Source organism: Engraulis encrasicolus, chromosome 9 (assembly GCF_034702125.1).
Source record: "Engraulis encrasicolus isolate BLACKSEA-1 chromosome 9, IST_EnEncr_1.0, whole genome shotgun sequence".
In the NCBI taxonomy this organism is placed as follows: Eukaryota; Metazoa; Chordata; class Actinopteri; order Clupeiformes; family Engraulidae; genus Engraulis; species Engraulis encrasicolus.
Window position 1 is genome coordinate 4,430,535 of NC_085865.1, and position 72,089 is coordinate 4,502,623.

General features: G+C 42.7%; 4 protein-coding genes across 4 annotated transcripts in view; 2 read left to right on the forward strand and 2 right to left on the reverse strand.

The window, feature by feature from the left end:
* Positions 1 to 15,493: 15,493 nt before the first annotated feature.
* On the reverse strand, positions 15,494 to 19,980 carry LOC134456084 (uncharacterized). The gene is made up of 8 exons (XM_063207516.1): positions 19,890 to 19,980; positions 18,969 to 19,283; positions 18,438 to 18,833; positions 18,291 to 18,339; positions 17,420 to 17,517; positions 16,916 to 16,971; positions 16,563 to 16,625; positions 15,494 to 15,654 (listed from the first exon to the last, which is right to left on the reverse strand). Exons 1-8 carry the CDS (start codon positions 19,978 to 19,980, stop codon positions 15,598 to 15,600), a joined length of 1,125 nt encoding a protein of 374 aa, XP_063063586.1. The 3' UTR covers positions 15,494 to 15,597.
* A 16,136-nt stretch (positions 19,981 to 36,116) lies between these two features.
* LOC134455384 (uncharacterized) lies at positions 36,117 to 38,623 on the forward strand. The gene is made up of 2 exons (XM_063206404.1): positions 36,117 to 36,228; positions 36,764 to 38,623. The coding sequence occupies exon 2, from the start codon at positions 37,141 to 37,143 to the stop codon at positions 38,599 to 38,601; it is 1,461 nt and encodes a 486-aa protein (XP_063062474.1). The 5' UTR covers positions 36,117 to 36,228; positions 36,764 to 37,140; the 3' UTR covers positions 38,602 to 38,623.
* A 14,539-nt stretch (positions 38,624 to 53,162) lies between these two features.
* On the reverse strand, positions 53,163 to 60,540 carry LOC134456085 (uncharacterized). Its single transcript, XM_063207518.1, has 8 exons — positions 60,450 to 60,540; positions 57,488 to 57,802; positions 56,983 to 57,312; positions 56,832 to 56,880; positions 55,873 to 55,970; positions 55,377 to 55,432; positions 55,024 to 55,086; positions 53,163 to 53,780 (listed from the first exon to the last, which is right to left on the reverse strand). Exons 1-8 carry the CDS (start codon positions 60,538 to 60,540, stop codon positions 53,724 to 53,726), a joined length of 1,059 nt encoding a protein of 352 aa, XP_063063588.1. The 3' UTR covers positions 53,163 to 53,723.
* A 10,593-nt stretch (positions 60,541 to 71,133) lies between these two features.
* The window catches only part of LOC134455390 (protein disulfide-isomerase TMX3-like), a 96,524-nt gene continuing 95,568 nt past the window's right edge, over positions 71,134 to 72,089 (forward strand). The window contains exons 1-2 of the mRNA XM_063206409.1: positions 71,134 to 71,205; positions 71,479 to 71,530. Coding sequence (XP_063062479.1) covers positions 71,172 to 71,205; positions 71,479 to 71,530 — 86 coding nt within the window. The 5' untranslated portion in view covers positions 71,134 to 71,171. The remainder of the gene's footprint in view (positions 71,206 to 71,478; positions 71,531 to 72,089) is intronic.

The following is a 72,089-nucleotide window of genomic DNA, read 5'->3' on the forward strand; positions in this document are numbered from 1 at the left end:
GAGACACCTTTTGGACATAGTCCAACCAATTGTATGGTGTGGCATCCTGTGTCTGCCAATCTTCTACTGATGGAGTTGCCATCCTCCAGATCATGCCCATGTCAATTAGAGAAACATAGGGTTCTTCAATCACAATATGTTGGAGGGAGATCTTCTGGATGAGCTTGTTCTTCTGCGTCTTCCTCTATATGCCATTGGGGTTGAATAAAGCCACACAATCCTCAACAACACAGTCGAGAACCTTTGTTTTGGGAGGTTGGGGGTGGGGGGGGTGATAACGTAAGGACTCTCAAAGTAAACTACCATCACTGCATCTGAAGCTATCAATAAACAATGCTAAAACATTGGCCAAATTGTCAAATCATATTTAAAAAGCCAAACATTGTGAAAATTGCCTACCTACAAGCACACTACGCCTTATAATGTGAGGTATTGTATGCTTGTATATCAGCTATTTTCTCAATATCTATGTATGAGGAATGGAGCTACACAAATTGGGGGGTCCCCAGTCCAGTTTTGGAGGGTCACGGCCAAAAAAAGGTTGAAAACGACTGTTCTAGATGGCAGCCATCTTGAATTTCATGGTCAAAACAAAGCTGTATTATCAAAATTATGTCAGATTTGGAATCCTCATGGTTGACTTGTATGAAAAAGTGTCTTCATACATGATTAATTCAGATTAAAAGTTATTTCTTAGAGATGGCGCCGGACGCCGTTTTGAATTTGCCTCTCTAGCAAAAAATGCAGGGATTTTTGGGAGGGACATGGGGGCTAAATCTTTTCTAAAGGGTCAAATCAATCATCAAAACATCCTTGCCAGAGGATGGTCACGGAACCTCACATCATGACCCGACTTATAAGCAGTTTAATTCTCATCAACCACAAACCTTGATATTTTTACCTTTCAGATGACTTCTGCATAGCCTACTTTACTGTCCATAACTGAACTCAGTATGAGCAGACCTTTCATTTGAGCCTAATATCAAAGCTCTCTGACGATTTTGAAAAATTGACATTTAAACAGCCAAAAGTGGCAGCAATCTTGAATTTGAAGATCAAAAATAGGTCAAATCAATAAATCTACATCATTTGTGAATTTCTTGACCCAAATAGTCTCAGAAACCATGTATTATGCAGCATTGTGCGCAAAACCATTAAAAAGTAAATTTCCAGCTTGGCTGGCGGCAGCCATTTTAGATATAGGGTTCTACAAAAATGTCCCCACATTTTTGTGAGGGGCACCCCGGCTCATTTTTTTATATAACCTTTATAGATGCCAAATCCAGTGAGAAACAAACCTTTCCTCTCCACGGTCACGGAACTTCTATAAATGACCCAACTATACTCTGTTGCCGCCACTTCTACAATCACTCAGTAATGTAGGCCTACAACTCCTGAAAGCAAGTTACCATCTACCAGAAGAGTTGTGCAAATATTTGCAGTATAGTTCATGATATCACATATTGTTATAGTCAAGTCAAGTCAAGCAATTTTATTTTTCACATAGGCCTACATGGTATTGTAGTGAAATGATGGGGTCATCAACTCTGCATCTTAAGAATTAAAGAAGTAAAGTAAAAAAAGGAAATAAGAGGTGAGAATTAAGTTAAAGAAAAAAAAAAGAAAAATAATAATTATTTAAAAAAGTATCTGTTCAGCAGTCGTACTACCTGGGGGTAAAAACTTTTCCTCATTCTTTCTGTACTGGCCTGAATGGTTCTGAGTCGTTTGCAGGACTTAAGTAGGGTGAACATGTAAGAGTTGGGGTGTGAGACATCCTGCATAATTTTCCTAGCCCTGGCTCCCACTCTCTTAGTGTAAAGACCCAAGAGTCCTGGTAGGTTGACTTTGATAGTGTGCATACTAGAGAGTGTATGTTGGGTCTCATGTTCTTTAAATCTGTTCTGTAATGTTATAAAGAGGCCTATGATGTTTAGGAATGTGGCTTAGCAAATAAAAAGGTATTATGGATCTTTTTCACACATTGACACATTTTATTCTTAAATATGTTGCACTTTATTTAAAAATGTTTTAGAATAGCCTACACATTCCAACTGAGCAATAGGCCTATTTCCAAAATGGCATCATACAAAGAGACTACAGCCAAACCTGAACATAGTAAAATAAAGTTACTCACACATACATTGGAGGCTAGCTCAATTTCCATGCAATAATAATAATTTAAAAATACTTACAGATTTGCAAAATATATACATAACTATTCAGTTGATAATTGGTATTATGACAGAATAAAGTGGGATGCTCACACTCTTCAATTTAGTTTATATTATACACTATTTGGGAAACAAAGCACAGAAATAGTGAATAATGCATGTCATATAGGCTATGTTACAGATACAAAAAATAAAACATATTAATATAAACTAACGCCATGCAAGCTAATAAGTTTAGGATACTGCGGGTGAATTCAATTCAACTGCAGTAACCTAAATGAAATGCACAGTAAGAGATACATACAACACAGTGCTAATGTTAATGCTGCCAAATTAATGCAGACCACTTGGTTGTCAGCCTAGGATCTGCAGTGGTGCATCACCAGGGCGTCTGTCAAAAAGGTTGCTACAAAATAGCATCTTGTACAAATATCATCTTGTACAAAGTACATACCAGACCGAATGGAAAGTAGGGTAAGAGAAGAGCCGAGACAACTCCCACAAGTGGAGATTTGTCACCAGAATGCCCCTGTGGTAGCGTCTCAGACAATGGAACACACAGGCCTATTGACAGACTGCCCTTTGGGTCCTTATTGCTCTGACCAAGACCTCAAGGAAGCATGCAACACTGGCCAGGAGTGAATACGGAATGAGCCTTTTTCATAACACACGTCAGACACCTTTGATTCAAAGAAGCTTAAACTTTTACTCCACTGTTTTCTTTCGAAACCCGTGGTCACTTTTCAAGCTACTTAAAAGAAAAATTGAAAATATTTCACTGTGAAAAAGACTGAATGACACGGCAAGATATGATAATGATGCTGCTGCAGCTGATGATGATGATGATGATGATGATGATGATGATGATGATGATGATGACGATGACCAAGACACAAATGCAGAACAAATTAATATAACCCTCTATGGTTACAGTTGTGATGAGATGATGAGGTGTCCAGGGATGGTTTTATTCTGCTCCATGAGGGACGCCATATCCAGACAGGAGAGAGAGGCCCAACAATAGATGAGGGAGATGGCCAACTATGATACAACCTGCTGTGAGATCTGGGGGATAGAAATAAGACAATGAATCAGTGGCATTTGGCTAGTAAAATGGTATTACAGTAAAGGCCTCATTCACTTCTGTCATATGAATAGATTTATAGTGTGTGTGTGTGCGTGTGCGTGTGCGTGTGTGTGTGCGTGTGCGCGCGTGCATGCGTGTGTGTGTGTGTGTGTGTGTGTGTGTGTGTGTGTGTGAGAGAGAGGGGGGGGGAGAGAGACAGACAGAGAGAGAGAGAGAGAGAGAGAGAGAGAGAGAGAGAGAGAGAGAGAGAGAGAGAGAGAGAGAGAGAGAGTGTGTGTGTGTGTGTGCATTCCTGTGTGCGTGTGTGCGCATGCATCAAACTGAACACGAGAAGCATTATGATGCATGTGTAAAACTGACCCTAGATTTTCTTTGTAGCAACTTCACTGTAGACGACATCCTCAACTCGGTATCTGAGGGACTGAAGACGAGAACATCCATGCAGACAAAAACAATATGGAATGGGATGAACTGTATTGTATGGCAGACATTCATGGACATTCGCGTTGCATGACATATAAGGAGTGCTTTACAATATGCAGCTTTGCCTCCTCCACTTGCGCTTGTTTCCTCGCCCCGCCTCCTGGCCCCTCCTCTGTGGAGAAAACGTTTAAGTTTCCCAGCTGTCAGCCGAGCCGCAACAACTTTTTAGGGATTGTTTTTCATTCACCATCCCAATTGCAAATGAGAAAAAGAGTTTGCAATTGAGCTTTTGCAAGATATTGAAATATAATGCTGTTGTCAGTGATGTCATCATGACATATTACTTCCTGGTACGAGGAGACAAGCACAAGTGGAGGAGGCAAGGTCGCATATTGTAACGCACTCAAGGCCTACAGTACGTACCTTTCTGAGGCTTTTATTTTGTGCAGCAATTGTGCTGTAAGTCACATCACTTTGGTTGGCGCTGTCCTGTTAAATCGACAAATAAACACTTCTTTGAGTGTGTGTGTCTGTGGGGGGGCAGCATTAAATGTGCAAAGTTTACTACTGGTAAGTGTATTTTCAATATTATAATAATATAGTAGTAGGAAATGGATCGCACTCAATTTTTCTTCTTTCTTGTTGTTTTCCTTTTATTTTAACATTGCAGGGACTGACATGACAGACGTTTTGGCTGCTGTGACACTGAAGAAGGCTCTGTGCAGCCAAAACGTCTGTCATGTCAGTGCCTGCAATGTTAAAATAAAATAAAAAAACAAGAAAGAAGAAAAATTGAGTGCGATCCATTTCCTACTACTAGATTAGTTGGTAACACTTTATAAATAAATAATGTTCCTTAGTAAAGACTCAGTAAATAATTAACTAATGATGAATAAAACATTAACAAATGTTTTTATTATTAACTAAGTTTTACTAATGCTTTATAAAATATCTACAAATGATATATGCAAGATTTTACACACCTTATAACAGAGTATTTTATTCATTTACAAGCAACTTGTAAATGTTTGATAAATATAAAATATTAACATAGCATTTCCTAGTCATTTACAAGCATTTGTTTACATTTCCTAGTCATTTACAAACGTTTGTTAATGTTTTGTTCATCAATAGTTAATTATTTATTAAGTCTTAATAATGCTTTTTTGCATCCATTATTCTAAAGTGTTACCGATTACTTCCGAGACGCACCAACAAGACAGAAGAGCGCGGTGTGTGGAAGACAATATTATAATCATATTCAATAAACATTTAAATGTGTATGTGCTGGTGTGCATGATTTGCGTAGTGAAGAGACATACGACATCCACAGAGGTCATAGCGATCATGCTGTAGGTAACGTCCTCCGAGTTCTGTGGAAACAGGACGAGAATGACAGTGCAGTTAATAAAATATTATTGTAAAATGTCTAATTCATGACTTCAAATATTAAAATGAAATGAAATTGATGATATTATCTGAAGTGTTCCATACAGTTAATACGTTGCAATGAAATAAAACGAATTTCACAAATGACATTGACTGTTTCTATTGAATGCTGTGCCTTTATTGCTACCGTGGCAGGCTAACTTGGAGGGGGAAAAGTTGTAGTTGTACTTGACTTTTTTTTTTTCTTGGAACTGGAACTTGAACTGGATTTAAATGCTAACTGATGAGCGCTCTTGTATTAGATGAATTACCTACTAACTGAACCTTAACTTATCCTGAACCAGCTTTGTAGTATAGGCCCAAGGGCTTGCCTATCACTGAGTTACACCATGTCATTACAAAACAAACTAAACAAAAAACATACTGCCACCAGAGGTCAGGCATGAGCTTCAAACAAATCTCTCAACTCTCAAACTTCATTTCCCCATTACACTGTACAAGTCCTTGATGTAATCTTACGGTCATTTGTAAACATATAGGACTACATATATATTTATTTATTTATTTCAATTTCATATTACACTTTAATGTGGCTGTGGCAGGTTTTTGACACATCCCATTCTAGTCCTAGGTTTTGTGCCTTAAATAAGCTTCAGATTGAGGCAGATGGCTCAATTTAACTTTTTTTAAAATCCTATGGTATTATAATTAGAGATGCACCGGATCCTGATTTTTAGGATCCTGCCGGATACCGGATCCACTGCTTAAGATCCTGCCGGATCCGGATAGTCTGAAAAACCCTATTATCCTGCCGGATCCGGAACTGGATCTTGGATCCTGTACATCTCTAATATGATATATTTGTAGTTTACTCCATGAGAGAACATTGGCATATAGGTTTGGGGCCTTTCAGGCAATCAGGGCCAGATTAAGATGGCCCGGGGCCCCCTAGGCTATTGCTGTGGGCCCCCCTTGAAGGCCAATTTCACAACAAATGTACATGGACAGTGTCTTAAAACTAGAAATTAAGGGTAATATAACATGTCTACCAGCAGGAGGAGTATAAACTAAATTTCTTGTCACAATTCTGCGATTTTTGATCTTTGACTTTTGGCCTATCGGTGCCCCCTTGGAAGTTGAGAGGCCCTAAACTGCAAGCAGCCGTACTCGTATTTAGCCTGTGAGCTAATCCCTCCCTGCAGGCAGTGTGCTACATATACCTTCACATTGTTTTAAGTATATTTCAGGCAAATTAACTCATCTTCATGTGCAAACATGACTCCCATGATTATATTCTAAACTCCTCAGCAATAACAAAATCAGACGCAAATTAGTTTTTATATACAGTGAGTCCAATATGTATTTGATCCCTTGCTGATTTTGCCCGTTTGCCCACTAATAAAGACATGATCAGTCTATAAATTTATGATAATATGTATTCAAACATGGAGAGACAGAATATCAAAAAGAAATTCCAGAAAATAACTTAAAATAATATATTTTAATTTATTTGTATTTAATTTAGGGTAATAAGTATTTGACCCCTCTAGCTAAAGAAGATAAAGTGCTTTGTGGCAAAGCCCTAGTTTTCTAGCACTGAGGTTAGATGCTTCTTTTAGTTAATGACAAACTATTTTTGCCCATTTCTCTTTGCACATTATCTCTAAAACATTAATAGTTTGTGGCTGTAGCTTGGCAAATGGGAGGTTCAGTTCTCTCCATAGAATTACTATAGGGTTAATATTTGGAGACTGTCTAGGCCACTTCACGACTTTAATATGCTTCTTATTGAGCCATTCCTTCGTTGCTTTGACTGTATGTTGTGTATTATTGTCATGTTGGGAGATCCAACAATGGCCCACCCATCAGTGTAGTGGTGGAGGGAAGGACGTTTGCACTCAGGATTGCACATTACATGTCTCCCTCCATCCATTCATTGACGATGTGAAGTTGTCCTGTGCCTTGGCCAGACAAACACCCTCAAACCATAATGATACCACTTTCATGCATGATGGTGAGGAGGGTGTTCTTGGGATCATAGACAGTGGTACTCTTTCTCAAAACACATTGAATTGTGATAATGCCAAACAGCTTGAATTTGGTTTCATCTGACTACAGCACCTCCTTATCATATCCTAAACCAGTCTGATGTCCGTTGGCAAACCTCAAGTGGGACTGCGCAGGTTCCTTCTGAAGTAGAGGTACCATGTGTGCACTACAGGATTTTAAACCTCTGTGGCATTAAGTGCTACCAGTAGTTTTCTCAGTGATTTTGGTCCCAGTAGCTTTGATATCATTGCCTAGTTCATCCCGTACAGCTCTAGGGTGATTTCTTTCTGTTCTCATGATTATCAAATCCCTACAAAAGGTCAAATCTTGTATAGAACCCCAGACAGGCTGATGGATAGTCATTTTGTATTCCTCACATTTTGGAAGAAATGCATCAACAGCTGGGTCATTAATACCCAGTCTCTTTCTTGTGGCTTTGCAGCCCATTTAATCTTTGTTCAGGTCTAAAATCGTGTCCCTGATATCATTTGACCACTCTTTGGTCTTTCCCATGCTAGTGAGGTTGGAGTGTGACTGATTCACTCATACTATGGACTGATTCTGTTGATTAAATGTGTCTTTAATGCATGTTAGTATGTACAGGTGCCTTTAATTCAGATGACAAGTTGATCGGAAGTGCCCATCTGGTCTGTGGGCCCGGAACTGTAATCAGTTGGCAGGGGATCAAATACTTATTTTGCTCGATGAAATGGAAATAAATTAATATATATTCTCTTCAGTTAATTTCTGGATTTTCTTTTTGATATTCTGTCTCTCCATATTAGAATACATATTATCATAACATTTATTGACTGATCATGTCTTTGTTAGTAGGCAAACCAACAAAATCAGCAAGGGATAGAATACATATTGGACTCACTGTAGAGGAACACAATCCTACCAAACTGCTAAACACTGCAGTTTAGGACCCTTAAGGGTTATGAGAGTTTAAGGCATCAAGTCTTTCTGATGTCATTATGCAGTTTCCTGTACATAAATGGTAGGCTACTAAGGTACAAAGACAAGGGTGTTACAGTGTGACATCCAAGAAGAGCAGAAAGACTCAGGGGAAAAAATACATGTGATTTGTCAGATCATTTGTTTTGCCATCAGTTTGGCTGTGACAGGGTCAGGGAAGCTATGACAGTAAAATATTTCTTTATTAGTGACTTTATGTTTTGCTGTTTTTCAGTAGCCTAGCGAGCTAAACCCCTACAGCTGAAAGGTTCAATTTACGACCACTAGGGGCATCTAGATTTCTTGGATAGTATTGGAGTGTATTCGTGTCCACATTACCGCAGTTTGCAGTATATAAGAACTGCAGTTTCTACAACACAACAGAGTTCCTCTTTCAAGCATCAAGTACTGTATAAGGAAAGGGAGAGGGGACTACACAGTAAAACCAGAGAGAGTAGAGAGAGAGGGGTTCCATTGGCCCATTGTTTCCGGGTTCTATTAGAGAGAGAGGTTCCATTGGCCCATTGTTTCCAGGTTCTATTAGAGAGAGAGGTTCCATTTGCCCATTGTTTCCGGGTTCTATTATTGCAAGGGGGAGGGGGGGGGAATCCCCCTTTAGGCAGACCTAGGCAGACCTAAGGACTGTTCTATTCAATGCTAGGAGTATTATGACACGTCCCTTTAGGCAGACCGGAACCTGGTCATGTTAGGTGCCCATAGCAACCTATTATGTTGACATATCTCTATATAAAGAATCTCTGGTACAAGTGGCCAATATACAGTAGAAGTAGCCTAAGCATGAGCATTCATCCTATCTACCCACGGCTAAACTTAACAGTGATTACTCTGTCTATCACTCTTGCTTCATTGTTTCATTTAACATTTGCATCGTCCATGCGATGTTTGCTAGACATGATGACCTCGCTTCATACCTCTCTACACTTTCAGTTCCCTGTTCGATTAAACAGTGTTAAAAATTTGAAGAAAAAATAGCATATTTCCACTCACCACTTCTCTTTCTCTTCTCTCCTGTTCGTCTGTTTCCTCTCCAGGGCCTTCACGCTCTGGACAAAAAATATTTTGCCATGTACATTAAAGTCAAGAAACACAACAGATAGGCCTACAATTTCGAAATTTCAGAACATTTGTGAATGGGCAGCATAATTTCTGGAAATGAAATACTGAACATATTACACAGTGCCCCTTTAAGACAATAAAAAATGATCCAAGAAGAAAGGAGAGATTCAGAAAAAAAATCCATACATTTGGTCAGATTGTTTGTTTTGACATCAGTGTGGCTATAGCGGAAAAGCTTTTAAACAATCTTGCTTTTTTGCAGTGGGAATAGATAAATAGTCAACTCTGCTGCCAATAACATGGCTGCTGCATGGCCTCAGCTACGTACAGTACACTGATAATTGCACCTACTGAGTTTCTTCAGCCTGGTGGCCAGGAGAAGAGCTCCACACATCACCACGAGCAGCAACGCCGCCAACAGACCAAGCAGGAGCGCCAGGTTAGGACCTCTGCAAATCACATACACTCTCAGTGGTGTAGTCTACGTAGAACGCGGGTATACAGTGTATACCCACTTCAAAATTTTAGGGATTTCAGTATACCCACTTAAAATTGATTGATCCATTGTTTTGAATAGCAAAAATATATACAGTATACCCACTTCAAAAAATGCTCAAATGTACAGTATACCCACATAAAAAAGTAGACTACAGTGCTGTACACTCTATCATTATAAACAACAGAACTTAACACGTCCACACACAGGCATTTGAAATGTGGTCTTTTTTACTTTGCAACAACATCATAAGTGATATTCATTTACTTTGAGTGCATTAATTTACTTTAATGAGCTTTGATTTTCTTCTCTCATGTCATTTTAAATTTCTGTTTGCTGTTCCTTGTATTTTCTTACTTTGTGTGCATTCTACATTACCACATCGTATGAATGGTTCTGTGAATGAAACTGAATAATTCTGAATTTTCCCAACAGGAACATGTTTAAGCTTTCAGTTTCTAGTAGACGCTGGTATCATTTGATGGCCATGACCATTTGTTACAATAACAGACGCAGGAGAAGGTACTGAAATTGAATGTCCATGCTTGCAATCCAGAGAAATCAAGAGTGGTGTCAAATTTAGTAATGGGGCTAATAACACTGGCCTTAACTGTATACTTAGTACATGTAGATCAGCAGTTCTCAAACTTTTTTGAACAAACGCCCCCTTGACCTTATCATGAGCCTCCCAGCGCCCCCGTGACCTCATCATGAGCCTGCCAACACCCCCCTTAGTATTGAATAATAAAATAGACTAATGCCCCTCCAATGGGAACTAAGCCCCGCCCCCACTCAGCTGTTTCCTTCTCAACGCCCCCCTGGGGCTCCCCAAGACCCCCTGGGGGCCTGTACCACCCCCGTTGAGAAACACTAATGTAGATAGTGAGAGGTTAGGACCTACGTTTGTGTCGTGGGTGTAGGGGATATGGAGGGCACAGCATCAACTGCAGATTAAAATGTTAAACAGACAGGACATTTTCAGTTCAACATAAGATCAATCCAATAAAACCACAAACTCTGTTGACATTGAAATGACTTAATTGAGAGTATGATGAATCACTGAACGTACAGCAGGTAGACAATTTTATATCGATTTTACAATAGATGACAAAACAATTCAGCTTGGTAATTTAAATGTTACCTATTTCAGTTCTACTGTATTTGTAGTTGTAGTCTCTATACCTGTGCTTGTTGTCCTGGGAGTAGGGCTGTTGCTTGAAGGTTTGGCTGACGTTTCCAGTGTAGTTTGTTTCTGTATGACAGTAACGTGTACAGGCATCTGTAGATCTCCCACAGAACAGTAGTACCAACCTGTGTGACTCTCTTGCAGATCTTTTAGAGTCACCTTTAGCACCCCTGTAATGTCATAATAGCCATAACCACTCAACTCCACTGACAGTCCCCTGATGTGGTTGTAGTTGTAGTAGATGTAGCTGTAGTATGAACCAGCACAGTTGTCATCGATCCTGCACCACTTCTTCTCCAGCCGATATCCGCTGCTGTAGTGACAATTAATGGCCACACTCCCCCCCACATACCTGGTCACATATTGGCTGCTGACACTGAGTCTGGAGGAATCTGCATAGTGGAATTAACAAGTCACAGGTAATGGTTTTAAAGATTTCCAAAATAAAAAAATTGTTCAGTTATACAGCAGATTAAGAACTAGTACAATTGGAGGAGCTGCTACCTGTGACTGATATGTAGACTTCATGGTATACTTTTCTCTGATATACACATCTATATGTGCCTGTGTCGGACGTTTGCATGTTTTGAATTGTCACAGTGAAGACATTTTGGATGGGATCATCTGAAATTGAGTATCTTTCTGATGCATAACCATTGGTGTTCACTACAGTTTGCCAAGGAAGAGAATCTCCATTATAACGTGCAAAGAGCTTGGTGTATCCTTTTTGTTCTGCCTCATAAAGACAGGGGATGTTGAGGGTCTGTCCCTCCTCTGCCCATTTCACTGAGGTGATGGAATGAATGCCTGCACAATATGATAGAAAATGAACACAAAACAAAACAACATTACGTGCAAGCTGGCCTGGTAAACTACACCAACCCTACCAGCAGTTTTCATGCTATGGCGTGGCTTTCCAGACTATTTACAAGCTGTTTCAATTTGGGATTTTTGAAATGAATAGAGTGGTTTAGTGAACTCCAGTTTTTATATTGGCCTACTACTTCAAACTGTTTTTGTGTTTACGGAGACCTTCACTGTCTGAGACATACAATATAAAGCAACATTAGGACTGACGTGTTTTGAAATTTGATTGAATTAAATGTCCCCAAAAATGCAAAGGAAGACTTATTTTTCCATTGTAATATTTTATCATCACTCCACAACCTACAAGATTGAATAAAAACACAAAATTGAATCAAAAATGATCTAGGATAATTCTTTAATAACAGCCCCGGATTAAACACATACTGTACGTCCTGTAGCCTACACGTTCTTCATTAGTCCACAGCTGACGAGCTGCTTGACACCACAAAACTGGAAGAATCCAGCGCTAAGATGAACCTTAGAGTAGTAACTTCTGGTGTTTTCCTCTATTGCACAATCAGAGCATTGAATAGTTACTTTACCTTGAAAGCCCACGAGGAGGATGAGGAGGATGAAGTTCATGTTGTCAGACAAAACATTTAAAGTCTCGGTGTGTGAGAGTGTGGCATACATGTTAGCAAGCGCTCTAGTAAGACTTGTGCTTGACTGGTTATGCACTTCTCCTTTCAGTTTGTTTTTAGCGTTCTCTTATTTTTTGCAGTGGCAGTTTTCACACTTCTGTGAACTAACTTACACCCCTATGCACACAAGGTACCGTACTTTTAGAGCATAGATAAACGTCACACAGTTTGTGGTCAGTTTATTTTTACACAAGTGGGTGTACAGGATGCATTTGTAGGTGGTCTATACACACATTGTTGCTCAGTCAACAGTCTACAGAAACAGCCATTTACTTTTCCTGGTATCAGGTTTGACATGGGCATCAGTTATGTTAATCATCTTTAGGTATTTCAAACAGAGGCAATCATACGAACAAAGATGTCATTACATATGTTTAGGTGAAAAAAAAATTGTATCAATGTTTTTGCAAGAATTCTAGACTAACAAAGACTCAACTATAATTTGCTGGTGTTAGAATCAGCCTTTAAGGCGTCCACCATCAGCTGGGTGTAGTTTCCACATGGCTGAGGTGTGATAGTACAGGTTACATCTAGGGTGTTAAAACACTTGCAGAAAATGAAGACGACTCTTCCCTGTACATTGTGGCCTACTGAGGCTGACGTTGCATTTGAATATGCATTAACTCAGCGCCTGATTTCAGCTTTAAAAAAAAAAAAATATATATAGGGGCTTTTTTAGGCCTTTGGATTGCAGGATAAGATGACATGACAGTGACAACGCTCAGTAACAGGTGTGTACATGCATCATAGTGGGACACAGGAGTTAACAGCTTTGCATGCTCTTCCTGTGCAGACTTCACACTCTTGTCTTCCTGTCTCCTCTGGATAAAGACATCTCTACTATTTACATTCGACATCATGTATTTGATCACTGTGGTATTTCACCTGAAGTGGCTACTTTTTAATGCATTGTCCTCTTCTTTACTCTTTGTAGGACAATGCTATCAGTGTTGCAACTGTACACTGTGCCTTACCCTGTTCTTGTTAAATTGCTCCTTGTAAGTCACGTTGAACAAAGGCGTCTGCTAAATACTAATGTAATATAATGTAATGTAATGTGTTCCTGCCCCTTTGCCCTACAGGACAAAAATGCTCTTTTTGAGCTTTCTTTTTGTCAAGTTGTCCTACCAGGACTCAAACCCCCCGTATCCGGGGTTTGAAGCTGAAACTTTGACCTCTACACCAAAGAGCGTAAGCATGTCAGTCAGAGCACAACCCCAACACTACGACCACTCCATCACGCCCACTGAATAGATCATTGAATCATTCTTTACCTACATGCAGTGGTGTAGTGGGGATTTATAAAGTGGGGGTACGCGATTTTTAACGTCATCAAATAATTAGGCAATTTATCATGTCAAACCCCCCAACTGTCCTTAATCTACCGTCATTGCTTCTCCGTTTTCATCTGTTTGGTCAATCACCTGCAATACTGCCATGTGATCATTACTTTTTGTATTCAAACATGGGCAGAAGATTTTAAAAAAAAATCTCACTTCAGGAGAAGTGGGTGTACTGCGTACCCTCGCGTACCGCGCCCACTACACCCCTGACTACATGCCTCTGTGTGTTTCTCAGCCTTTTCTGTGTCTATCTGCTCACCCTATTTTGGCTTTTTTTCTTTGTTTAATGTGCCTTCGATTTGACTAGTCCACAACTTGTTAATTCAACTGCTGTTCTCTGTTCTTTAGTTATTAATTAACTGTTCTGTTCTTTATTAATAGTTCCATAACCACATCCGTCCCTCACTGGTGGGAGAGAATGAGTCGTTCTTACAGTGGACTAGATGCTTTGCTGCACTCTGGAAGCGTGCAGTGCTGTCAACTCTGAAACTGCAGGCCCTTGAAACCACATTCACATACAGCATCAAGTTGTAGCACGACACACACAGTTTGATAAATTCTGCTTTCTCGAAAAAGGGTTGAGGGAGGAAGTGGTGTGACAGAAATGTGCACCAAGAATGTCAGGAACACACAGACAACTGGGTTGGTATGGCGACTGACCACGGGGCTAGTGGCATTGACACCATGATATAAGTGGTGTATGTATATCACTGTCAGGGATGCAGTCAAATAGTACATGTTCCTGTGTGAAAGTGGTTTAGCTTTGTTTTCACTGACATAGGTGGCCTACTCTATGATGCCTGGCGCATGAGGGGGCCTATTAGGAAATGGGCTGTGGATGCTTCAGTGTCCTCCTGTGCACTCCCAGACCACTTAAGCTCCATTCAGTATTGTAAATAGATATGTGTTGATCTCATAATGCAGTTGATTTTGTGTACTGGAAACAGGTCAACAGATTCAGTGCACAGCCACGTCCTTTGGCAGTGTAACAAAGTGGCCTGCTTTGTTGCTAAATCATTTCCAAACATATCATTCTGGTAACTTGAACACTGTTTACATAGAACAAACATTCTGGTAACGGGCTCACAAAGCAACAATAAGCTTTATTACAGTATCAATGTATTCATTTGTCAATGCAGTGTTGTCAGCATAGAAGAGTTTTATATTTGCATCTCACCAAGGCAGAGTTTGGCTTCCACCTGAAGAGGACTATAAAAACTCTGGTGACATTTTATCTAATGCTAAAATGTTGTCGATAACATGAAACAAACAAAAATAATAACTATAACAATGTTTGAGAAGAAAGGAAGAGCCCACCTCTGTGTCAAATATTTGTGCAGTGATGCCTCAGTTTTTATTTTTGTTTTTTAAATTGTTTCTGTCATTTATTTAACATAAACTTCAAATGCACAAATTCCCTAAAGGTTTTACACAGCAACTATAGTTTTCATTATAGCAAAAATAAAGAATCTATCTTCCAAAAATGTCAAAGTTGTATTTACAGTATTGCCAGCAAAGAAGCTTAAAACATGACGTAGGCCTATGTCCTTATGTGTGTCTGCAGATCACTGAGGTTTTGCTGCCATCTAAAGGGGAACTATGACAACATCAGATATGGCATCTTTTTCAGCACATAGCCTATCCAATGCCAAAGTCTACAATTCACCATATCCATAACACAAAACAAAAATGAAACATTTTCAAACCGCACCGAATCTAACAATGAATATATTGTATGTAAAGCATTCAAGATTCCATGATACAAATAATGATAAAAAAACAAAAAACAAATGGATTGCTCAGAGCTGGCAAGCACTATTGAAAATGATATGATCTGCTCGTTTCTTTCTTTATGTGTGTGTTGCTCACAGAAAAGAGATGGCACCAAACCCATAAATGTAGCCTTTCTTAGGCATCTGCTGCGTGCTCTTCCAGTGCTGGAGAAACACCATCTTGTCCGCCACCCTGTTGGAAGAATGAAATATTCACCATTTACAGCTCATCACCCCATAAGAGTGCCATGGACAGCTATGGCTGCCAAAGTCTTGAGCAAAATTCTGATAGCCCTGATATTGATAGAAGTGGTCGACATGTTTACCAATTACAGATCAGCAGAGATTACAATGGACGACTATGTTTGACAAACTAGAAATAAAAATTCTGATAGCCATGATATTGATACAAGTGGTCGACATGTTTACCAATTAGAGATCAGCAAAGATTACAATGGCCCACTATGTTTGACAAACTAGAAATAAAAATTCTGATAGCCCTGATATTGATACAAGTGGTCGACATGTTTACCAATTAGAGATCAGCAAAGATTACAATGGCCCACTATGTTTGACAAACTAGAAATAAAAATTCTGATAGCCCTGATATTGATAGAAGTAGTCTACAGATGCCGACTATGTTTCACAAACTCCAGATGACAATTCTGATAGCCGTGATATTGATAGAATCTTCACCACCATTAATTTTGCAGATTATTCACACAAGCCCCATAAATCAAGCAGTGTTTTCACTTGTATTGTTGTTGTTACTGGTTTAAGTAAAAGTGTTTTGAACACATGCCTTACTTGTTTGTATGTGTATGTGTATGTGTGTGTGTGTGTTTTTGTGTGTGTGTGTGTGTGTGTGTGTGTGTGTGTGTGTGTGTGTGTGTGTGTGTGTGTGTGTGTGTGTTTTTGTGTGTGTGTGTGTGTGTGTGTGTGTGTGTGTGTGTGTGTGTGTGTGTGTGTGTGTGTGTGTGTGTGTGTGTGTGTGTGTGTGTGTGTGTGTGTGTGTGTGTGTGTATTGTGGTCACTATGTGAACCTTCGTGATATTGAATTGATTAGTCTATGGTGCATGTGTAGTGAAGAGCCAGCCGTACTGCCTGCATAGTGGTCATGGGGATATTGGTGTAAGAAGCCTCCTCAGAGTCCTCTCTGGAAACCTGCTTTAAAATGAAAAATGACACTGCATGTTCACATATTCATTTTGAATAATTCATAGGTATAAATATAGTAGCAGGATGATTTAGCAACAGATGATATTATGAGTTTCTGTGACATAAAATAGAAACATAATCTGTGGCGTAGAGAAGTTACTGACTAACACTGCAGCCGAGAACAAACACGAGCTCAAAAACAAGAGCAAAAAATAAATACAAAAATTCAGAAACAGAAAGAAAAACTGATAAAAAAGGAGAAAAAAGTACTTGAATGAAATGATATGGCCACATACCATATGTCCATCACTTCTGTCTCTTGTGTCTGTTTGCACCCCTGGACCTGTATGCTCTGTGTAAATTAAATGTACATGTTAGGTTTACGTTTGCAAGTAAGTCCTTTAACCCATTTTAGCCTGAGGGACCTGCAAAAAACATCTGAATGTAAGTCTGTTTTGGGAAAGGTGCCAGCTGCCTATTAAAACCTAACCTACATAGGCCTATCTCTGAAGCACATAAAAACATGAACTAAGTTGCCTTTCAAAGCTAGGTCCCTTATCTTGCATCACAATGTGTTAGGTCTTCTCTATACCCACATTTTTAATAATAAAAAACCCTCAAATCTCAAGAGCCTGAATGCAGTGTATTATGTCGCCCCACCAAAGGTCAAACAATGCATACACTGCATTAGGCTAAAATGGGTTCAAATATTATATTAGTCAAAATGGTGAAGACATTTGTCTGGTGGATTCAGTAAATACTTTTTGTAATTGATTAAAATCGTTAAATAATAAACCTACTGCGTTTCCTCAGGTGGATTGCCAGCGTAACAGATCCACAGATGATCACTAACAGCAACAGCCCCAACAGACCTAACAGATGAGGCAGGTTGGAGGCCCTACGAGGCACAAAACACATCAGAAAACAGGAAACACTTACATGTAAGAAGGCCCTACGAGTCACACAACACATCAGAAAACAGGAAACACTTACATGTAAGAAGGCCCTACGAGTCACACAACACATCAGAAGACAGGAAACACTTACATGTAAGAAGGCCCTACGAGTCACACAACACATCAGAAAACAGGAAACACTTACATGTAAGAAGGCCCTACGAGGCACACAACACATCAGAAATAGGAAACACTTACATGTAAATAGCCTACGCCTTATGAGCTATACACTGTAATGAAGTTCCACAAAAGAAAATGTTGAAATCATACTCTACAGCCCTTAGTTCTTGCATTGCAGCTGCTGCTACAGTATCAATTTCAGACAACTTTATTTGTCCCATCAATGGACAGTTTAGTTGGTCAGCCCTAATCTCCATCAATCAACACACAATAAATAACAATAACAATAACAATAACAATAAATAAGTAAATAAAACGTAAGTAAATATGAATACAGTGAATAGGAAAAAAAGTCTGACATACGTCCAATAACAAGACATTCAGCCAAACATCACATAATGTCCTGTCAATGATAAACAACCCTTGGACTAGTCTTCACTGGTGTGCTTCACACCTACCATCTTATTTAATAATCTAATGTGTATCATGTGTTTGTCAGGTTACACATTTGTAGCTGACAAATATGAAAGTCTGCTACACATAGCAGTGCCTCTGTCCATGAACAGGTAAGAATATGTATTAAAGACCTACGTACGTCTGAGGATGGGTCTGGTTTGCAGATGAGGTGGAGGGCACAGCATCAACTGAAGATAAAAATGAAGTATCAACGTGAAAATGATTTTAACAGCTAGACTTTCAGTGGTTATGTTAATCTGATGGGGATTGGACTGATCTGCACTACCTGTGTAGGTTGTCTCAAAAGTGTTGATTGAAGGTTTGGTTGATGTTTCCAGTGTAGTTGTGTTCTGTATGACAGCAACGTGTACAGGCATCTGTAGATCTCCCACAGAACAGTAGTACCAGCCGGTGTGACTCTCTTGAAGATCTTTTAGAGTCACCTTTAACACCCCTGTACTGGCATAATAGTCATCACCACTCAACTTCACTGACAGTCCCCAGATGTGGTTGTAGTTGATGTAGTAGTAGTTGTGGTTGTAGTATGAACCAGCACAGTTGCCACCGATCCTGCACCACTTCTTCTCCTGCCGATATCCGCTGCTGTAGTTGCAATTAATGGCCACACTCCCCCCCACATGTCTAGTCACATATTGGCTGCTAACACTGAGGCCTGGAAAAACTGAATAATGAAAATTACAAGACACATGTGAAGGTTTTAAAAATGTCAAAAAAATGTCAATTTAGTACCAGTGTTATGTATTTGTTCAAATATACAGCAGAGTAAGAGCTACTACAGATTTGGAGGAGCTGTTACCTTTGACTGATAAGTCGAATTCCGCTTCAGGGTATACAAGCCCCTCATATCCACATCTATATCTGTGTGTATCGTTCCATTTCATGTTTCGCATTGTCACGGTGAAGACATTTTGGATGGGATCATCTGAAATTGAAAATCTATCTGATGATGTATAACCATTGGTGTTCACTGACCGTTGCCAGCCATCATACACATCATAATATGCAAAGAACTTAGGGTATCTTTTTTGTTTTGCCTCATAAAGACAGGGGATGATGAGGGTCTGTCCCACTTTCACTTCTACCCTTTTCACTGAGGTGATGGAGTCAATGCCTGCATAATATGATAGAGAGTAAACACAAAACAAAACAACATTACATTTACAAGCTAGCCTGGTAAAGTACACCAACCCCACAGGCAATTCTCATGTTATGGTGTGGCTTTTCAGACTATTTACAAGCTGTTTCAATTCGGGATTTCTAACATCATTAGAGTGGTTTAGTGCACTCCAGTTTTTATATACGGTAGGCCTACTGCTCTGTTTTTGTGTTTAAGACATTCACTGTCTGAGACATACAATATAAAGCAGCATGTTAGAACTGATGTGTTTTGAAATTTGATTAAATTAAAATGTCCCCAAACATGCCAAAGAAGACTTATTTTTCCATTGTAATATTTTATAATTACTCCACAACCTACAAGGTTGAATAAAAACACAACATTGAATAAAAAACGATCAAGGATAATTCTTAATTAACAGTCTGATTAAACACATCCTGTACATCCTGTAGCCTACTAAAGTTCTTCATTAGTCCACAGCTGACGAGCTGCTTGACACCACAAAACTGGAAGAATCTAGCGCTGAGATGAACCTTAGAGTAGAGTAACTTCTGGTGTTTTCCTCAAGTGCACAAACAGAGCATTGAATAGTTACTTTACCTTGAAAGCCCATGAGGAGGATAACGAAGATGCAGTTCATGTTGTCAGACAAAACATTTAAAGTCTCGGTGTGTGAGAGTGTGGCATACATGTTAGCAAGCGCTCTAGTAAGACTTGCGCTTGACTGGTTATGCACTTCTCTTTTTTGCAACGGCATTGTTCACACTTCTGTGAGCTAACTTACACCACTGTGCACACAAGGTACCGTACTTTTAGAGCATAGATAAACGTCACACAGTTTGTGGTCAATTTATTTTTTACACAAGTGTGTGTGGACAGGATGCATTTGTAGGTGGCCTCTACACACACATTGCTATGTCAAGAGTCTACAGAAACAGCCATTTCCCTTTGTTAGTGTCAGGTTCTGATGAGGTCTGACATGGGCATCAGTTATGTTAATCATCTTTAGGTATTTCAAACAGAGGCAATCAAACGAACAACGTCTGGTTTGTAGTTAGATTTTAGATTTTCAACAGCTAGACTTTCAGGGGGAGGGAACCTTTTTCATTCTAAGGGCCACTTAAAATTCATCCGAGGACCGTAAAAGTCCTGCGAAGGCTGTACTATGAACACAAACCACATTTTTTTTCCCTTCACTTAAGACCTACTGTATATTGAAAGCAGTCACCTTTTAAACAACCACATTCTCTAGGTTCCCTGAATACAACCTGCAAATGTATTTTCTAAGGTTCTTTTACAAAATATTTTATGTGAAGCTGCTGCATAACATTAAAATTATGTCGGAGGCCAGATGAAAAAGCCTCAAGGCCGCAAATGGCCCTCGAGACATAGGTTCCCCACCCCTGATGTAACTGTTAACCTGATGGAGATTGGACTGATATGCAGCACCTGTCGTCTCAAAAGTGTTGCTTGAAGACAAGGTTGATGTCACTCATGTAGTTGTGTTCTGTATGACAGTAACGTGTATAGGCATCTGTAGATCTCCCGCAGAGCAGAAGTATTAAGGGCCGTACACACACATCGCTGCTATTTGCTAGCTTCTCGCTTGCTCGTCTACTCGCCTCCGTTTCATGGAACGTTTGCTGAAAGTTCCTGCGGCTTTAACTGCCAATGAACAGGCGAGAAGTACCGAACTCTGCCTTCCAATTGGTTACTCACTTACTCGCCTCGCTCGAAGATAAAATATTTTCAACTCGGGATCCGCCCACATCGCATCGTACAGTACTACTTGTCTGCTAGTCTCGCTGGAACACATTGACATTCTATTGAGTTCATTCGCTGTGCGAGTAACTAGCAGCGACGTGTGTGTACGGCCCTTTAGACTGTGTGACTCTCTTGAAGATCTTATGGTCACCTTTATATACTCTGTACCCTTTATCTAGCCTAGTAAACTAGCCCCACTCACCAGCAGCCAAAATAAGTTTTCCCTGCTAATGGGTCTAGCCTCAGACAATGCCCCAGGCCCTTAAACTGGCTGGCCAATCACAACGGAGGCAATTTGTTGTGATTTGTTTGGAATCTTTGGATGCAAAGCGGACAGGGTTTTGAGGGAGTGACGTCAAAGCGTTGGCCAATAGGTACAGACATGGTTTGAAAAACAATGGGTTGTTCCCATAAACAATCTTCCAATGTCTCTTTGACCGGGGCCAGACTAAATATTCACATTTATTCTCACATTTAGTCTGTCTTGCCAGGCTATCCTTTATCCACATACTTAGTTCACCATTTCAAACTGTTGGATTGCAAGTTGAGATGACATGACAGAGACAACGTTCAGTAACAATCGCTTCAGGCAGGTAAGCTGGCAAGGGGGGACAACGAGGTCAGTTGCCCTGGGCCCAGGGAGATGGGGGGCCCATAATTGGGTCCTCATTACATTGAATGTATTGGGTGGGGTGGGTGCCCTTTCAGAGGACTTTGTCCTGGGCACAGCCAAAGCTGTCAGCGTCCCTGGTTTCAGGCACTATGATCTGTCTGTGTGCATGCATCATAGTGGGACACAGGAGTTAACAGCTTTGTCATGCTCTTCCTGTGCAGACTTAGCCTACACTCTTATCTTCCTGTCACCTCTGGATTGAGACATCTCGGTCATTTCAACACCATGTGTCTGATTACTGCGGTATTTCACCTGAAATGAACTGAAGTCCTGCCTACACAGTTCGGTCAGTGGTGTTGTTAAGATCTCAGATTAATTGATGACCTATTCGATTGACGATTGAGTAACTCTGGATGTCTCTTATCATCTAAGACTGACTTAATATAAGGGACAATCCCCAATGCCTTACATGTGGTTCTCAACCCTCTATTGTGTCATGTACTCGGATAATGACATAAAACACACATTTTCTAAACACAGTGTCCTCAGTCAAATCCATTATCAAAAAGGAGTAGAGTTACCCTGCCAGGATTTGAAACTTTGAGCACTACACCGAAGAGCCAGGCTCATTGGCATGTCAGTCAGAGCACACCCACAACCCTATGACCACTCACTCCATCACACCCAAAGAAGAGATCAGTGAGTCATTCTTTACATGGCTCTGTGTGTACTTCAGCCTTTCCTGTGTCTAGCTGCTCTCCCTATTTTGGCTTATTGTAGTTTAATGTCTTCGATTTGACTCGTCCACAACCTGTTAGGCCTACATATAATTCAACTGCATCACCTACAGTATAGTCTTGGGGTTAACTTGCAGTTGGTTTAAAAGTTGTTTCATCCTTATCTCATGTTTCATATCATGTCTGTGTCATTAGTTATTAATACTCCTGCCCAGAACCACATCCTTCCCCCACTGGCCAGAGAGAATGTGTGGTTCTGTACAGATGCTTTGGTACATTCTGGAAGTCTGCTGTCAACTCTGGAGTTGCAGCCACTAACTCACGTATCACCTTGTAGCGTGGCACACTGTTTAATGAGTTCTGCTTTCTTGAGAAAGGTTTGAGGGAGGAGAGGGTTTGATTGTAGAGATATGCAAGAATCTCAGAAATACCCAGAGCTGAGTTGTCATGACTACTGACCACTGGCGTCATCATATAGGTGCTCTGTGTCTGCATATTACTCTCAGGGACTTGTGCTTCAGCACCTCTGTCATTTATTTAAACATAAACAATTCATGCACAAATGCATGCAAAAATGGTCAAAAAAGGTACTGCAACTACTGTATGCTGCTCATTGAAACTACAGTGCGCTTACCGGGGCGCTCGGTCGGCGTTTTGGACAATGTTTCCGGTCCGAGCTCCTGAGGTCTGAGCTGCATGGACGTCTGAGGCGAGGAGGAGAGTCACTGAGGGCCCTGGCGAATGACATCGAGGCGCTCACCCGGCGGGCATATGCACACATGCCCAACTCTGTGCAGACTGAATTGGCTCGTGATCAGTTCCTCAGAGCACTTTCCCCCTCTGATCTGCGCGTGCACACTCAGCTGGCCCGTCCCAGCACACTGACCGAGGCACTGGAGTATGCATTGGAGAGGGAGATGGTGATGGGCCCTGCGCTGCAAGGTGCGACTCCTCTGGTCCGAGCAGCTGGGGAGTGTGGGGCTGTCCAACGACCACCGTGGGTGGATGAGGTGACGGAGCTGATCAGGGGGCTTGCTCTGCCTGCTGGGCAGCGCCAGCGGAATCACACCGGGGACCTGCAGACACGGCCGGAGGGCCAGGCGCGCCTCTGCTGGGCCTGTGGTCAGGCTGGGCACCTGAAGAGGAACTGCCCTACCCTGTCTAGGGCTGCGGAAAACGGGATGGGGTCACAGTAGGCGGGACGCTGTGTGGCCCCAGGACAATGTCCCGTGCACTACCAATTCAGGGGGCTCGGGTCCCAAAGGGTGGTTGTGATGGGGAACAAAGAGTGGTGGTGGTGGGAAGGACTTCAATTTCGGACTTTTGCCATATTCCCATATGCATAGAGGGGGTTCCATGTACGGCCTTGGTGGACACTGGATCTACAGTCACAGTGGTGCGGCCTGAGGTGGTGCCTGTGGGAATACAGCTGGAGGACACAGCAGTTCAACTCCGTACTGTTACTGGTGAGCTAGCACCAATGAAGGGAAGGGGTCTGCTGAGGGTCACAGTTGGGGGGCGGACTATGACACACACTGTGTGGGTTGCGGAGGTACAAGACTCCTGTATTTTGGGGCTGGACTTTTTGCGGGAGAAGGGTTGCCAATTAGACCTGGGTAAAGCCACACTGAGTTTTAGTGATGGACAGGTAGTAAATATGAGGCCCCTAGATGCCCATGCAACAACGCTGTCACCAGGGCCCCACGGCTGCTGTGTGGGGGAGGCCCAACTAGGACTACAGGAGGTTACGGGCGAATCAACCCCCCGTGAACTGCAGTGCAAGGCGGAGCAAGCCGCCGGTTGCCCAGCTGTCCCGGTGAGCACACCACAATCGTCAGCGCCGGAGACGGAGGGCGGTGGAACTGCACCAGGCTGGACGGCGGAGAGACAGCGAGCACTGCGTGCGGTATGGCAACAGAGTGCAGAGGGCCTTGATGCACAACAGCAGCAGCAGCTGTGGCAGCTGTTGACCGAGTTCCACGACTGCTTTTCCTGTGATGAGACAGAGCTGGGACAGACCTCCCTGGTGCAACACTCCATCGACACAGGCCGCGCGGCACCGATACGACAGCGTCCCCGCCGCCTGTCACTGGCCAGACAGGAGGCAGCCGACCGGGAGCTGGCCTACATGCTGCAGGCGGGCATCATCGAGCCGTCGGAGAGCCCCTGGGCGTCGCCAGTGGTTATGGTGCCAAAGAAGGGAGGTGAGTGGCGTTTCTGCGCTGATTACCGCCGGCTCAACGCGGTCACCACAAAGGACTCTTTTCCCCTCCCACGTGTCGACGAGTGCCTGGATCTCGTTGCGGGGTCCTCCTGGTTCTCCTCCCTCGACCTCAGGAGTGGTTACTGGCAGGTTCCACTCTCTCCTGAGGCGCGCCCCAAGACAGCATTCTGCACGCGGGATGGACTGTGGCAGTTTAAAGTGCTCTGCTTTGGACTGTGTAATGCCCCCGCTACCTTCGAGCGCCTTATGGAGAGGGTGTTAGCAGGTGTTCCCCGGTCTAAATTCGCGGATTCGCGGGGCCGGGCTGAAGCTGCACCCTGAAAAGTGCCGGTTGCTGCGACAGGAGCTGACTTTCCTGGGTCATCGAGTGGGAGGCGATGGAATCGGCACCACCGAGGACAAGGTCAGTGTCATACGGGAGTGGCCAACCCCTGCAGACCAGGGGGCGCTTAAAAGTTTTTTGGGACTGGCTTCCTATTACAGGAAGTTTGTGCGGGGTTTTTCCTGCATTGCTTCTCCCCTGTACAGACTCCTGCAAAAAGACCAGCCCTTCCTCTGGTCAGGGGACTGTGACTAGGGTGACCAGCTGTCCGGACTTCGGCCGGACAACCCCGCCCCTTAACTTTCTAACCTAGCGTCCTCGCGCGCACCCATTGCTTCGACTTGCCGAATCCCCGCCTCCGTGGAGAAAACAGTGAAGTTGGCATTCTAAACTGTAGGCAGAAATCAGGGAACAGCGCTGCCATCTTACCTCAGACTAACTCATCTGCCAACAACAGTTTTACTTGTAAAACAATATTTTTTGGGGGAAGGATTTTCGCATTTCATTACCTCACTCCGATAATATTGTATCAGACGGCAGGTTACGATAGACAAATCCTTCCGTTGTTGTCTGTGTAGGCTATTTCATATTCCTGTGGGGGTCAGCCCAATGTTCCCACGGCCCATTGGTCCCACAGCCCATTGGTCCCACATTGCTAAGACTTTTGCGTTTTTTCAAAATTAGGCCCAATGGTCCCACAGCCCATTGGTCCCACATCACTAAGATTTTTAAATTTATTTTTAGGTCCGTTGGTCCCACAGCCCATTGGTCCCACAGTCCATTGGTCCCACATCACAAACACTTCAATGGGCTGTGGGACCAAGGGACCCACTAGTTTGACGCCCTCTCGGTACTTCACATGATAATCAAACATTTCAAACAAGCGATTTAAGGTTAGGGTTAGGTTTAGGGTTAAGGTTAGGGTTAAGGTTAGGGTTAGGGTTAGGTTTAGGGTTAGGTTTAGGGTTAGGTTTAGGGTTAAGGTTAGGTTTAGGGTCGTATGACGTAAGCGGTAAGTACCGAAAGAGCCTCGAACTAGTGAGTCCCGTGGGACCAATGGGCCTAAAAATTCAAATAAAAAAGCAATGTGGGACCAATGGGCTGTGGGACCAATGGACTGTGGGACCAATGGGCTGTGGGACCAATGGGCCTAAAAAATGAAAAAAAGTCTTAGTGATGTGGGACCAATGGGCTGTGGGACCAATGGGTTGTGGGACCAATGGGGCGTGGGAACATTGGTACGCTCCCTTTTTTTAAAATGTATTTTGGGTAGGCTAGTCATGCATTCGTAGGCCTAATACCCAACAACTAATTTGATTTACTTTACTCAAAGTGGGTCAGAAGTATATCAGCGGTGTTTTAAGGGAGGCAAACCGCTTCTGTCAACCTTTTTTTTTTCATGCAGACGCTGGATAACCAACAACACGAGCTCAAAATACAGACAGCGCCCGTGCAGAAAGACGTTTCTTTGCCCTGTTTGTAAAGTTGTGAGAACCCTCGTATCGTTGTAAAGGCATTTAGCACTATGTTAGTTGCCACCAGTGCAGGAAAAAAATAGGAAACAGACAGTAGACAATAATATAGTTACCTTATTTAACTTTCATACAGTCATGAACTTCATGGCTATTGCACGGAGATTTCCCCAACATAAGCTGGGCGAAGTCTGGGGTTATATCTGGAGTAACATGGCGGCCGCAGATATCGGAAATGCGACCGACTGTCAAGGTCTAGTTTGCGTCAATGACGTTGCCTCGCATCTCGAGGCCATAAGCAAAAGGCTAGGAGGAAAGGAAAGACAAAGAGAGGGACACACGGACGTCGTGAACAGGTCGTAAAAACGGACCGATGGCCACCCTATCGCCTACTACAGCAAGGACCTAAGCAAAGCAGAGCGTAGGTACTGTGTCAGGGAGCTGCTCGCAACCGTGTTTGCCATTAGACACTTTAAGTACTACCTGTGTGGCCGTCCCTTCACTTTGCGCACTGACCATGCCTCCCTGCAGTGGCTCATGACCTTCCGAGAGCCAGAGGGGCAGCTGGCGCGTTGGCTGGAGGAGCTGCAGTGCTATGAGTTCAACATCATCCATCGGGCGGGAGCGAGCCATGGCAATGCAGATGGACTTTCCCGACGTCGTCCGTGTAGTGCCGACGGCTGCCGGTACTGCGATCGCCGAGAGGAGAGAAGAGTCAGGAGCAGGGGAGCTGCGTGCGGTGTGAGCTGAACAGGGAGCTGCGTTTGGTGGACAGCACAGACTGGGCAGAGGGGCAGCGACAAGACCCAGACCTGCAGCCTGTGGAAAAGAGATGGCAGATCGTGGTGCCCAAGGAAATGCAGAAAATGGTCCTGGCCGCCATGCATGGCTCTGCTGGGTCGGGGCACTTTGGGGTTAAAAAGACTCTCCGCCGCCTGGGCCAGGCCTTCTACTGGGGTCTGATGAAGGTGGATGTGGAGGACTTTTGCCGGAACTGTGACCCCTGCACTGCTCGCAAGGGTCCACAGGGCCAGTCCAGGGCTCACCTACAACAGTTTCCTGTGGGAGAGCCAATGCAGCGCGTTGCCATGCACAGAGAGAGGGAATCGCTACATTCTCACTGCAGTGGACTATTTCACTAAATAGCCTGAGGCATATGCGCTGCCTGATCAGGAAGCAGAGACAATAGTGGATGCACTGCTTGGGGGAATGTTTAGCCGGTTGGGGGTCCCAGAATCCATCCACAGCGACCAGGGGCGGAACTTTGAGTCGAAGGTGTTTGCCACAATGTGTTCCCGCTTAGGCATCACAAAGACCCGCACCACAACCCTCCACCCTCAGAGTGATAGTTGAGAGGTTCAACCGCACTCTGGGGGAACAGTTATCCCTACTCACCTCCAGCCACCAGAGGGATTGGGATATGCACTTACCCCTAGTTTTACTGTCGTGTCGCACAGCGATTCGGGAGTCCTCTGCATGTACACCTGCCCTCCTCATGCTGGGTCGGGAGCTGAGAACGCCTGCAGAGTTGGCTTTCGGGAGATCTCCGGACACTCCGGTCCTGCCTATGCCAAGCGTCTGCAGGATCGCATGGACTCTGCGCACGCTTATGCCTGCAGGCAACAAGGTGCCATATACACCTTCTGCGGCCAGCCCAGGGGATGCAAACCCCTGGCCCTCTACACCTGCGGCAGCCGTCCCAGGGGATGCGAACCCCTGGCCCTCTACACCTGCTGCAGCCAGACCTGGTGGTGCCTGCTTCTGGGTCCTGCCAGCAAGTCCCGGTCCATCTACACCTCCCGTCGAGAGGGGACGTTTGTTTGCACATCACCAAGGCTTTGCTGCCATCTAAAGGGAGCTATGAGAAGATCAGATATTACTTTTTTTCAGCACATATTCAGCGTGCTCCTGCCTCTTTGCCCTACTGGACAAAAATGCTCTTTTTGAGCTTTCTTTTGGTCAAGTTGTCCTACCAGGAATCAAACCCCCTGTATCCGTAATTTGAAACTGAAACTTTGACCTCTACACCAAAGAGCGTTAGCATGTCAGTCAGAGCACAACCCCCAACCCTACGGCCTCTCCATCACGCCCACTGTATAGATCATTGAATCATTCTTTACCTACATGCAGTGGTGTAGTGGGGATTTATAAAGTGGGGGTACGCGATTTTTAACGTCATCAAATAATTAGGCAATTTATCATGTCAAACCCCCCAACTGTCCTTAATCTACCGTCATTGCTTCTCCGTTTTCATCTGTTTGGTCAATCACCTGCAATACTGCCATGTGATCATTACTTTTTGTATTCAAACATGGGCAGAAGATTTTTTTTTTAAATGTCACTTCAGGAGAAGTGGATGGACTGCGTACGCTCGCGTACCGCGCCCACTACACCCCTGACTACATGCCTCTGTGTGTTTCTCAGCCTTTTCTGTGTCTATCTGCTCACCCTTATTTTTGGCTTTTTTTGTTTAATGTGCCTTCGATTTGACTAGTCCACAACTTGTTAATTCAACTGCTGTTCTCTGTTCTTTAGTTATTAATTAACTGTTCTGTTCTTTAGTTATTAATCGTTCCAGAACCACCTCCTTCCCTCACTGGTGGGAGAGAGTGAGTCGTTCTTACAGTGGACTAGATGCTTTGCTGCACTCTGGAAACGTGCAGTGCTGTCAACTCTGAAACGGCAGGCCCTTGAAACCAAATTCACATACAGCATCAACGGTAACACTTTATTTTAGGGATACATCTATTAGCACTAATACATACAATGTTAATGCCTGCATAAGTAACTTGTAAGGCATGTACTAAGCAAACGCTAAGGCCTAGTAGGACCTTAATAAGGTTAAATTGGTAATAAATCCCTTATTGTGCATGAACAAGACATTTGCGAATACATGCCTAACAAATGTTTGATTTTGCTTTGTACATGCCTTACAAGTTACTTATACAGGAGCATTGTATGTATTAGTGCTAATAGATGTATCCCTAAAATAAAGTGTTACCACATCAACTTGTAGCACGACACACAGTTTGATAAATGCTGCTTTCTCGAAAAAGGGTTGAGGGAGGAAATGTTGTGACAGAAATGTGCACCAAGAATGTCAGGAACACACAGAGAACTGGGTTGGTATGGCGTCTGACCACGGGGCTAGTGGCACTGACACCATGATATAAGTGATGTATGTATATCACTGTCAGGGATGCAGTAGAATAGTACATGTTCCTGTGTGAAAGTTGTTTAGCTTTGTTTCCCCTGACATAGGTGGCCTACACTATGGTCCCTGGTGCATGAGGGGGCCTATTAGGAAATGGGCTGTGGATGCTTCAGTGTCCTGGCCCCTTGGGACCTGTGCACTCCTGGACCACTTCAGCGCCATTCAGTATTGTAAATAGATACATGTGTTGATCTCACAATGCAGTTGATTTTGTGTACTGGAAACAGGTCAACAGACTCAGGGCACAGCCACGTCCTTTGGCAGTGTAACAAAGTGGCTTGCTTTGCTGCTAAACCATTTCCAAACACATCATTCTGGTAACTTGAACACTGTTTAAATAGAACAAACAAGAAAAAGGAAAAATAATAACTCTTTGACAATATTATAGTTTATTATTTATTTTAATTTTGTCCACAAGAAACATAAACACACAGCTGAATGAATTATTTAAAGGGCTCACACAGCAACAATAAGCTTTATTACAGTATCAATGTATTAATTTGTCAATGCAGTGTCATCAGCATAGAAGCATTTTATATTTGCATATCACCATGGCAGAGTTTGGCTTCCACCTGAAGAGGACTATAAAAACTCTGGTGACCTTTTATCTAATGCTAAAATGTTATCGATAACATGAAACAAAAACAAAAATAATAACTATAACAATGTTTGAGAAGAAAGGAAGAGCTCACCTCTGTGTCAAATATTTGTGCAGTGATGACTGGATTTGTGTTTTTTCATTGTTTAATTGACATTTATTTAAATATAAACTTCACATGCACAAATTCCCTAAAGGTTTTACACAGCACCTATAGTTTTCATTATAGCAAAAAAAAAAAGAATCTATCTTCCAAAAAAGTCAAGTTGTATTTACAGTATTGCCAGCAAGGAAGCTTAAAACATGATGTCCTTATGTGTGTCTGCACATCACTGAGGTTTTGCTGCCATCTAAAGGGGAACTATAACAACATCAGATGTGACCTCTTTTCCAGCACATATCCCAATGCCAAAGTCTACAATTGACCATATCCATAACACAAAACAAAATATAACATTTTCAAATCAATTCAAATCTAACAGTGAATATATTGTATGTAAAGCATTCAAGATTCCATGATACAAATATTGATAAAAAACAACGCAAAATCAAATGTATTGCTCAGAGCTGGCAAGCACTATTGAAAATGATATGATCTGCTTGTTTCTTTCTTTATGTGTGTGTTGCTCACAGAAAAGAGATGGCACCAAACCCATAAATGTAGCCTTTCTTAGGCCTCTGCTGCGTGCTCTTCCAGTGCTGGAGAAACACCATCTTGTCTGCCATCCTGTTGGAAGAATGAGATATACACCATTAGAGCTTATTACCCTATAAGAGTGCCATGGACAGCTATGGCTGCCAAAGTCTAGAGCAAAATTCTGATAGCCCTGATATCGATAGAGAAGTGGTCGACATGTTTACCAATTAGAGATCAGAAAAGATTACAATGGACGACTACAGTATGCTTAACAAACTCTAGATGAAATGAAAATTCTGATAGCCGTGATAATGATAGAAGTGGTCGACATGTTTACCAATTAGAGATCAGCAGATATTACAATGGACCACTATGTTTAAAGGTACACTGTGCAGGAAATGGTCAAAAAAGGTACTGCAACTATGTTGATAATTGAAACTGGGTTGCCTATTGCCAAATTTGATATTTTCATGAAAGTTTACCAACTAATAAACTAATATTTTCTAGTGTGACGTACTGCATGCATAGTGGTCATGGGGATATTGGTGTAAGACGCCTCCTCCGAGTCCTCTCTGGCAACCTGCTTTAAAATGAAAAATGACACTGCAGGTTCACATATTCATTTTGAATAATTAATAGGTGAAAATATAGTAGCAGGATGATTTAGCAACAGATGATATTACAAGTTTCTGTGACATAAAATAGAAGCCTAATCTGTGACATAAAATAGAAGCCTAATCTGTGGCATAGAGAAGTTACTGACTAACACAGCAGCCGAGAACAAACACGAGCCCAAAAACAAGAGCAAAAAATAAATACAAAAATTCAGAAACAGAAAGAAAAGCTGATAAAAAAGGAGAAAAATGTACTTGAATGAAATGATATGGCCACATACCATATGTCCGTCACTTCTGTCTCTTGTGTCTGTTTGCACCCCTGGACCTGTATGCTCTGTGTAAATTAAATGTACATGTTATGTTTACGTTTGCAAGTAAGTCCTTTAACCCATTTTAGCCTGAGGGACCTGCAAAAAACATCTGAATGTAAGTCTGTTTTGGGAAAGGTGCCAGCTGCCTATTAAAACCTAACCTACATATCTCTGAAGCACATAAAAACATGAACTAAGTTGCATTTAAGAGCTAGGACCCTTATCTTGCATTACAAAAACCTTGGCGTCATGATTGATGATGAGCTGTCATGCTCCAACTACATCAACTCAGTCAACCGGACCTGTCGATTCCAGATGTCCAACATAAAGAATATCAGACCTGTGCTGACAAAATATTCTACACGACTGGTCCAGGCCACGGTCTTGTCCCGCGTTGACTACTGCAACTCACTCATGACAGGTCTACCTGCTTGTGCGCTAAAGTCTCTGCAGATGATCCAGAATGTATCTTGCATTACAATGTGTTAGGTCTTCTCTATACCCACATTTTTAATTAAAAAACCCTCAAATCTCAAGAGCCTGAATGCAGTGTATATGTCGCCCCACCAAAGGTCAAACAATGCATAGGCTACACTGCATTAGGCTAAAATGGGTTCAAATATTATATTAGTCAAAATGGTGAAGAAATTTGTCTGGTGGATTCAGTAAATACCTTTGTAATTGATTAAAATCGTTACATAATAAACCTACTGCGTTTCCTCCAGCGGATTGCCATGTTAACAGATCCACAGATGATCACCAACAGCAACAGCCCCAACGGACGTAACAGATGAGGCAGGTTGGAGGCCCTACGAGACACACAACACAACACATCAGAAAACAGGAAACACTTACATGTAAGAAGGCCCTACGAGTCACACAACACATCAGAAAACAGGAAACACTTCCATGTAAGAAGGCCCTACGCCTTATGAGCTATACACTGTAATGAAGTTCCAGAATAAATGTTGAAATCATACTCTATACAGCCCTCAGTTCTTGCATTGCAGCAGCTGCTCGACTATCAGATTCAGATTTACAAAACTGTATTTGTCCCATCAATGGACAGTTTAGTTGGTCAGTCTTAGTCTCCATCAATCAACAAACAATAAATAGCATAAAAAGTAAATAAATATGAATACAGTTAATAGGAAAAACAGTCTGACATACGTCCAATAACAAGACATTCAGCCAAACATCACATAATGTCCTGTCAATGATAAACAACCCTTAGACTAGTCTTCACTGGTGTCCTTCACACCTACCATCTTATTTAATAATATAGCATGTGTTTGTCAGGTTAGGCCTATATGTAGCTGACAAATATGAAACTCTGTTACACATAGCAGTGCCTCTGTCCATGAACAGGTAAGAATATGTATTGAGGACCTACGTACGTCTGAGAATGGGTCTGGTTTGCAGATGAGGTGGAGGGCACAGCATCAACTAAAGATAAAAATGAAGTATGAACGTGAAAAAGATTTTAACAGCTAGACTTTCAGTGGTTATAACTGAAGAGTTCAGATGCAAAACCCCCTAAATCCATTTCTGAAGACCTGCACTTCTATATTTTTAGAGAACCCCGTTGTTGGTTTGGCTTACATTCATATACTTGATAATACATAGGCCTATTAATAGTTATATTACATAAATAAAATAAAAAAAAATCTTAAAAATGAATTAAGATTATTTTCTGAAAAGGCACTTAAGGGGTTTTGCATCTGAACTCTTCAACTGTTAATCTGATGGGGATTGGACTGATCTGCACTACCTGTGTAGGCTGTCTCAAAAGTGTTGTTTGAAGGCATGGCTGATGTCGCCAGTGTAATTGGTGTCTGTATGACAGTAATGTGTACAGGCATCTGTAGATCTCCCACAGAACAGTAGTACCAGCCTGTGTGACTCTCTTGTAGATCTTTTAGAGTCACCTTTAACACCCCTGCACTGTAATAATATCCACTACCACTCAACTCCACTGACACTCCACTGATGTCGTTGTAGTTGCGGTAGTCGTTGTAGATGTAGCTGTAGTATGAAGTAGCACAGTTGCCACCGATCCTGCACCATTTCTTCTCCAGCCGATATCCACTGCTGTAGTGACAATTGATGGCCACACTCCCCCCCACATACCTGGTCACATATTGGCTGCTAACACTGAGTCTGGAGGAATCTGCATAGTGGAATTAACAAGTCACAGGTAATGGTTTTAAAGATTTCCAAAAATAGGGTTATGTAGTTATTGTTCAGTTAACAGCAGATTAAGAATTGGAGGAGCTGCTACCTGTGACTGATATGTAGACTTCGGCTTTATCATCTCCATACCCCTGGTATACACATCTATATGTGCCTGTGTCGGACGGTCCGTGTAACGCTTTGCAGTGCTTTGATCCATTTTACGAATTTACTTGAGAAAGATGCAAAATGGTAGCCTAGAAATCTAGACGCCCCTAGCGACCGCAAATTGAATTTGCTCCCGGGGGCAGTCTAGCGGACCCCGGTCGTTTTGCGAGGCTGAAAGTTATTCGATGACAGGGCCAATCAAATCGCGAGGGGGGCCGGGCTACCTAGTAAACAGGAAACTTTCTAAGAAGAAGCATGGTGTCCGTCCGTGCTACGTACAGCACGAAAGTGTTTACTTAATTTAAAAAGCCTGGATGATAATACATTTCGTGGCTGACATGGATTGATGTAATAATACACCATGAACTTATGGGGCACAAATAGATCTCAACACATTACCATTTGATCATTCGATGTTTTAAACTAGCTCGGTAAGCTAAGTTGAGCATTTTACAGAACCAGATAGTCACACGTTATTATCAGACCACTACTGTAGGTGTAGAATGAAATTGCTGCCCCAATTTCTAACAAGACACATGCCATTAAAAACGAGACATTTGGGAGCTTTGGAAGTCTTTGAGTAGCTTACTAAATAGATGGGAATGACACCGAGTCTACCAAGCTAGTGGCTAGCTAACCTGTCGTCAACAACACAGACCTAGGTATCCAGGTTAGGGTTAGTCTTAGAAAAAAAAACTAGGGTTAGAAACAAAAAACTAACATCAAAAAGATAACTAGCTCCGTTATATGGCGGTGGGATCGATAGTCTGGCTAGTGGGAGCGAGCGGGGAGCGTCCTGCGTTGGGAGCGACAATCCGGGAAAGTTATGAGTAGCTGGCATTGACAGTAATAGCTGGCTAGCTAACGCCGAACATGCCATGTTGACAACAATCATAAATATAACCATTTAACAAGCCCCAAATTGCTCGACATTTTGCTGATTGATCAAGGAGGGTCATGTGGTTGAAAACGAGGCATTTTTGAACTGTGTAAGTGAAAACACGATTTATTAGGAAACTTGTTTGTGGCTGTGGTCATCACACGAATTCACTGCTACGACGGCTGGAAGTTGCCGCTCCACCTACAAAGAGGCCCTCGCTAGTGGCTAGCTAACCTGTCGTCAATAGCAGAGCTAGGTATCCAGCCTTGTATTATATGCCTGCCCCAAATTCTAATAAGATCCATGCCATTAAAAACGAGACATTTGGGAGCTTTGAAAGTCTGTAAGTCGCTTACTAAATAGATGGGAATGACACCTGGTCTACCGACCTAGCGGCTAGCCATGTATTAGTTATGGGTATACAGCTAGCTAGCTAACACCGAACATGCCATGTTGACAACAATCATAAATATAACCATTTAACAAGCCCCAAAATGCTCGACATTTCGCTGATTGATCAAGGAGGGCCATGTGGTTGAAAACGATGCATTTTTGAACTGTATAAGTGAAAACACGATTTATTAGGAAACTTGTTTGTGGCTGTGGTCATCACACGAATTCACTGCTACGACGGCTCGAAATTGCCGCTTCAACTACAAAGGGGGGTGTCGCGTGTGCGAGACAGCTGTGACGTTACACAGAAGTGTGTGGGGATTGGTTGTTTGCCATCCAATTGCGTGACGTTGAGTGATGAAGCAACCGTTTATCCCGCCCACACTGCTGCCCAGCTCTCCTAGACCCTGGTACAGCTTTTTGCTGTACGGGTCTGGCTGCGCTAGGCTAGAAAAATGGGTTCAAAATTTCAATTTTCAATTTTCCAGACAACTCAGAATGCAGAAAATTGACGTTGCTTTTTCATTTCATTGTAATTTGTCGGTGGCTTTTGAAAGACAAAATATGTGAATTTGAAACCAAAGTAAAATGAGTCAATATTTCAATTTTCAATTTCTGCGTGGTGGTTGAACTGAACCATTTGCGCGGGTGTAGTAGTGTTAAGAATGAACCTTATTTTTTTCCCTTCGTGAACTTCTCAAAATATGTGGGCTATAATGTACTTGGGATGGGTTTACCGTTGCCTATTGTTTCTGATGGGGCGTTAATTGGTGTGGCACCCCGGAACTCTTCCTCAGTTCTGGAAGATTGGCAAGGGGTAAGCTGTGTTATTTTTTCCTCCGTGTCACATACTATTTAATGATGTTTCTATGCTTTAATTTCTCTGTTATTTCACTGATCTTTGATGGGAAGATATTCTGTTACGTTTGTGTGGATATTTTCGTTGTCATTTGCGCTCGAAATATGCAAATTAGCGCTATTAATGTCCGCGATCGTTATGAAGTTAACAGGTGCTAACGTGCCTATTGTGTCACAGGAATGCCAATTACTTCGACCCCTTGCAGTGTGCCTCACTTTGCCCGCCCTGTCTGTTGTTTCAGGTATGTGTTTATGTGTAAAAAAGAAAGATCCCTGTAGTATTTGTGATGATGTACATTGTGTTTTCTTTTGGGTTTTAATGTGTAAACTATACGATCTAAGTGCCTTGGTTTCTCTATTACACTGTAAACAGTAGGCTAGCTTGTCTAGCTGCTGTAGTTTTGTCTCAGTTCTGGAAGATTGGCAAGGGGAATGCCAATTACTTCGACCCCTTGCAGTGTGCCTCACTTTGCCCGCCCTGTCTGTTGTTTCAGATTGGGAGTAATAAATGCTATTGGATCGAGACCCCTCATCTCTCCTGCCTCTTCAATCATCCAAAGACTCTTATTTTTGTTATTTTAATGTAATGGTCGGTTCATGTCCGTTACATAAACTGGTGCCGTGACCTTTCAAGGATTCTACTGATCATCCACAACTGATCTCCGGGGTCCAGCTGCCTGCTGTGGAGGGTTCGAGTGACGCAGATGGATCTTGAAGTTGATTGAGGTTTTTGCTTTTGGAGTATACAGTGTCATTTAATTTCAACTGATATTGTTTTTCATTGCTGAAAGGTTGAACAAAGTGACATAATTTGCCATTCCTGATTTATGTTTGTTTATGACTACTATTTAGTAACTGAGTTTTTTTCATTATGGATGGTGACATGTTTAGCCTCTACTCTCACACTCCTGTAGCTGGTGCGGGTAGGGGCAGGGGCATTTTTTCACTGAGGGGAGGGGAAGTTAAACAGTTAGCTTTCACTGACGCTTTGGGGGCGAATAACACCATGACTACACACCCAGTAGGGTCCACTTATGTCATCCCAACACCACAGCCACATGTTAGTGATGGGGAAGGGGATTTGACGGCACAGGCAGGAATGTCCACTGGGGGCCCCACATCCTCCACGCCCATTTCACCTCCCAGTGGCAATGACCCCTCAGCTGAGCTCCGTGATCTAATTACTGAATTGGGGAATCGGATTGGGGATTCAATAGCCAGTCGGCTTCTCACCACAACTCAGCCCCTCTCACCATCATGTGATCCAGCTCCCCCTGTGGCGACAGACAGAAACGAGCAATCCAGTAACATCAGTGGTACTCTTGATCTCACCAAAGTCAACGTGGTAGTCAAGCCAGATGTTCGTGAGCCTGCCGTGTTCAGAGGGGAGGGGACAGATAAATGCACTGTGCAGGAGTGGATAGAGTTGATGGAAGTGTATTTGCGAAAAAAGAAATGCCCCACTTCAGATCAAGTTGAAGAGATCCTAAGTCATTTAATGGGGAGGGCCAAGAAAATAGTGAAAGTGGGTTTGAAGAGTAGCCCAAACAGTGCAGCTCAACCAGACATGATCTATGATATCCTACGCCGATATTTCAGTGAGTCCCCTGTGTCGTGCTTACCACTGGCTGACTTTTATGCCACCCAACCCAGTGCGGGCGAGAATCCAGTCGATTATTGGGTGCGGTTGAATACAGCAGCGGAGCAGGCAGATCGTCACCTGAGAAAAGAGGGTAGGAAATTAGAGAACATGAGTGCTGAAATCTCTATGATGTTCATTAGGAACTGCAGTGATCCTGAATTGTCCAGTGGTTTCAAGAGCAAGCCCATGAGCAAGTGGACTTCGACAGAGGTGCAAGAAGCGATAGATGAATATCAGAGGGAGTTCTTGTCCAAGAGAAAGTCAGGGGAAGTCAAACCACTTAAAGTGACGGCGGCTGTCGCTCACTCCATGCCAGATGTGAAAGAGGTGGTGACTGCTCGCGAGCCTAGTTCGCCTAGCCCATCCAGACCCAGCGAGTCCTCCAGTGCGGAGGGGGGTGCGTTCGAGCGTGTCCTGTGTATGCTGGAGAGGGTACTGGAGAAGACGAACCAGGCTGCTCCACCGGGCGTCACACAACCGGGTGTCACACAACCTGGTCAGTGGGTTCGAGTCTCCCCCTGCCGTGTCTGTGGTGACAGTGGGCACTCCACAAGATCGCACTGCATGAGAGAAAAGAGGTGCCTTGCTTGCTTCGAAATTGGACATCAGAAAAAGGATTGCACAAAGCGCAGGGCAGCTATGCCCAACACCACTGCGCCGGCCCAGGGAAACTTAGCCACCCGCATGTGAGAGGGGACAGTGTGGGTGCCTTTAGTCAGTCCCTCAGTTTTGATGATGATATGTTGTCTGTTTATGAAGAAAGATGCAAGTCTGCTCCTACTGGATGTGAAATTGTGTACCAAAATGTGCATAGATTAGCAAAATCTGACAGTCTCTTTTATACTGACGTTTCAGTGAAGAATCAAGTCTTGCTACATGCATTGATTGACAGTGGGTCCATGGCCTGTACAATGAATGAGGAGGCCGAGCAGAAACTACGGAGTGCTGGCTTATGTTCCGAGAGCAGCGCTTTTGACACAGGCGTAGTACTGGTGGGCTGTGGTGGGGTGGAAGTTAAGCCGAAATGCATTTATCAGTTGGAAATGAGTGTGTATGGACAGGAAGTGAGTGTTCCCACACTGGTCGTGCCAGGACAGTGTGATCAGCTGATTCTGGGCTCCAACGTGATAAAGCACTTGATTCACCACTTAAAACAAAACACCAGCTACTGGCGAGTGATGGAAAAGCCTGAATCGACGAATGACCCAGGAATTGAACACTTTCTGAACATGTTATCTGGACTGAACAGATGGAAGGGAAGTGTGATTCCTGACATCATAGGCACAGCCAAACTGACACAAGCCGTCACATTGCTGCCACATCATGAACATCTTGTGTGGGGTAGGCTCCCGGCTAACTCACCTGTTTCAGCGGGAAGTACCATTCTCATTGACTCTCCAAGTGCCAATACCCACAGCAAGAATATCATGGTTGGGAGGGCTGTAGCTACAATGTCAGGGGACAGATGGGTGCCAGTCAAAATCATCAACCCAAGTGACAAGCAGATAACATTGAGGCGAAACACCAAGTTGGCTGATGTGTTCCCATGCATTGCTCTGGAAGACTTGGAGGTGGATGTTCCTCAGCCCCCCTCAAAAGATCTTCAGGTGAACAATCAGACCATGCACGCCGCTGATTCTAGTGAACTCCCCTCAACCCCCTCTACCCCCAACTTCAGTGAGGCCCTGAATCGACTTGAATTGAGTGATTTGGACTTAGATTCCTGCGATGTTTCAAATTACTGGAAAGGTCAGTTGTTCAACCTGATCCAAAAGTATGAGGGCCTGTTTTCCAGAAACAAGTTGGACTGCGGCGAGGCCACTGACTTTGTCCATCGGATCCACCTGACTGATTCTCGGCCGTTCAGACTCCCCTATCGACGTGTCCCGCCTGGTCATTACCAAAAGCTGAGACAGGTACTGTCGGAGATGGAGGAGAAAGAAATCATCCGGAAGTCTTCCAGCGAGTGGGCGTCACCCTTGGTACTCGTATGGAAGAAGAACGGGGATCTGAGAGTATGTGTGGATTACCGATGGCTGAATTCTCGGACTGTCAAAGATGCCCACCCGCTGCCACATCAGGCGGACTGCCTGGCTGCTCTTGGAGGGAGCGCATTCTTCAGCACCATGGACTTAACATCAGGGTACTATAATATCCCCATGTGTGAGGAAGACAAGAAACTGACTGCCTTTACCACGCCCATGGGGCTGCATGAGTTCAATCGCATGCCCCAGGGGCTATGTAATGCACCAGCTAGTTTTATGCGCCTCATGACCAACATTTTTGGAGACCAGAATTTTTTAACTCTACTCTGCTATCTGGATGACTTGCTTGTTTTTGCGCCTGATGAAGGTGAGGCACTGAAAAGACTAGATGCAGTGTTCAGCAGGCTGAGTGCGCATGGGTTAAAGCTTGCTCCAAAAAAGTGCCACTTTCTCCAGCGGAGTGTAAAGTTCCTTGGCCATGTTGTTGACGAGAGTGGCGTGGCAACCGACCCAGAGAAGGTCCAAGCAATCACTGCCATGACTGAACGAGCGCTAATGCAGGATGATGGTGTCACCCCGTCCCCGAAAAAAATCAAGTCATTTTTGGGAATGGTGATGTACTATCAGCGCTTCATTCAGAATTGTTCCAGTATTGCCAAGCCCCTCTTTGCCCTGACAGCAACACCAAAGAAAAACAAAGGCCAGACAAGGGGCATGGCTGCTTTTAAGAAACTCAAGCCGAGTGACTGGACGAGTGATCATCGGCAATCATTTGAGCGACTAAAGTTGGCCTTACTTGAGTCAGTGATCTTAGCTCACCCAGATTTCAGCCGCCCCTTTATCCTGTCCACTGATGCGTCATTGGATGGGCTAGGGGCAGTCATCTCTCAAGTTCCTGAAGGGGAGAGCAAGGCCCGTCCGATTTCTTTTGCTAGCAAGTCTCTGACGCATGCCCAGACCAAGTACCCAGCGCACAGGCTGGAGTTTTTAGCCCTCAAGTGGGCAGTCTGTGACAAATTCAGCCATTGGCTGAAGGGCCACGAGTTCAGTGTCTGGACGGATAATAATCCATTAACGTACATACTGACCAAGCCAAAGCTGGACGCGTGCGAACAGAGATGGGTCGCAAAGTTGGCTCCGTACAACTTCAGCATCAAGTACATTCCTGGCAAGAAAAACATTGTTGCAGACGCTCTCAGCAGGCCGCCCTTTGTCCAGAGTGTCAGTAGGAGGCTGGTGTCTGAGCCGTATGGAGCCCTGCTTGAGGAAGCACAGCAGCTCGAGGAAAACAGGATACAGGAGGTCTTCAGGCTGAGCGCCAATCACCAAGCAGTCAGTTGTCTCTCACACATCTCCATGCTGGAACATTCCTCACTCGAAAGTGAAAAAGTCAATGCTGTGCTTGAGGGTCATGTTGAGTGGGAGATGGGATCAGCTGAGAGAGCCACCTCCTGGCTTGTTCATGATGTGCAGCAGCTGACTACCTGTGGTCAGAGCCCCTTACCTGTGTTTTCTATCCAGGAGCTGCAAGACAAACAGCAGCAAGACACCTCACTTTCCAGAGTACTCTTCTTTGTGGTGCGTGGGAGGCGACCATCACGTAGAGAAAGGGCTCAGGAGACACATCATGTCTTGAAAATTCTGAAGCAGTGGGACAAGCTCAAGATGTTGGATGGCCTGCTCTACAGGGTGAGCAAAGACCCATTGACTGGCAAGAAGAGACACCGGTACGTTGTCCCTGCTTCCTTGACTACGGAAGTGTTGCAAGGCCTCCATGATGTCGCGGGCCACCAGGGGCAGTACAGGACCTTGTGTCTGGCTAGGCAGAGGTTTTTCTGGTCAGATATGGAACAGGATCTCAGAGAATATGTGAGAAAGTGCACACGTTGTGTGGTCAGCAAGACCCCGGAACCGGAAGCTCGAGCCCCACTTGAGAGTATTAAAACCACGAGCCCTTTGGAACTTGTATGCATAGATTTTTGGTCCGCGGAAGACTCGAATGGGAAGAGTGTGGATGTGCTAGTGGTCACAGACCACTTTACTAAAATGGCCCATGCTTACACCTGCCGCGATCAATCCGCAAAACAAGTTGCCCGCCAGCTCTGGGACAAATACTTTTGTGTGTACGGGTTCCCTGAAAGAATTCATTCGGACCAGGGGGCCAATTTTGAAAGTGAACTGATCCGTGAATTGCTGCAAGTCGCTGGGGTTAAGAAGTCTAGAACCACTGCCTATCACCCCATGGGGAATGGGAATGTTGAGAGGTTCAATAGGACTCTAGGCAGCATGATCAGAACCCTTCCCCCTAGAGCAAAGCAGAAATGGCCACAGATGTTGCAGACTCTAACATTCGCTTACAACTGCACTGCACACGAATCGACAGGTTACGCACCTTTCTACTTAATGTATGGCAGGGTGCCACGTCTGCCAGTCGATGTCATGTTCCAGAATGCTGAGAGGGATTGTGACACTGTTGACTATGACCAGTATGTTGCTAGGATGAGGCAAGATCTGAAGGAGGCTCTGTCAGCTGCTCAGACCAACGCCATCGCGAGCCAGGAACGGCAAGCAGACTTGTACAATAGGAAGACAAAAGGACGTGACATTGTTGAAGGTGACCGAGTCTTGTTGGCAAACAAGGGTGAACGAGGACGCAGGAAGTTAGCGGACAGGTGGGGATCCACCCCGTACGTCGTCGTCTCTGCCGATCCCAGATGCCATACTTACCGTATCAGGAACTCAAGCAATGGACAAGAAAGAGTGGTTCACCGCAATCTGCTCCTTCTGGTCAACTTTTTGCCACTTGAGATGGACAGCACTGCTGATGAATCAACCCTGAGTGAGTCGTGCGAGTCGAGACATGAAATGGCCTCAGGAGATTTGCATGTTCCTAACTCGGAAGTGGACAGGACAGCTTGGACAGCCAGTTGGGTGGCAGGGGCCTCTGCCACTAGTCCGTTACAAGAGCCTTCATGCACGCAGGACACTGACCTGGACACGCAGTTGAACGCTGTGGAGAATGATCAGTTGAGCAACGCTCCGTCAGAAATACCCTGTCCATCAGCTGCTCATAGTGCTGACCAAAGATCTGAAGTTTCTCTACACATCTCCAACACTGGAAGTTCTTCTAGTAATGCAGTGGGTGCAGTGAGAACCAGGGTGGGGAGAATAGTCAAACCTGTGAATCGGCTGATTCAAAACATGACCCAACACTATTCCCAACGCTCTAACAGCTCAGTTCTCAGCTTGGCTAGAGCACTGATGTCTTGAACACACACACACACACACACACACACACACACACACACACACACACACACACACACACACACACACACACACACACACACACACACACACACACACACACACACTATACTGTCCAGTTAGAGGGTGACAGTTTTGTTTTGTTTGTTATTTTTTCTTATTTCAAGTCAAGTCAATAAGCAGTATTTAGTCTGGTATGATATGGGTAGTGTAGACGGCACTCCTGTAGCGAGTACACTATGGGGGGTCTGCGCAGCCCTCTATAGTTGCTTTCCCTTTGAGTTGGGTAACATTCATGTTGCAGTATACTGTGAAGTATATTTATCCAGTAGTCTTTAGTTGACTTGGAGTGATATTTTGGTGAAGTTCAGAGGGGAGTATGTAGTAGTGTTAAGAATTAACCTTATTTTTTTGCTCTTAGTGAACTTCTCAAAATATGTGGGCTATAATGTACTTGGGATGGGTTTACCGTTGCCTATTGTTTCTGATGGGGCGTTAATTGGTGTGGCACCCCGGAACTCTTCCTCAGTTCTGGAAGATTGGCAAGGGGTAAGCTGTGTTATTTTTTCCTCCGTGTCACATACTATTTAATGATGTTTCTATGCTTTAATTTCTCTGTTATTTCACTGATCTTTGATGGGAAGATATTCTGTTACGTTTGTGTGGATATTTTCGTTGTCATTTGCGCTCGAAATATGCAAATTAGCGCTATTAATGTCCGCGATCGTTATGAAGTTAACAGGTGCTAACGTGCCTATTGTGTCACAGGAATGCCAATTACTTCGACCCCTTGCAGTGTGCCTCACTTTGCCCGCCCTGTCTGTTGTTTCAGGTATGTGTTTATGTGTAAAAAAGAAAGATCCCTGTAGTATTTGTGATGATGTACATTGTGTTTTCTTTTGGGTTTTAATGTGTAAACTATACGATCTAAGTGCCTTGGTTTCTCTATTACACTGTAAACAGTAGGCTAGCTTGTCTAGCTGCTGTAGTTTTGTCTCAGTTCTGGAAGATTGGCAAGGGAAATGCCAATTACTTCGACCCCTTGCAGTGTGCCTCACTTTGCCTGCCCTGTCTGTTGTTTCAGATTGGGAGTAATAAATGCTATTGGATCGAGACCCCTCATCTCTCCTGCCTCTTCAATCATCCAAAGACTCTTATTTTTGTTATTTTAATGTAATGGTCGGTTCATGTCCGTTACACGGGGACCGGGGGATGTAGGTAGGCAAGAAGCGCCAGATGTGTTTGCCTAGCCTACAAATGAAATGGATGGCAAGTCAGCTTGTGAGACGTGGGCCTACAACTCGGACAGAATGACTGCCATGTTGCCAGATTTAGGATGGCCGTCTGCGAAAAATATGGCACTGGGCGGGTTTTTCTGCTAATTTTTGGGCATAGAAATCATTATTTAGTTCAAATTGGGCGGGATTTAGTGCTTCCAGGTGGGTTTTGAGCTTTTTTGGGCTGGAAATCATCAGTGTCATCTGGCAACCCTGGCGTAGCCAACCTGCAAACTTTTCAACAACCCGCTTTCACCTCCCCTGCCAACATGCCAGAGACGAACTCAGAACCCAACTCCGAACTCAGAGAGATGCCCGTTGGGCACGCACAGCTTACTCAATGGTCGGCAACTCCGTTTGCATATGGGCCAACTCCCCTAAGAATTAAGACAATCAGATTAGGCTATAGAAAAAAAAATCAGTTACTGCACTTGACAGCAGACTGTGGGCAACGTCGACGTTATAACGTTGCGCTTCAAACTTTCCACCGAACTGAAATGACGCGCTCGAGCAATAAGGCACTGCGAATTCATGTCGCTACTTCCGTATAGGCCTACATTTCAAGCCTGTTTTATTTTTGTGAAATGTCAAGATAATTATTACAAATAGGCTAATGTAAGTCTTGCAGATGCAGATGCCGTTTAATAGGCCCACTCACGGACCATTTTGCAGTGTGGTGCCAACTGAGAAATGAGATCACATTGGCTGGGAAATATCCATGCGTAAAATAAACAATGTGCAACGTTTAGCTAGGCCTATGCATCAATAGCCAATGCAAATGTAGACATGATCATATTAAGAGTAATCTAGTCAGTGTGGAGTCAATGGGTCTGTGGTGCGCATTAATCAGGGCAGGCATGGTGTGCAAACTAACGGGTAATTTTCTCTCCCTGTCCATGAAATCACTTTCGTCCCAACGATTGTCGGGGTGGGTTGCAGGTTGGCCTACAGCTGAGTCAGTTATCTGTCAGATCTGTAGGCCTACGTCTCACGCTGACTTGCAATCCATTCATTTGTAGGCATTACGCAAAACATGCCGCTAGGCTACTTGAGCCAATACATCCCCCGGTCCCCGCGCGAATGGTTCAGTCCAACCACCACGCAGAAATTGAAAATTGAAATATTGACTCATTTCACTTTGGTTTCAAATTTACATTTTCTCTTTCAAAGGCCACCAACAAATGACAATGAAATTAACAAACAACGTAAATTTTCTGTTTTCTGAGTTGTCTGGAAAATTGAAAATTGAAGTTTTGAACCCAATTTTCATCTTTTTCATGTGAATTCCGAAAATGGATCAAAGCACTGCAAAGCGTTACACGGACCGTCGGACGTTTTCATGTTTTGCATTGTCACAGTGAAGACATTTTGGATGGGATCATCTGAAATTGAAAATCTGTCTGATAACGCATAACCATTAGTGTCCACTACAATAGGCCAATGAGGAGAATGCACATTAGAACGTGCGAAGAGCTTGGTGTATCCTTTTTGTTCTGCCTCATAAAGACAGGGGATGATGAGGGTCTGTCCCACTTTCACTTCTACCCTTTTCACTGTGGTGATGGAATCAATACCTGCACAATATGATAGAAAGCGAACACAAAACAAAACAACATTACATTTGCAAGCTAGCCTGGTAAAGTACACCAACCCTATCAACAGTTTTCATGTTATGGTGTGGCTTTCCAGACTATTAACAATGTTTTTAAAATCATTAGAGTGGTTTAGTGAACTCTCTGAGACATATAATATAAAGCAGCACTTTAGGACTATTGAGTTTTGATTGAATTAAAATCTTTAAAAGTCTCCAAGTCTCCAAACATGCAAATTAACACTTATTTTTCCATTGTAATATTTTATTATAACTCCACAACCTACAAGGTTACAAACACAAAATTAAACAAAAAATGATCTAGGATAATTCTTAATTAACAGTCTGATTAAACACATCCTGTACGTCCTGAAGCCTACTAAAGTTCTTCATTAGTCCACAGTTGATGAGCTGTTTGACACACAAAACTGGAAGAATAGCGCTAAGATGAACCTTAGAGTAACTTCTGGTCTTTTCCTCCATTGCACAATCAGAGCATTGAATAGTTACTTTACCTTGAAAGCCCATGAGGAGGATAACGAAGATGCAGTTCATGTTGTCAGACAAAACATTTAAAGTCTTGGTGTGTGAGAGTGTGGCATACATGTCAGCAAGCGCTCTAAGACTTATGCTTGACTGGTTATGCACTTCTCCTTTCAGTTTGTTTTTAGCATGTTTGCAACGGCATTGTTCACACTTCTGTGAGCTAACTTGCAATACTGTGCAGTGCACACAATGTACTAGTAGAGCATACAGTACATAGATAAACGTCACACAGTTTGTGGTCAATTTATTTTTACACAAGTGGGTGTACAGGATGCATTAGGTGGTCTATGCCCACATTGCTCTGGCAGCAGTCTACAGAAACAGCCATTTCCCTTTGTTAGTATCAGGTTCTGACATGGGCATCAGTTATGTTAATCATCTTAAGGTATCTCAATCAAACGAACAAAGATGTCATTACATATGCTAGGTGAAAAAATGAAAGTGTATTGATGTTTTTGCAATAACGGTCGACTAACAAAGACTCAATAATTTGGTGTTAGAATCAGCCTTTAAGGCGTCCACCATCAGCTGGGTGTAGTTTCCACATGGCTGAGGTGTGATAGTACATCTAGCGTGTTAATACAGTTGCAAAAATGAAGACGGCTCTTCCCTGTGTATTGTGGCCTTCTACTGAGGCTGACGTTGCCGTTGAATATGCATGAACTCAGCAGCTGAATTCAGCTTAAAAAAGGGGCTTTTTTATGCCTTTATTGACAGGACATTATGAGATGCTGACAGGAAGCGAGAGGGAGAGAGAGATGGGGGAGGATTGGGAAGTGACCCTGACCGGACTCGAACCGGGGTCCCCATGGGCATGCGTTGCGCGGCGCCACAGCATCCCTTAGCTTTACTTTTGTGTTAATGATAGAGATTCAAGATTCAAGAATTTATTGTCATTGTCAAAAAGGCAACACAATTGTGTTTGGGTTACAATACTTAGTAGCAGCAGGTTTCCAAGTAAAGTGCAACAAGAGGTAAAAGTGACACCAGTGCTTGACCCCCCCATAGCACATTTACATTTTGAATAGTGCAGTTGGTTGGATGTTCATTTACTGTATGATCATGGTAGTACATTTAAATAGTACATTATAGGGACTGTGTGCCCTCACAAACTATGTTGCCTTTGGACTGCATCAAATTTACATACATGACTATCTGCAGCATGGCACAGTGAGCGCTGCTTTCTCAGAAAGGCTTGCAGGATGAGATGACATGACAGTGACAACGTTCAGTAACAAGGCACTATGATCTGTATGTGTGCATGCATCATAGTGGGACACAGGCGTTAACAGCTTTGCATGCTCTTATTCCTGTGCAGACTTACACTCTTGTCTTCCTGTCTCCTCTGGATTAAGACATCTCTACTATTTACATTCGACATCATGTATTTGATCACTGGGGTATTTCACCTGAAGTGGTCTTTGTTTACTTTTTTTGCTACTTTTTAATGCATTGTCCTCTTCTTTACTCTTTGTAGGACAATGCTATCAGTGTTGCAACTGTACACTGTGCCTTACCCTGTTCTTGTTAAATTGCTCCTTGTAAGTCACGTTGAACAAAGGCGTCTGCTAAATACTAATGTAATATAATGTAATGTAATGTGTTCCTGCCCCTTTGCCCTGCAGGACAAAAATGCTCTTTTTGAGCTTTCTTTTTTTGTCAAGTTGTCCTACCAGGAGTCAAACCCCCCGTATCCGGGATTTGAAACTGAAACTTTGACCTCTACACCAAAGAGCGTTAGCATGTCAGTCAGAGCACAACCCCAACCCTACGGCCACTCCATCACGACCACTGAATAGATCATTGAATCATTCTTTACCTACATGCAGTGGTGTAGTGGGGATTTATAAAGTGGGGGTACGCGATTTTTAACGTCATCAAATAATTAGGCAATTTATCATGTCAAACCCCCCAACTGTCCATGCTTCTCCGTTTTCATCTGTTTGGTCAATCACCTGCAATACTGCCATGTGATCATTACTTTTTGTATTCAAACATGGGCAGAAGATTTTTTTTAAAAATCTCACTTCAGGAGAAGTGGGTGGACTGCGTACCCTCGCGTACCGCGCCCACTACACCCCTGCCTACATGCCTCTGTGTGTTTCTCAGCCTTTTCTATGTCTATCTGCTCACCCTTATTTTTGGCTTTTTTTGTTTAATGTGCCTTCGATTTTTGACCTTCCCGATGTGTTGCTACCTTGCCGTGGTGGGGGGGCTTGTGTGCCTCCATGACCCTGAGGGCTATACCGGCCGGGGCTAGACCCCTGGCAGGTGCAACCAAGCCGGGCAGGGCTCAGGGTAGAGGGTAGAGGACAGACGAAGAGCAGCACCTGGTCCTCCAGGTTGGGGGTTGGGCGTGGGGTTAACAACTCCACCCTGGAAAAACATAAACTGTTACAGAATCGCAAACAAGAAACTCAAAAGTCACAAAAGTTCTGGGAGAAGATGGACCCACGGCTGGAGAAGAAATGATGCCTAGTAGTGAAAGCCTCAGGGAAGCTACTAGGCGGACAACCATCATCTCAACCAGGACTACAACTAACATCGGAACATGGAACGTCAGAACCATGTTTGAAACTGGCAAAACAGCACAAGTGGCGGCGGAGATGAGACACTACAACCTAGATCTCCTGGGAATCAGTGAGTCTAGGTGGATAGGCTCTGGTCAACACAAACTAGCCACAGGGGAGCTGCTGCTCTTCTCAGGCCATGAGGAAGCAAATGCACCCCATAGCCAGGGAGTAGCCCTGATGCTGATGAAGAATGCCCAAAGAGCTCTTATTGGATGGGAGGCACATGGTCCACGCATCATCATGGCCAGCTTCCACACAACCAACAGGAAGATCAAATTGGATGTCATCCAATGTTATGCCCCGACCAATGAGAGCGATGAGAACATCAAGGAGGACTTCTACAACAGGCTACAGACCATAATCCAGGCACGGCCAAGAAGGAACATCATTGTCGCCATGGGTGACTTCAATGCTAAAATCGGCAAAAACAACCAAGGGTTCGAAGAAATAATGGGGAAGGAAGGCCTGGGGGAAATGAATGAGAATGGTGAGAGATTTGCCAACTTTTGTGCCACTACAAACCTAGTCATCGGGGGGAGCTTCTTCCAACACAAGCGGATACACAAGGCTACCTGGGTATCACCAGACCTCAGGACCGAAAATCAAATTGACCATGTCTGCATTGGAAAAAGATTCAGAAGATCACTGGAAGACGTACGGGTCAAAAGGGGAGCAGATGCTGCATCCGACCACCATCTACTCTGTGCCCGCATTAAACTGAAGCTGAAGCGAAATTGGACTGGGCAATCCAGTCAGCGCCAGAGGTATAATATCACTGCTCTGAAGGAGGCAGACAGGCTAGAGCTATTTAAAACTACACTCTCAACAAAGGGACATATCCTACAGCAGCAGACTGAGGAAAAGACTATGTATGAGACGTGGCAGAGCATCAAGGAAGAAATAACATCAACATGCCAAGAAGTGCTGGGTTACAAGAAGCAGGGACATAAAGAATGGATTTCAGCAGAGACGTTAAGACACATACAGGAGAGGAAAAAGAAGAAGGCGGATATGAACAACAGCCGCACACGTGCTAGGAAAGTCAAGACCAAAGAAGAATATACAAAAGCAAATAGAACAGTCAAGAGGGGTTTAAGATTAGACAAGAGAAGATACATGGAAACGTTGGCATCTGAGGCAGAAGACGCAGCCCAAAAAGGAAACATGAGAGAGCTATACACCAACATAAAAAAGATCTCAGGGAAGTTCAACCAACCAGGGAGGCCAGTGAAGGACAGAGATGGGAAAAGTATTCCAGGAGTAGAGCAACAAATGCGCAGATGGGCAGAGCATTTTGAAGACCTTTTGAATAGGTCTTCACCACCATACCCATTAAATATCCAGCCAGCCAGCTGTGATCTCCCAATTGCTTGTGACGCCCCATCAAAGGAAGAAATCTATAAGGCCATCAAACAACTGAGAAGCGGGAAGTCTGCCGGACCTGATGGAATTCCTGCAGAAGTGTTGAAGGCGGACGAAGCCACCATTGTGGACATGATGCATCCTTTATTCCTACACATCTGGGAGGTGGAAGATATTCCATCAGAATGGAAGGAAGGCCACCTGATCAAACTCCCAAAGAAGGGAGACCTTAGCTTATGCTCCAACTATAGAGGGATAACATTGCTCTCAACCCCAGCCAAGATCTTCAACAGAGTTCTCCTAAATAGGATGAAAGACGTGGTTGACCCACACCTCAGAGAACAACAAGCAGGATTCAGGAAGGGCAGATCATGCACAGACCAAATAACAACTCTAAGGATTATCCTGGAGCAATCCTTGGAGTGGAACTCACCCCTATATATTAATTTCATTGACTACGAGAAAGCATTTGATAGTGTAGATAGGCAGACCATCTGGAGATTACTGAGGCACTATGGAGTACCAGAAAAGATAACAAACATCATCAGGAACTCATACGAGGGAATGACTTGCAAAGTGGTACATGGCCAACAGCTCACTGAAGCCTTCCATGTACGAACAGGAGTTAGGCAAGGATGCCTACTATCACCCTTCCTTTTCCTTTTGGCAATAGACTGGATAATGAAGACATCGACTGCCCAAAACAGAACTGGCATCCAATGGACACCTTGGTCGCAACTAGAGGACCTCGATTTTGCTGATGACCTGGCACTTCTTTCTCACACCCATCAACAAATGCAGGACAAAACCACAATCATAGCAACTCAGTCAGCACATCTAGGCCTCATTATACACAAAGGGAAGAGCAAGATCCTCAAAATAAACAATAACAACACATCCCCCATCAGGCTAGAGGGAGAAACATTAGAGGAAGTAGAAAGTTTCACCTATCTTGGAAGTGTAGTGGACAGGATGGGTGGGACCGATGCTGATGTAAGGGTCCGTATTGGAAAGGCAAGAGCAGCATTCCACCAGCTGAGAGGTGTCTGGCGATCATCTGAATTACCACGTAACACCAAGATCAAGGTTTTCAACTCCATGGTAAAGCCTATACTATTGTATGGTGCTGAAACCTGGAGGACAACGGCCAACACCATGAATAAAATCCAGACCTTCATCAATACATGCCTCAGACGGATCCTAAAAGTATACTGGCCAAACACCATCAACAACCTGGAGCTGTGGCGCCAAACTGGACAACAGCCTGTCGAAGGAGAGATCCTCCAGAGGCGATGGAAGTGGGTTGGCCATACCCTTCGCAAACCTGTAACAAACACCACAAGACAGGCCCTCTTCTGGAATCCACAAGGAAGAAGGAAGAGGGGAAGGCCAAGAAACAGCTGGCGTCGCGACCTAGATGCGGATGTGAAGAGGTCTGGCTATACATGGGGACAACTGGAAAAGATGGCCCAGGATCGAAATGACTGGAGAGCACTTGTTCGTGGCCTATGCCCAAAGTTGGGCGATAGGCGTAAGTAAGTAAGTAAGCCTTCGATTTGACTAGTCCACAACTTGTTAATTCGACTGCTGTTCTCTGTTCTTTAGTTAGGCTATTAATGAACTGTTCTGTTCTTTAGTTATTAATAGTTCCAGAACCACATCCGTCCCTCACTGGTGGGAGAGAGTGAGTCGTTCTTACAGTGGACTAGATGCTTTGCTGCACTCTGGAAGCGTGCAGTGTTGTCAACTCTGAAACTGCAGGCCCTTGAAACCAAATTCACATACAGCATCAACTTGTAGCACGACGACACACAGTTTGATAAATTCTGCTTTCTCGAAAAAGGGTTGAGGGAGGAAATGTTGTGACAGAAATGTGCACCAAGAATGTCAGGAACACACAGAGAACTGGGTTGGTATGGCGTCTGACCACGGGGCTAGTGGCACTGACACCATGATATGAAGTGATGTATGTGTATCACTGTCAGGGATGCAGTAGAACAGTACATGTTCCTGTGTGGAAGTTGTTTAGCTTTGTTTTCCTTGACATAGGTGGCCTACTCTATGATGCCTGATGCATGAGGAGACCTATAGGGAAAGGGGCTGTGGATGCTTCAGTGTCCTGGCCCCTTGGGACCTGTGCACTCCTGGACCACTTTAGCTCCATTCAGTATTGTAAATAGATACAAGTGTTGATCTCATAATGCAGTTGATTTTGTGTACTGGAAACAGGTCAACAGATTCAGTGCACAACCATGTCCTTTGGCAGTGTAACAAAGTGGCCTGCTTTGCTGCTAAATAATTTCCAAATAAATAATTCTGTTAACTTGAACACCGTTGAAAAATGAAAAGTAATACCTCTTTGTCAATATTATAGTTTATTATTTATTTTAATTTTGTCCACAAGAAACATAAACACACAGCTGAATGAATTATTAAGGGCTCACAAAGCAACAATAAGCTCTATTACAGTATCAATGCATTAATTTGTCAATGCAGTGTTGTCAGCATAGAAGCGTTTTATATTTGCATCTCACCAAGGCAGAGTTTGGCTTCCACCTGAAGAGGACTATAAAAACTCGATAACATGAAACAAAAGCAAAAATAATAACTATAACAATGTTTGAGAAGAAAGGAAGAGCCCACTTCTGTGTCAAATATTTGTGCAGTGATGCCTCAGTTTTTATTTGTGTTTTTTATTGTTTCTGTCATTTATTTAACATAAACTTCACAAGCAAAAATTCCCTAAAGGTTTTACACAGCAACTATAGTTTTCATTATAGCAAAAAAATAATCTATCTTCCAAAAATGTCAAGTTGTATTTACAGTATTGCCAGCAAGGAAGCTTAAAACATGATGTCCTTATGTGTGTCTGCACATCACTGAGGTTTTGCTGCCATCTAAAGGGGAACTATAACATCAGATGTGACCTCTTTTCCAGCACATATCCAATGCCAAAGTCTACAATTGAGCATATCCATAACACAAAACAAAATAAAACATTTTCAAATCAACTCAAATCTAACAATGAATATATTGTATGTAAAGCATTCAAGATTCCATGATACAAATAATGATGAAAAAAGACAAAATCAAATGTATTGCTCAGAGCTGGCAAGCACTATTGAAAATGATATGATCTGCTCGTTTCTTTCTTTATGTGTGTGTTGCTCACAGAAAAGAGATGGCCCCAAACCCATAAATTTAGCCTTTCTTAGGCATCTGCTGCGTGCTCTTCCAGTGCTGGAGAAACACCATCTTTTCCGCCATCCTGTTGGAAGAATGAAATATACACCATTTACAGCTCATCAGCCCATAAGAATGCCATGGACAGCTATGGCTGTCAAAGTCTAATTCTGATAGCCCTGATATTGATAGAGAAGTGGTCGACATGTTTACCAATTGGAGATCAGAGATTACAATGGCCCACTATGTTTGACAAACTAGAAATAAAAATTCTGATAGCCATGATAATGATAAAGTGGTCGACATGTTTACCATTTAGAGATCAGCAGATATTACAATGGACGACTATGTTTAAAGGTACACTGTGCAGGAAATGGTCAAGAAAGGTACTGCAACTATGCTGATAATTGAAACTGGGTTGCCTATTGCCAAATTTGATCTTTTTATGAAAGTTTACCAACTAATAAACTAATATTTTCTAGTGTGGCCCAAGTAAAGTCATTTTTGCAGCTGAAAATTGCTATTTGTGGAAATTCAAAATCACGGACCATGGAGAAGATCCCCTTTTTAGTTAAGAAAAGTGCAATTTTTCCAGTCTTAATGAATATTTAAAATTTGATGGTGGTGGTGTTCATGAAAAAGGTAACATTAGTGCATGGGTAGCATTAATTCTGGAAATAAACTACTAAAAATCTCACACAGTGTACCTTTAACAAACTAATGAAGTACAATTCTGATAGCCCTGATAATGATACAAGTGGTTTACCATTTAGAGATCAGAGGAGATTACAAAAGCCGACTGTGTTTGACAAACTCCAGATGAAAATTCTGATAGCTGTGACATTTACCATTAATTTTGCAGATTATTCACACAAGCCCCATACGTGTTTTCACATGTAGTTTTGTTGTTACTGGTTTAAGTAAAAGTGTTTTGAGCACATGCCTTACTTGCGTGTGTGTGTATGTGTGTGTGTGTGTGTGTGTGTGTGTGTGTGTGTGTGTGTGTGTGTGTGTGTGTGTGTGTGTGTGTGTGTGTGTGTGTGTGTGTGTATTGTGGTCACCATATGAACATTCGTGATATTGAATTGATGAGTCTATGGTGTGAATGTGAAGTGAAGATCCAGCCATAGCCTACTGCCTGTGGTCACTATATAGGCTACTATGTGAACCTTCGTGATATTGAATTGATTAGTCTATGGTGTGCATGTGTAGTGAAGATCCAGCCATAGCCTACTGCCTGTGGTCACTATATAGGCTACTATGTGAACCTTCGTGATATTGAATTGCTTAGTCTATGGTGTGCATGTGAAGTGAAGAGCCAGCCGTACTGCCTGCATAGTGGTCATGGGGATATTGGTGTAAGAAGCCTCCTCCGAGTCCTCTCTGGCAACCTGCTTTAAAATGAAAAATGACACTGCATGTTCACATATTCATTTTGAATAATTCATAGGTGAAAATATAGTAGCAGGATGATTTAGCAACAGATGATATTATGAGTTTCTGTGACATAAAATAGAAGCCTAATCTGTGGCATAGAGAAGTTACTGACTAACACTGCAGCCGAGAACAAACACGAGCCCAAAAACAAGAGCAAAAAATAAATACAAAAATTCAGAAACAGAAAGAAAAACTGATAAAAAAGGAGAAAAATGTACTTGAATGAAATGATATGGCCACATACCATATGTCCATCACTTCTGTCTCTTGTGTCTGTTTGCACCCCTGGACCTGTATGCTCTGTGTAAATTAAATGTACATGTTATGTTTACGTTTGCAAGTAAGTCCTTTAACCCATTTTAGCCTGAGGGACCTGCAAAAAACATCTGAATGTAAGTCTGTTTTGGGAAAGGTGCCAGCTGCCTATTAAAACCTAACCTACATATCTCTGAAGCACATAAAAACATGAACTAAGTTGCCTTTCAAGACTAGGACCCTTATCTTGCATTACAATGTGTTAGGTCTTCTCTATACCCACATTTTTAATAAAAAAAACCCTCAAATCTCAAGAGCCTGAATGCAGTGTATATGTCGCCCCACCAAAGGTCAAACAATGCATACACTGCATTAGGCTAAAATGGGTTCAAATATTATATTGGTCAAAATGGTGAAGAAATGTGTCTGGTGGATTCAGTAAATACCTTTTGTAATTGATTAAAATCGTTAAATAATAGACCTACTGCGTTTCCTCAGGCGGATTGCCAGCGTAACAGATCCACAGATGATCACCAACAGCAACAGCCCCAACGGACGTAACAGATGAGGCAGGTTGGAGGCCCTACGAGGCACAAACAGGAAACACATCAGAAGACAGGAAACACTTACATGTAAGAAGGCCCTACGAGTCACACAACACATCAGAAGACAGGAAACACTTACATGTAAGAAGGCCCTACGAGTCACACAACACATCAGAAAACAGGAAACACTTACATGTAAGAAGGCCCTACGAGTCACACAACACATCAGAAAACAGGAAACACTTCCATGTAAGAAGGCCCTACGAGACACACAACAAAACACATCAGAAAACAGGAAACACTTACATGTAAGAAGGCCCTACGAGTCACACAACACATCAGAAAACAGGAAACACTTACATGTAAGAAGGCCCTACGAGACACACAACACAACACATCAGAAAACAGGAAACACTTACATGTAAGAAGGCCCTACGCCTTATGAGCTATACACTGTAATGAAGTTCCAGAATAAATGTTGAAATTATACTCTACAGCCCTCAGTTCTTGCATTGCAGCAGCTGCTCGAGTATCAGATTCAGATTTACAAAACTTTATTTGTCCCATCAATGGACAGTTTAGTTGGTCAGTCTTAGTCTCCATCAATCAACAAACAATAAATAGCATAAAAAGTAAATAAATATGAATACAGTTAATAGGGAAAAAAGTCAGACATACGTCCAATAACAAGACAGCCAAACATCACATAATGTCCTGTCAATGATAAACAACCCTTAGACTAGTCTTCACTGGTGTCGTTCACACCTTCCATCTTATTTAATGATCTATCATGTGTTTTTCAGGTTACACATTTGTAGCTGACAAATATGAAAGTCTATTACACATAGCAGTGCCTCTGTCCATGCACAGGTAAGAATATGTATTGAGGACCTACGTACGTCTGAGGATGGGTCTGGTTTGCAGATGAGGTGGAGGGCACAGCATCAACTAAAGATAAAAATGAAGTATCAACGTGAAAAAGATTTTAACAGCTAGACTTTCAGTGGTTATAACTGTTAATCTGATGGGAATTGGACTGATCTGCAGTACCTGTGTAGGCTGTCTCAAAAGTGTTGATTGAAGGCATGGTTGATGTTTCCAGTGTAGTTGTGTTCTGTATGACAGTAACGTGTACAGGCATCTGTAGATCTCCCACAGAACAGTAGTACCAGCCTGAGTGACTCTCTTGAAGATCTTTTAGAGTCACCTTTAACACCCCTGTACTGGCATCATATCCACTACCACTCAACTCCACTGACAGTCCCCTGATGTCGTTGTAGTTTGAACCAGCACACTTGCCACCGATCCTGCACCACTTCTTCAGCTGCAGATATCCTCTGTTGTAGTTGCAATTGATGACCACACTCCCCCCCCACATACCTGGTCACATATTGGCTGCTAACACTGAGGCCTGGAAAAGCTGAATAATGAAAATTACAAGACACATGTGAAGGTTTTAAAAATGTCAAAAAAATGTCAATTTAGTACCAGTGTTATGTATTTGTTCAAATATACAGCAGAGTAAGAGCTACTACAGATTTGGAGGAGCTGTTACCTGTGACTGATATGTAGACTTCGGCTTCAGGGTATACATGCCCCTCATATCCACATCTATATCTGCCTGTATCGGTCCTTTTCATGTTTTGCATTGTCACAGTGAAGACATTCTGGATGGGATCATCTGAAATTGAAAATCTGTCTGATGATGCATTACCATTTGTGTCCACTACAATAGGCCAATGAGGAGAATACCCATAATGTGCGAAGAGCTTGGTGTATCCTTTTTGTTCTGCCTCATAAAGACAGGGGATGATGAGGGTCTGTCCCTCTTTCACTTCTACCCTTTTCACAGTGGTGATGGAGTCAATGCCTGCATAATATGATAGAATATAAACACACAAAAAAATACATTTACAAGCTAGCCCAGTAAAGTACACCAACCCAATCAGCAGTTTTCATGTTATGGTGTTGCTTTCCAGACTATTAACAAGCTGTTTCTAAAACCATTAGAGTGGTTTAGTGAACTCTCTGAGACATATAATATAAAGCAGCATTTAGGACTATTGAGTTTTGTAATTTGATTGAATTAAAATCTTTAAAAAGTCTCTAAGTCTCCAAACATGCAAATTAACACTTATTTTTTCCATTGTAATATTTTATAATTACTCCACAACCTACAAGGTTGAATAAAAACACAACATTGAATAAACAAGTCCGACAGGCGGACAACAGATGCGTCCGTCTATGCCCGTTCTGAACCTTTTTTGCCCAAACGCCCCCTTGGCCTCCTCATAACCTGTCAAGGCAATTTATCAATAAGCCTACCATGTACTGTATAAGCCTGGATTTGAAAAAGTACCATAGGATTTCAACAGTGTTGGGCAATTTACTGAAAAACTATAATGCATTGCTGATTACATGTTACTGTCTTTTCAAAATAATCCCTTACACTACATTTAGCAATGTGGGGACCTAAGGCGAATTTAGCTTAGGGGGGCCATCGGTCCATCCCATATCACATTTTTTTTTAACATAAAATCTCTATTTTTGTTAGGCTATTTTTTTTTTTAATCACGATTTTTTATTTTTAAAAAAATAATAATTACAAACATAAAAAACAGGCAAACATTACAACCCTTTCTGGACAGATTTCAATGAATAGGCTATTTGCAATTTTGCATAGGCCTACATTAAATAAACTAAAATGTGAAATTCTCTTTTCACTTTAATATGAGAGCAGTGATGTCCCCACCTCACTGAAGTGTTATTTCATGTGTGTGCATGATGCTGTCACCTATTTGAAGTGACGTTGATGTTGGATTTCATGGAATACTTTTAAATGCCGCTTTGGGAAGAAAACAGAGTAGGCGACATGTGAACTGTATTTCTGTCAAAACAGTGGTTTGCAGGCGTTTGCGTTTTCACGTGGATATTGTCTTCGTGGACCGTAACAGACAAACCGTAAGTTCCATAAACTAATCAATGAGACATTGGCTACGTGCACATGATGTTTTTAAGTCCGATTTAATAAATGCGATTTAAATAGATCAGATTAAGAGTTATTTTGCGATGTGTATACATGGCACATTCACTCCAATGCGATTAAACGTCTGGGGAAAATAAAGCATTGCGATTGGACTGAGGACGCACGTGCTGAGCGAGCCAAATAAGGCACGGGGGCGTGGTTCAATGCCACCGAGATGCAGGTCATCTTCCCCACGAAAATCGTTGCCTCAGGCGGAATGAGAAATCACAACATTTCCCCCTTTCTCCCTGGATCATTTACAATGCTACATTAGCTACCCTGTTAGCATAGAAAAACGAGTGGTCAAATGGTAATGTGGAGTAACTTTGTTGTGCTTCATTACTTCGTGGGGCACTTTTACATCAATATATGGAAGCCACAACATTTATAGTCGCTTAGGGACTTTAAATTAAGCAAAACTTTCATGTGAAAATCAACAGGGAGTGCCGCCATGTTTTTCTCACTGGCAAAGAGCACGGTCTCTTGGCCATAGATGTGTACATAGGAAACGCTATCTGCAAATGTCTCATGCCTTCCTATTTCATGGCACACATGGATGGAATATGCATACAGACTTCTGTGCTTCTGCAGTTGTGTCAGATAATGCAATCAATCAGCTGCGTAGCCGGTTTGCTAACCATTATGGTAGACGTTTGGTTTGCACGCATGAGCTCCAGGCCAAAACTGAGCGACTGCCACCTTGTGGACACAAGAGGGAATCACAAGAGGGAATCACAATTCAGAAACTCATCACGGGAGGGCGGACGGACGGACGGAAGGACGGACGGACGGACGGACACCAAAGCCTCTTATAGAGATGCGTGGGACGCATCTAAAAACGATCGAGGATCATTCTTAATTAACAGTCTGATTAAACGCATCCTGTACATCCTGTAGCCTACTAAAGTTCTTCATTAGTCCACAGCTGACGAGCTGCTTGACACCACAAAACTGGAAGAAGCTAGCTGGGGTCAGGAACCGTTTTGGTGGAGAGAGCCATAAACGCCGAATTTTTAAAAATACATTTTCATGAGAGTCATACCATTTTAAAAACACTGAACCCAATCAAAAGCATGTACCCCTATTTCAATTAAGCAACAACTTTAGAGTGTACTGTCAAGTTATTATTGATTTTCTTGATAACAGGTAGTTAGGGTTGCCAACTGTCAATTTCATTATGGCGAGGGTCTGGGAGAATTTTGCATTTTTTAGATGTAATTTCCTGCATTTTAACACTTTTTAATCTCCCTTGTCCTGTTTCAACTCAATATGGAACCCGTAGGCCTACTTTTATTTATATACAGGACGATTCCATATTTTAAGGGATGGTTGGCAACCCTAGATAAGTCAGAGCCATATACAGTTCCCAAAAGAGCCACATGTGGCTCTAGAGCCTGACCCCTGATCTAGCGCAAAGATGAACCTTAGAGTAGAGTAACTGGTGTTTAGTTTTCCACCATTGCACAATCAGAGCATTGAATAATTACTTTACCTTGAAAGCCCACGAGGAGGATGAGGAGGATGCAGTTCATGTTGTCAGACAAAACATATAAAGTCTCGGTGTGTGAGAGTGTGGCATACATATTAGCAAGCGCTCTAGTAAGACTTGTGCTTGACTGGTTATGCACTTCTCCTTTCAGTTTGTTTTTAGCGTTCTCTTATTTTTTGCAGTGGCAGTTTTCACACTTCTGTGAACTAACTTACATGCTATGCCCTATGCACATGTAGCAGAGTGGAACTTTAGATGTTACTTTTCCTAAAATAGTAATCAAATTGATACTTGTGATTGCACGACTACGCCACTGGGGGACTTCCACCCCAGAATATATTTTGATTTCACCCAGTAAAGGCACAACAGGTTCGGATAGATATATGGACAGAGACGTGTTTCCCCGTTAGTGGAATAAAAATGTGTTCTTTATTTATACAAACATAAAAAACATACAACACTTGGGAGCCACACCCCTAAATAAAATTAAACAATTAATCAAAGATTGGCTGCCCCAGATATTACACTGCAGCGGGCTTCCAAGGCAGGTTAACTGTGTATAAAAGGTGCCTACGATTAAATGCACACACACACGCACTCATGCGCGTAGGCACGCCACCACGGCAAGCAAGTGATTCAATGAGTGAGAATATACACAAGCAAATCCAGTTCGCATACTAATCACTACACACATGATAATTCCTTTGGGTGTAATTCACCACTAGTCTACTATGTGCGCAACGCACAGGTACCTGCCCTGTAAGCAGCTAAAGAAGGGGGTGGCTAGACCGAAATAAACAAAACAAACAAACAAACTAAATCAAACAGAAAGGCAAACTAAATTACCAAAGGACAAAACAGCGATGGGCCACCTGCCCACGGTGAGCTTTCATCGCCCAAGACCCTCGATGGCACTCTCCGCGCCACTGGACAGCGGGTGGAGAGCAACAAGCAGTCGGGTGACAGAGACACTGTCCAACCCGAACATTGGTAGCTGGGGCGTAGCAAGGTGCGCTGGTGCCCAGGACCTCGGCGCACCAACAAGAACACAGGGTAAGCCCTCTGCAGGCACCTGAACACCGGGGAGCTTTACAAGCCAACTATTCCGGGTGTTTTTATAAAAACCATGGCCTATTCGCCACTGACCAATTAGCCATTCAGCGGCTGGCAGAGTCCCATGACGTCAATATTACGGTAAAACCATGGGGACACACCTTGCACTGCGCACAGGCAGTTCAACCCGTTACATATACCCCCTGCTTTTCAAATCGTCGTCCCGACGATAGACGTTTCCATTACCGGTAGGTCATTCCGGTGTACCCACCGGCAAACACCTCGTCAGGCGCGTACACCAGTCAAGCAAGCAGGCACTACAAGCACGCGCACTCATACATACAGGTGCAGACACCCAGACGCGCACCCACACATCCAGGTACACACTCTCATACATTCATTCATTCATTCATTCATTCATTCATTCATTCAATGGCATGCATATATCCGTACGCACACCGCTTGAATTCTCACTCATGGAACGACACTCTGCTTACATCGTGAACAATGATTGGATTAACACCATCAAGCATAAGCACACACACACGCACACACACTGCAGGATTGCCCAGAATGGTGTTGAACTTGGATAGGTGGACATGGACGGTAAGTCTCTTGCGCCCGGCAACACCCGGTCCGAACCGTGCCTCCTCCGCTCTGAAGACGGCAGTCCCCCCGAGGCTCGACGAGGAGGGGGCCGCCCATTGGCTCCCGTCTGGGTTGCCGGTGGTGATGGCTGCGCTCGGGGTGGAGCCCGTACCCCTTCACAGTCTCTTGCGAAGTGCCCAGGCTCCTGGCACCGCCAACAAATGATGGGGCCTGCATGGGACCTGTCCACCCACTGCGAGAGCTGGTTCAACTGTTCCCCCTGTCGTCTTATGATGGCCTTGATCTCCGACCACTCGCGGAGCTCGTCGTATTGGGCCGGAGAAGTCGCCATAGTGCACAAGAGGATGAAGGGGACGGCCACAGTGCGCTGCTGCGTCCAGCGCCGTGCCCACCGCTGTTTTGCCAATTTCTAAGCTCTTCAACCAAAACAAAAAAATAACTAGACCACACAAAAAGAAGCGTCTCTGAACCATCTATCACTGCCGACTACTACGCCAAATGTAACCAAGTGGAACTTTAGATGTTAAATTGCCTAAAATAATAATCAAATTGATACTTGTGATTGCACGACTACGCCACTGGGGGACTTCCACCCCAGAATATATTTTGATTTCACCCAGTAAAGGCACAACAGGTTCGGATAGATATATGGACAGAGACGTGTTTCCCCGTTAGTGGAATAAAAATGTGTTCTTTATTTAGGCCTATACAAACATAAAAAACATACAATACTTGGAATTGGCCGCACCCCTAATTAAAATAAAACAATGAAACCAAGATTGGCTGCCCCAGATATTAGGCCTACACTGCAGCGGGCTTCCAAGGCAGGTTAACTGTGTATAAAAGGTGCCTACGATTAAATGCACACACACACGCACTCATGCGCGTAGGCACGCCACCACGGCAAGCAAGTGATTCAATGAGTGAGAATATACACAAGCAAATCCAGTTCGCATACTAATCACTACACACATGATAATTCCTTTGGGTGTAATTCACCACTAGTCTACTATGTGCGCAACGCACAGGTACCTGCCCTGTAAGCAGCTAAAGAAGGGGGTGGCTAGACCGAAATAAACAAAACAAACAAACAAACTAAATCAAACAGAAAGGCAAACTAAATTACCAAAGGACAAAACAGCGATGGGCCACCTGCCCACGGTGAGCTTTCATCGCCCAAGACCCTCGATGGCACTCTCCGCGCCACTGGACAGCGGGTGGAGAGCAACCAGCAGTCGGGTGACAGAGACACTGTCCAACCCGAACATTGGTAGCTGGGGCGTAGCAAGGTGCGCTGGTGCCCAGGACCTCGGCGCACCAACAAGAACACAGGGTAAGCCCTCTGCAGGCACCCGAACACCGGGGAGCTTCACGAGCCAACTATTCCGGGTGTTTTTATAAAAAACATGGCCTATTCGCCACTGACCAATTAGCCATTCAGCGGCTGGCAGAGTCCCATGACGTCAATATTACGGTAAAAACAGAGGGACATACCTTGCCCTGAACACAAACAGTTCACCCCGTTACACACACAAGGTACCGTACTTTTAGAGCATAGATAAACGTCACACAGTTTGTGGTCAGTTTATTTTTACACAAGTGGGTGTACAGGATGCATTTGTAGGTGGTCTATACACACATTGTTGCACTGGCAACAGTCAGAAACAGCCATTTCCCTTTCCTGGTATCAGGTTCTGATGAGGTATGACATGGGCATCAGCTATGTTAATCATCTTGAGGTATTTCAAACAGAGGCAATCAAACGAACAAAGATGTCATTATATATGTTTAGGTGAAAAAATGAAATTGTATTGATGTTTTTGCAATAACGGTCGGCTAACAAAGACTCAATAATTTGGTGTTAGAATCAGCCTTTAAGGCGTCCACCATCAGCTGGGTGTAGTTTCCACATGGCTGAGGTGTGATGGTAGGCCTACATCTGTCATGTTAATACACTTACAGAAAATGAAGACGGCTCTTCCCTGTGTATTGTGGCCTTCTACTGAGGCTGATGTTGCCTTTTGAATATGCACTAACTCAGCGCTTGATTTCAGCTTTAAAAAAAAATGGGGCTTTTTTATGCCTTTATTGACAGGACAATATGAGATGCTGACAGGAAGCGAGAGGCGGAGAGAGATGGGGGAGGATAGGCAAATGACCCTGGCCGGACTCGAACAAGCCCAAATATGGGGGGCTTAGCGCGTTACGCCACAGCACCCCTTAGCTTTGATTTTGTGTTAATGATAGCACATTTGCATTTTGAATAGTACAGTTGGATGGATGTTCATTTATGATCATGGTAGTACATTTGAATAGTACATTATAGGGACTCTGTGCCCTCACAAACTGTAGTGCATTTGGACTGCATCAAATTCACATAAATGACTATCTACAGCATGGCACAGTGAGCTCTGCTTTCTCAGAAAGGCTTGCAGGATAAGATGACATGACAGTGATAACGCTCAGTAACAAGGCACTATATGTATGTGTACATGCAACATAGTGGGGCACAGGAGTTAACAGCTTTGCATGCTCTTCCTGTGCACACTCTTCTTCCTGTCTCCTCTGGATTAAGACATCTCTACTATTTACATTCGACATCATGTATTTGATCACTGTGGTATTTCACCTGAAGTGGTCTTTGTTTACTTTTTTGCTACTTTTTAATGCATTGTCCTCTTCTTTACTCTTTGTAGGACAATGCTATCAATGATCAATGTTAATCTGATGGGGATTGGACTGATCTGCCGTACCTGCATAGGTTGTCTCAAAAGTGTTGTTTGAAGGCATGGGTGATGTTTCCAGTGTAGTTTGTTTCTGTATGACAGTAACATGTACAGGCATCTGTAGGACTCCCACAGAGCAGTAGTAGGCCTACCAGCCTGAGTGACTCTCTTGAAGATCACCTTTAATGCGGATATAAATCTTGTAGCCCATATTCTGCCCCAAAAAGAGAATCGTGTTGTAGCTTGCTAAAAGTATCATTGTAAAATGTACAGGTGTAGGCCTACAAAGCAGGTCCTCATGAGCTAGCCTGGCTCTCGCTGCCGGTGCGTGTGTGTAGCTCTGGAGCCCCCTGGTGGAGAGCTGTGGGGAGCTACAGAAACTTCCACAAACGCACCGTCTGTGACAACCAGGCTACTCATGAGCTACCATTTTGGCAAAACTGCACATATGAGGCGCCGTTTGTAAAGCTGACAGGGCTGAAAATATCATCTTTTGTCACGTTTAGCTGAAAACAGTGTTTTAAAAAACGGTGTGATTTTTTCAAACTCCCATTTTTGCACATTTACAACAAAAATGTTAAATGTAAATAATGTATCCAAATGTTAAATATAAATGTAAATAATATATAAAAATGTTAAATCTAAATGTCAAATCTAAATAATAAATCTAAATCTAAATATTAAATATAATTTTTAAATCTAAATGTCAAATCTAAATCTAAATGTTAAATCTAAATGTTATACCTAAATGTTATATCTAAATGTTAAATCTAAATGTCCTAAATCTAAATAATAAATCTAAATCTAAATATTAAATCTAAATGTCAAATCTAAATAATACATCTAAATGTTGAATATAAACTTAAATCTAAATGTGAAATCTAAATCTAAATGTTAACTCTAAATGTTGAATCTAAACCTGAATTTTAAATCTAAATATTAATATTTAGTTTTAACATTAAGAGTTAACATTTAGATAAGCTAAGTTACAAACACAAGAATGTTTAGTCTAAATAATACATCTAAATTTTAATCTAAATATAAATATTTAGATTTAACATTTAGATTTGACATTTAGATTTAACATTTAGATTTAACATTTAGGTTTAGATTTAACATTTAGATTTAAATTCCACATTTAGATTTAAGTTTATATTTAACATTTAAATTTAGATGTATTATTTAGATTTGACATTTAGATTTAACATTTAGATATATTATTTAGATTTAGATTTAACATTTAGATATAACATTTAGATTTAACATTTAGATTTAACATTTAGATTTAACATTTAGATTTAGATTTAATATTTAGATTTAACATTTAGATTCAATATTTATATTCAATATTTAGATTTATATTTAACATTTAGATTTAGATTTATTATTTAGATTTGACATTTAGATTGAACATTTTTATATATTATTTAGATTTATATTTAACATTTAGATACATTATTTAGATTTAACATTCATTGTTCTAAATGTGCAAAAAGGGGAGTCTGAAAAATTCACACCGTTTTAAAAACACTGTTTTAAGCTAAATGTGACAAAATGTTGATGGAATTTCAGCTAAATGTGACAAAATGTTGCTGAAATTTTCAGCACAGTCAGCTTTACAAACGGCGCCCCATACTGCACAGATGCACAAGGTGTAGCTGGTCTTTTCAAGAGATAGAAATTATAGACAGGTCATCAGCTGGGAAAATTAGGCCTCTCGTCCTACCGCACTTTTCTCTGTGGATTACTGACCAGAAGCCCTATTGGAAGAAATTAAATCATGGGGCCACGTCAATTTTTGCTCAGAATTCAATATGGCCGCCATTTTCCAAAATTACTTGTTTTCATGCATTATTACATTGTACTATAAGGTGATATTCATGAACGATGAACTACTTTCAGCACTATTCTGTTCTATTTCCTTACATACATATTTACAAAGGTTGATTAAACTAAAAGAAATGAAAATAGAGTTGGCCACCTTGCAATATCCAAAGCAAAGTGCTGAAAATAATGATTGAAATGCACATACAGAGTCTATGGCTGCGATGATTAGGCCTATTGTCCTGTCAGGGTTTTCACAGTGGATTACAGACCAGAAGGCCTATTGAAAAAGATGAAATGTGCTCCATGTGCTCCCAATGTGCTTCAAAATTCAAAACGTTCTCTGTTTTTCAGAATGGCAGACTTTCACACATTTTTCTCAATACTGTAAGGCCAGAATTACCAATAAAGATGACCTATTTTTCAGTTAAATTGTCCTATCTCCTTACAGACGTGAGTATAAAGGTTGTCTAGAAAAAGGCATGAATATATATATACAGGGGGTGGACAAAATAACTGAGACACCTGTCATTTTAGTGTCATTTAGTTCCTCTTGCATCCACAGTTATTACTGTTGGATGTGGTTCATCCTTCTTGGTGGTATGCAGACATTACAGGGCTTTTTCTGAACGGGGAAATAGGGGCGCTCCACCCTCGTACCTCCGCGGGTGCACCCTCATACTTCTTTGCGCCCCTAGTAAATTCCCCCCTTCACCCCCCGCAACCTGCCACGATGCTCCCTCATGTCAAAAAAGCCTAGAAAAAGCCCTGCATTACATTGGCTCTTGATACATCACAAAGACTTGCTGTCTCGGTCAAAGATGCAACAGTTACACCTTTTTGAACTCTGACATGTCACCCATAATGTTGTGTGCATTGCACATTTTTGAGCAAAACTGTGCTCTTACCCTGCTAATTGAACCTTCACACTTCACTTCACTGGTGCAATGTGCCATTAATGAAGATTGGCCAACAGGCTGGTCCACTTGAGCCATTAAACTTCCAACACTAAAATGGTAGGTGTCTCAGTTATTTTGTCCACCCCCTGTATCTTGCCACTTTGACATATCCAAAGGAATGTTGTCAAATGATTGAATTTCACAGTGGACTGCTGAAAAAAGGCATATTGTCCTGTCAAACTGTGTGTGTGTGTGTGTGTGTGTGTGTGTGTGTGTGTGTGTGTGTGTGTGTGTGTGTGTGTGTGTGCGTTTGTATGTGTGTGCGTGTGCGTTTGTATGTGTGTGCGTTTGTATGTGTGTGTACGTGTGCCTGAGTGCGCTTTTCTCAAGTGTGTGTGGCCAGTGTGCTTCTTTACATACACTGACATAGATACAGTGTGTTTGGGGGGGGGGGGGGGTAAGGTGGGGGGGTAGGGAGGACCGAATTGGAGGAACGGGGGGATGAATGAGAGGGTGAGTGGGGGTAGGGGGGCAGAGGGGTTGGGGGTAATGAGTCAGGGTTGAATTAGGAGGTGGGGCCGCAGCAGAATAGTGTGTGGGGGGGCAGAATAATGTGTGTGTGTGTGGGGGGGGGGGGTTGACCTGCCAAACTTTTCACATTGGGTGGGGGGTGGGCGAGTATTTTGTGGGGGGGGGGGGGGGGAAGAATGAGTCAGGGGGGTTGAGCGTGGGGGGCAGAATAGTGGGGGGTGAGTGAGGGGTGGAGGGGCAGAGTAGCATGGGAAGGATGAGTGAGGGGGTTAGGGGGCAGAATAGTGTGTGTGGGGGGGACGAGTGAGGGGGTGGAGGAGGCAGAATAGTGTGTGTGGGGAAAAACACTGTAGAGCAGGGGAAAGATGAGCGGGGGATAGGCGCGCGCGCACACACACAGGCAGGCACACTCACCTTTGCTTTATACAAAAAAATGTAGGCCTGAAAAACTTTTGGTCAGAAATCTAATGTGAAAAGTTTGGCAGATCAATAGCCTTTTTTCAGCAGTCAACTGTGTATGTGTAATTCAATCATTTTCTGACAACAATCCTTAGGATATTGTCTATAGGAAATTTACATTTTTCTGTTGCCAACCTTTGTACTCACGTCTGTAGATAGGAGATTTCACTGAAAATAGGTTATCTTTATTGATAATTATGGTCTTACAGTATTGAGAAAAATGTATGAAAGTCTGCCATTCTGAAAAACAGAGAACATTTTGAATTTTGGAGCACATTTGAGATGGCAACCAGCTGGTGAATCTTTTTCAATACGCGTTCTGGTCTGTAAAAAGCCTGACAGGACAATAGGCCTAATTTCCGCAGCCATAGACTCTGTATGTGCATTTCAATCATTATTTTCAGCACTTTCCTTTGGATATTGCAAGGTGGCCAACTTTATTTTCATTTATTTTAGTTTAGTCAACCTTTGTAAACATGTATGTAAGGAAATAGGACAGAATAGTGCTGAAAGTAGTTCATCGTTCATGAATATCACCTTATAGTACAATGTAATAATGCATGAAAACAAGTCATTTTGGAAAATGGCGGCCATATTGAATTCTGAGCAAAAATTGACGTGGCCCCAAGTTTTAATTTCTTCCAATAGGGCTTCTGGTCAGTAATCCACAGAGAAAAGTGCGGTAGGACGAAAGGCCTAATTTTCCCAGCTGATGACCTGTCTATTATGTTCACTTATTGTTTCACATGGAGGTCCACTGACAATGTCTAAATTGTCTAAATGGTGTTGCTATTTATTTATTTATTTATTAGGGCTGTGTGGGGGTTAACCCTCTACTGCATGAAATATTATTTTTACAGTGTAAAAAATGTTTCAGTGCTTTTTTAGTGTTAAAATGAGTTAAATAATTGATTTCCAAAACATTTTTTTAATTTTTATTTTAAATTAAGTTTTTAGCTAATGGTTGCCATATGGCAACTTCATGCAGTCGTGGAATCTTGTGTAAAATCAGGTTTTTCCTTAAAAAGAGAATTTTCCCTTCATAAATCTTCAATATATTACTTTCCAAATGTTAAAACTCATTAAATGACATAAATAAAAATGTATATTTTTAGTATTTAGTGAAAATATTTTCTGTAAAATAGCAAAATATGGTCTACAAGACGGCCCATAGACATGTACACACATTTACATAAAAGCTTCCGAAAAGGTTGTTTACACTTATTTGCAGACATTTGCAATGCATTTTCACATTAAGCATGTCTAAAATTACAAATATAAGTTCAAATGATTAATTTGGCACCAAAATTATAAGAAATATCTGTAAAAATAGCCTCATACTAATCTAATTCTAAGTCATTCCAATGGGGTTGATTGGGGTGAATGGCCAACAATGTTGTTCCATAACTGCATGAAGTTGCCATATGGCAACCATAACATTTTACCTTTTTCCAAAAAAACCTTTGCATCTAAAGTTGTTTTAATGATGAAAAATAACAGTTTACATATTCCAGATAGTGTTTGTATTTTTTTTATAACAATATTTTGGGCTGAAATCAGAGTAATACCTTGGTTTATGGAGGCCTCGAGCGATGACCTCCACACACAAAAGTAGGTGATGAAAAAGGGCTTCCTGTGTTTATTTCTTAATCATGTGACCTGAAAAGTTTTTTTGGTTTCAAAGTAAAAGGCTGTCTTATCACAAATAAGTATAAATAAACAGGTTATAGTGCACCCTCTATTAGAAAAACTGGAAAAAGTTTACGGTTGCCATATGGCAACCCCATGCAAATAGACCTACATTCTATCTGTTGGCTACTTTATATGCAGTATTTAGAAGGAAATTGCATGATATCATAATGGCCATATAATATAGCCCAGGCCTAATATCCTATAATATAATATCAGCAATGTTTAGGTTAATAGGCCTACTTGTTACCTATCCATGCCTTATGGCATATAACGCCCAAGATTTAGGGGGATACATCACTAGGCCTATATGGTGGTATGAAAGCCAAATGTGTGTGTGTGTGTGTGTGTGTGTGTGTGTGTGTGTGTGTGTGTGTGTGTGTGTGTGTGTGTGTGTGTGTGTGTGTGTGTGTGTGTGTGTGTGAGTGACGCCAGAGTCCCACAATGTCCCTCAGCTCTTGTCCCTCCTTGGACTTATCAGCAGGTGGTCACACTAGGTATACATTGGCCATTAATTTGGTTACTGTGGTGCCTAGTTCTAAGCATAGAGATCTAGATAGGACTGATTTTTGGCATTGCCCCAGAGTCTCTTGCTGTAGGAGACATGTAGGATCCATATAGCCTCCCTGCAGCATCATCTCATTCATTAGGACTAGTGACAATAAAAATGGTGCTTCAGCTGGAGTTTATTTTCCTCTCCAACTGAGCCTGAAACCACAACCCTGCCCAATAATATTTATAGAAGAAAATAAAAATAAAAATAGTTAATGATTGCAAATTATTTTAAATCTAAATTATTCACAACCCCATCGTTTATAACGGCACACTTCCCGCTTTCACACTTCCGTGTTAGAATGCAGCGCGGCGCCTGCGCAGGCGCAAACGCCTTGGGTTTGCTTGGTGTATTTCCTGTTTCTCGCTCTTCATTCGGAAAGATGGCTGAAGTGAAAGTCAGTTTGGTTTGTGCAGGTAAGTTATTATGCCTACTCCAGAATTCACTTGGCGACAATATTTGTAGCGAAACCATCATCGTTTGAATGAGGTCATGTCTGGATATGATGAATGAGACTGGGGTAAAGAAAGGAGTAGTTCGGCGCTGGCTTGCTAAAGGAAGCTGCTGCTGACTGACTGCTGCATCGTAAGCTGTTTGGGTAGCAGCAAATCAGATGCTGATCTATTGCAGCTTCGACTTTAATGACAGACATGTATCATTATGGATTATATTGTCCTTTGTTTCCACAGCGGTTTTCCTCAGTTCGCTGGTAGGAGCGTTAGTGGAGGACCTCGATGACACGTAAGTGATTTTACCATCTCTGGAGATTCAGTCATGTTCCTGTTGTTTTTTCATATGTTAGTACCATCGCATTCAAGCAGTAGTGCAACAATCACAATAGAAGTTGAGCTATAAGTAATGCAAACGCGTACAACAAATGATCTGTTCTACTTTGGGTGTCATACATTTCACAGAAATGCATGAAGCGCGCCCTGGGGTGTAGGCAGGCAACACGACTGAGTTCAGCTGATGTTGGTTTGGTGATGCTTGGCGATCTTAATATTATTAATTATTAATAATAACGGTGTTGATGACGCCCCTCAGTTGATAATGCAAATGTATTGTGCCCACATAAATATTCCGGTTTAGAGTTCTGTTAAAGAGGCAACTGGAAGTGTTGTAGGCCTACTTCAATAACTTCTGTGATCAGGGCAGAGTTTTAAAACGACTAACTTAGACTTGTTTTCATTGCAGTGTTCTATGACTGCCTACTCCTTCTTGTTGTGTGACTGATTAGACCTACCTAAGTTGAAACATGTTACCCTGAAATTGTAATTGAAACTTTAAAGAGACGATTTTA

Bases quoted from the DNA above. Each gene is read 5' to 3' on its own strand.
- LOC134456084 (XM_063207516.1), bottom strand. From the start codon at position 19,980: ATGTATGCCACACTCTCACACACCGAGACTTTAAATGTTTTGTCTGAC. The intron at 19,284-19,889 runs GTAAAGTAACTA...CATATTATGCAG, and splicing joins CCTCCTCATGGGCTTTCAAG to GCATTGACTCCATCACCTCA. The intron at 18,340-18,437 runs GTAGTGCAGATC...TTTTATCTTCAG, and splicing joins TTTTGAGACAACCTACACAG to TTGATGCTGTGCCCTCCACC.
- LOC134456085 (XM_063207518.1), bottom strand. From the start codon at position 60,540: ATGTATGCCACACTCTCACACACCGAGACTTTATATGTTTTGTCTGAC. The intron at 57,313-57,487 runs GTAACAGCTCCT...ATATGTGACCAG, and splicing joins AGTCTACATATCAGTCACAG to GTATGTGGGGGGGGAGTGTG. The intron at 55,971-56,831 runs GTACGTAGGTCC...TGTGCCTCGTAG, and splicing joins AACCAGACCCATCCTCAGAC to GGCCTCCAACCTGCCTCATC.
- LOC134455384 (XM_063206404.1), top strand. From the start codon at position 37,141: ATGGATGGTGACATGTTTAGCCTCTACTCTCACACTCCTGTAGCTGGT.